Here is a 72,089-nt window from a genome sequence, read left to right on the forward strand (position 1 = left end):
GATATCCAATGCAGGACCCTTCAGTGATTTTGTCAAATCTTGGAAAAGCCAAATACTTTTCAACAATTGACTTGGAATCTGGATTTCATCAGATTCTCATGAATGAACCAGACATTCAGAAAACCTCATTTTCAATAAACAACGGGAAATACGAATTCCTAAGAATGCCTTTCGGTTTGACCAACGCTCCAAGAATATTCCAACGAGCGATGGATGATATTTTAAGAGAACAAGTGGGTAAAACATGTCACGTTTATATGGATGACATAATTATTTTTTCAAAATCAATTGAACAACATTACAAAGATTTAATTCTCATTATTAAAATTTTGCTGAACGCAAACATGAAAATTTCAATTGAAAAATCAAAGTTCTTTAAATTAGAGACCAATTTTCTCGGTTACGTTGTTTCCCACAATGTGATAAAAACCGATCCCGAAAAAATTTCTACTATCGTAAAATATCCGATACCTAAAAATATTCGAGAGCTTAGAAGCTTCCTAGGCCTTATAGGATATTACAGAAAATTTGTGCAAAATTACGCAAAGATAGCTAAACCTTCAACAAAATATTTAGAAGGCCAAAACGGAAAAGTATCAAAAAAGGCATCACGTAAAACTTTAATACAGTTTGATGATTCAGCTGTTAGAGCTTTTAACGAGCTCAAAGAAAATTTAATTGCACAAGTAGAACTAGTACAATCAGACTATAATACAAAATTTACTCTAACAACGGACGCATCTGACTTAGCAATTGGTGCTGTTCTTTCTCAGGAAGGAAACCCAATTACATTTATTTCAAAAACTCTGACAAAAACCGAACAATTATACGCAACCAATAAAAAGGAACTTTTAGCCATTGTATGGGCTTTTAAAAATCTTCGAAATTACTTGGGGTTAACAACATCGAGATCTATACTGATCATCACCCTCTTTCATTTTCCATTTCTCAAAAAAAACCAAATATTGAGATGAAAAGGTGGTATTCCTTTATTGAAAGCTGTTCACCCAAAATTATTTACAAGCCAGGAGCAACAAATGTTGTTGCGGACGCTTTATCTAGGATTCAAATAAATAATTTAACGGAAAGTAATGAATCGGTCTCAGATCAAAATACTCAGCATTCTGCAGAGAGTAGTTTTGAGAATGTAATACAAGAAACCCGAAAAGCCTTAAACCAGTTTAAGCCACAATTGCTAATAGCAACGGGGAGGTATACAATACATGAGTCGATTAATGTATTCGGAAATAATAGACATATAATAGAGTATGACACTCCAGAAAATTTAGTATCAATCTTAAGAGAATATATTCCACCCACTAGTTCACTGTACTCTAGAAGACTTTTACAGAATTCAAAAACCACTTAAGGACAATTTTAAAAATAAATTTTTATACACAAGGACATTTGTCCAGGATGTCGAGAACGCTGAAGACAGATCTCTTATTATCACAGAAACTCATTGTAGAGCTCATAGAGGGCTAGATGAAAATTATAAACAAATAGCTAGATTCTATTATTGGCCAAATTTATACAAAAAACTTAAGGAGTTTATAAAGAATTGTACTATCTGCAATCAAAACAAATACAACAGGCACCCAGTACAGATTCCTATCGGTCAAGCACCAATTCCAGAAAGAGAACGTGAGAATTGGCATCTTGACATATTTTACGCCCAAAATCTTATATTCATTACTTGTATAGATTCGTATTCAAAATACTTAGTGGTAAAAGAAATCCCTAATAAACTGAATATAGAAAATAAAGTTTCAGAAATTTTACAACAATTTCCATTAGCCAAATCTTTGATGATAGATAACGAACCAAGTTTTTCTTCATCCCAATTTAAATCTTTTGCACAAAGAAATGGGATATCTTTATTCTTTGCAGATCCTCGATATAGTACGTCTAACGGACAAATAGAAAGGGCACACTCTACCTTAACAGAAATTGCTCGCTGCATTAAAGATGAGCTTAATTTAATCGATTTTTCTGAAATTATAGTAAGAGCAGCACAAAAATATAATTTAACAATTCATTCAATAACCAATCATCGACCTTTTGATATATTATTTAATAAAATCAAACACGATGATATTCCTAAATTATTGCAGCAAGCCCAAGAGAAAATGTTACATTTTCAAAATAAAGATGGACAAAATAAGAATTATCACGTAGGAGAGGTAATTTACGAAAAGAAACATGGGGAAAGGAACAAGCTTAATTCTAGATATAAAAAAACAAGGTTAGTTAAGGAAAATCTCCCAAGTAAAGTTATTATAAATAACAGAAACCGTACGATTCATAAAGATAATATTAAATAACTTGTTTCAAATTACAGATAATGATTTCAATAATGTACTTATTATTGCTGGTAGCAACAACCAAATCCGAAATTATGGATTACACGAACCATGATTTCCTTCTTTACAAGGATATCAAAGATGTTCTTATTTATGAATCACACGCAGATTTATTTCATATAACTAATATAAGTTTTTATAGAGAAATAATTAATCTTGAAACAGAATTTCTAAAGGATCACGACAACAAGAATTTTCTTTGGGAAATATCCCACGATTTAGAAATTATCAAAATACTTTTCTCTCAAGTTATACCCAGTAGATCAAAAAGAGGCATTAATGAAATAGGCACCATTTGGAAATGGATAGCGGGAACATCAGATCATGATGATTTCATAACAGTCCAAAATAAAATCGATGATTTAATACAAAATAATAACGATCAATTCGTTATTAATTCTAAAATATTTAAAGAGATAAAATCTAAAAAATCAAGAAAATATCGTCTGCGTTTGCTAACTTACGATCTTATGAATTTAATGGACACAATTACACTTGCCAAAATTGATGTATTTAATACTAAAATTCTAAACAATAATGATATACTAGAAATTTATAAGCACGAAGATAGACCTGTAGTTATAACAGACCTTTTAGATATATCTAAATTTAAAATCGCTTTGCATCAAGATCTTATTATAATTTACATAAAATACCCTATTATTACCGATCGTTGTGACGTTTACAATTCAAGATCCATTTCACATAATGATGGAAAATTATTAATTGATAATCACGTCGCAAAATGTAGAAATAAGAAATATTTAATAATTATTGCACACTTAACCCAGAAGGCTCTTGTTTCACTAGATTACTAAATGGAGAAAAATCCTTTTGTATCAAAATCCGAGAAAAAAATAAAAATGTAGATGTAATCCAAGATGGAGCCATTTTTGTAAATGGAGAAAATACAGTTAATGACACTCATTTAAATGGGTCATATTTAATAACTTTTAATGGCACCACTAAAATTAATAATATTTCCTACACCAATGTAGACATTAAGATATTGGAATACATCACAGCTCGAAAATATACACATTTTTTAGTATCCGAATATATTATATCTATTGATTCGGAACTCACATTCGATAACATTAACATACTAAATCCATTTATTCAAATTAAACAAACTCAAATACCAGTTACGTTAATATTAATCATATTCACATTTATATATTTAACTATTATGATTGTAATCAAATTCAGAAAATTTTTAATATTCAAACCATGGCAAATTCATATAGAAATTGAACCAGAAAATAATATTTCCGATAATGAAATAAATAATATACCCGACAATGAAAATAGCCTAGAAGAAAATATTATTGTCGAATTAACCCAACAATTACATTCAATATACCCATCAGTTCCAATGAATCGGGACGATTCAATTTAGAATGGGGGGAGTTATATGACACATTATTTAGGGGCTCTTACCCAATTTATAAACAACTTTGAGCCGAGAGCCAATTTCCAAATAACTCTGACAGACCCGAGATAAACCCGTGGTCAGCTATTTCTTTCAACCAGGCCTCCGAATCATTCCCACCCAGATCAATTTCACGCAGCCCAAATCAAACGGATGCTGTAAACATCCAGTCCGCTAACGTAAACAAAAGATCCCCAAAGCGAGCCCCGAGTCCGTTTTGGAGATCCGAATCGAGCAGTAGTACAAATCGAACAAAAATTACACGAGCAGTGAATTAACTAAGTTCGACCTATTAAATAAAAATACATTTTTTTAATTAAATCACTAGTGAGAAACTTAATTGGGGCCCAACGTTGGGCCGTGCGATTGAAAAATTCTAAAAAAACAAGCTTTAAAATAAAAACAAAAAAATTTTAAAGTGAAAAAAGAAATTTTGCGCTGCCAATAAAACCCGATATAACCGACGAATAAATAAAAAGTTTGTGTTGATAAAAAAAAACTAAGGTGGAAATTAATTAATGAAATAATCCTCTTAAAATCTCAAACTACAAAATAGTGATCGTAACATAAATTCAGTGCTCGGACAATATAAAAATCAAAAAGCGACAAAAAAATTTTCATAAAAAAAATAAAAAATAAATATTGTGAAAAACAATTTAAAAAAAATCTTCAAAATCAACAACAAAGACATTCTAAGAAAACAGGCTGAAGGGCAATCCCTCGCCGAATATTGGAAAGAAGGAAGACCTAATTAAAGAAGGAAGACCCCGAGACAATTTAAAAACAGAAAGAAGAAGGACGACCCCAATCAGGATCATCATTCAGGATAAGGACGACCCCAACAGGAAAAATAATAACGAGAAGAGAAAAAAATAAGGACGATTCGTGAGCGATACTATTTTTATCATACATTTTTTATTATTATTATATTATAAAAAATTTGTAAGAAAGGAAATATAAATATACAAAGTGGAAGAGTTAATTTCAAATTTTAAAAGAGTTCTTAAAATGCCAGAACCTTCAACAAGCCAGACTGGAGCAAATAAAAGACTCCACATGAATCAACAAGAAAATACAAGCTATCAGGCAATAACAAACAACACAATGTTAAATGTAGGAGATTTAATTAAGCAAATTGTAAATCTTGAATTAAATCCATTAAAGGAAGAGATCGTTAACTTAAGATCGCAGCTTTCTCACAAAATTAAAACGGTTGAGGATTATCAGATAGAGCTTGTAGATCCGAATATAAAATGCGACACATCTTATGAGATCATCAAATCTTTTAGGGAATATAAATGTGAAGAGGATAAATATGTAAGCTGGAGCCAATGGAGGTAGACGAGTCTATCCAGGTTCAGAATAAGGCTTACAACGGCTATAATCAAGGCTATAATAAATATCAAAATAATAATTATAGTCAGAACAAGTGGGATCAAACAAAAAAATTTGAGACCCAGAACACTCAGCAAGGCCAAACCCAAAATAAAAGGGTACCAACTGGAACTGTTAACCAACCGGCTAACAAGACGATGAGATTAAATAACATTGAGGAGAACCATTTTTTAGACAAAAGTCAGGAGTAGGCTTACCCTACTTAATTAGAAATTACCCAAAAATAAATAAAAAATTAAAAATATTAATTGACACTGGGGCAACCTCGTGTTATTTAAGAACAGGAATTTATAAAAATAAAAACGAGCTTCCAATTTACAAAAGAGTATCTACAGTGAATGGATATTCAATAATTAAATATTATCATATGATAACTATTTTTGATACGCGATATACTTTTTATGAAATAGATGGGCTAGACTCAGATTTACGGAAACATATTAAACCAACATTCTTTAACAGAAGAAAACACCATTCTTCCATTAAAAGAATTGATATTAAAAAAATACTTTGATGAAAAAGCTCAAATCAGATCCGAATCTGAAATGGGTAATCAAAGCGAATCAAGTTTGGGATGTACAAATCCTGAACACGCCGTCGTTGAAAAATCCGACAAAAACAAATGTTTGGAATTCAAAAATTCCGAACACGCCGTCGTTGAAATATCCGACAAAAATAATAGTTTGGGAATTAAAAATCCTGAACGCGCCGTCGTTGAGAAATCCGACAAAAATATAAGTTTGGAATATAAAAATTCTGAACACGCCGTCGTTGAACTATCCGACAGTCAAAAAATAAACAACATAAAAATATCGTCTGGAGATCAAAGAAAAGATCTGGAGAACGAAATATTAAATATTATCAATGAAGAGCATTCAAAAATAAATATGCAGATTCCATTTAGGACAGATATCCGCGGTGAAATAAACACCGTAAATGATAGGGCCATTTACAGCAAACAATACCCTTATGCTCAATCAGCTTCAGATTTTGTGAATTCTGAAGTAAATCGAATGTTAAATGAAGAAATTATAAGGCCAAGTAGAAGTCCTTATATTTCACCAGTACTAGTAGTACCAAAAAAGAGTTTCAATGAAGACGGAACTCCAAAACTCAGACTCGTAATTGATTATAAAAAACTTAATGAAAACACAATACCAGATAGATATCCAATGCAGGACCCTTCAGTGATTTTGTCAAATCTTGGAAAAGCCAAATACTTTTCAACAATTGACTTGGAATCTGGATTTCATCAGATTCTCATGAATGAACCAGACATTCAGAAAACCTCATTTTCAATAAACAACGGGAAATACGAATTCCTAAGAATGCCTTTCGGTTTGACCAACGCTCCAAGAATATTCCAACGAGCGATGGATGATATTTTAAGAGAACAAGTGGGTAAAACATGTCACGTTTATATGGATGACATAATTATATTTTCAAAAACAATTGAACAACATTACAAAGATTTAATTCTCATTATTAAAATTTTGCTGAACGCAAACATGAAAATTTCAATTGAAAAATCAAAGTTCTTTAAATTAGAGACCAATTTTCTCGGTTACGTTGTTTCCCACAATGTGATAAAAACCGATCCCGAAAAAATTTCTACTATCGAAAAATATCCGATACCTAAAAATATTCGAGAGCTTAGAAGCTTCCTAGGCCTTATAGGATATTACAGGAAATTTGTGCAAAATTACGCAAAGATAGCTAAACCTTTAACAAAATATTTAGAAGGCCAAAACGGAAAAGTATCAAAAAAGGCATCACGTAAAACTTTAATACAGTTTGATGATTCAGCTGTAAGAGCTTTTAACGAGCTCAAAGAAAATTTAATTTCACAAGTAGAATTAGTACAATCAGACTATAATAAAAAATTTACTCTAACAACGGACGCATCTGACTTAGCAATTGGTGCTGTTCTTTCTCAGGAAGGAAACCCAATTACATTTATTTTAAAAACTCTGACAAAAACCGAACAATTATACGCAACCAATAAAAAGGAACTTTTAGCCATTGTATGGGCTTTTAAAAATCTTCGAAATTACTTGGGGTTAACAACATCGAGATCTATACTGATCATCACCCTCTTTCATTTTCCATTTCTCAAAAAAAACCAAATATTGAGATGAAAAGGTGGTATTCCTTTATTGAAAGCTGTTCACCCAAAATTATTTACAAGCCAGGAGCAACAAATGTTGTTGCGGACGCTTTATCTAGGATTCAAATAAATAATTTAACGGAAAGTAATGAATCGGTCTAAGATCAAAATACTCAGCATTCTGCAGAGAGTAGTTTTGAGAATGTAATACAAGAAACCCGAAAAGCCTTAAACCAGTTTAAGCAACAATTGCTAATAGCAACGGGGAGGTATACAATACATGAGTCGATTAATGTATTCGGAAATAATAGACATATAATAGAGTATGACACTCCAGAAAATTTAGTATCAATCTTAAGAGAATATATTCCACCCAATAGTTCACTGTACTCTAGAAGACTTTTACAGAATTCAAAAACCACTTAAGGACAATTTTAAAAATAAATTTTTATACACAAGGACATTTGTCCAGGATGTCGAGAACGCTGAAGACAGATCTCTTATTATCACAGAAACTCATTGTAGAGCTCATAGAGGGCTAGATGAAAATTATAAACAAATAGCTAGATTCTATTATTGGCCAAATTTATACAAAAAACTTAAGGAGTTTATAAAGAATTGTACTATCTGCAATCAAAACATATACAACAGGCACCCAGTACAGATTCCTATCGGTCAAGCACCAATTCCAGAAAGAGAACGTGAGAATTGGCATCTTGACATATTTTACGCCCAAAATCTTATATTCATTACTTGTATAGATTCGTATTCAAAATACTTAGTGGTAAAAGAAATCCCAAATAAACTGAATATAGAAAATAAAGTTTCAGAAATTTTACAACAATTTCCATTAGCCAAATCTTTGATGATAGATAACGAACCAAGTTTTTCTTCATCCCAATTTAAATCTTTTGCACAAAGAAATGGGATATCTTTATTCTTTGCAGATCCTCGACATAGTACGTCTAACGGACAAATAGAAAGGGCACACTCTACCTTAACAGAAATTGCTCGCTGCATTAAAGATGAGCTTAATTTAATCGATTTTTCCGAAATTATAATTAGAGCAGCACAAAAATATAATTTAACATTCATTCTATAACCAATCATCGACCTTTTGATATATTATTTAATAAAATCAAACACGATGATATTCCTAAATTATTGCAGCAAGCCCAAGAGAAAATGTTACATTTTCAAAATAAAGATGGACAAAATAAGAATTATCACGTAGGAGAGGTAATTTACGAAAAGAAACATGGGGAAAGGAACAAGCTTAATTCTAGATATAAAAAAACAAGTAGTTAAGGAAAATCTCCCAAGTAAAGTTATTATAAATAACAGAAACCGTACGATTCATAAAGATAATATTAAATAACTTGTTTCAAATTACAGATAATGATTTCAATAATGTACTTATTATTGCTGGTAGCAACAACCAAATCCGAAATTATGGATTACACGAACCATGATTTCCTTCTTTACAAGGATATCAAAGATGTTCTTATTTATGAATCACACGCAGATTTATTTCATATAACTAATATAAGTTTTTATAGAGAAATAATTAATCTTGAAACAGAATTTCTAAAGGGTCACGACAACAAGAATTTTCTTTGGGAAATATCCCACGATTTAGAAATTATCAAAATACTAATCTCTCAAGTTATACCCAGTAGATCAAAAAGAGGCATTAATGAAATAGGCACCATTTGGAAATGGATAGCGGGAACATCAGATCATGATGATTTCATAACAGTCCAAAATAAAATCGATGATTTAATACAAAATAATAACGATCAATTCGTTATTAATTCTAAAATATTTAAAGAGATAAAATTTTTGTCTGAACAATTCAAAACAGCCTTTAAAAATCAAGAAAATATCGTCTGCGCTTGCTTACTTACGATCTTATGAATTTAATGGACACAATTACACTTGCCAAAATTGATGTATTTAATACTAAAATTCTAAACAATAATGATATACTAGAAATTTATAAGCACGAAGATAGACCTGTAGTTATAACAGACCTTTTAGATATATCTAAATTTAAAATCGCTTTGCATCAAGATCTTATTATAATTTACATAAAATACCCTATTATTACCGATCGTTGGGACGTTTACAATTCAAGATCCATTTCACATAATGATGGAAAATTATTAATTGATAATCACGTCGCAAAATGTAGAAATAAGAAATATTTAATAATTATTGCACACTTAACCCAGAAGGCTCTTGTTTCACTAGATTACTAAATGGAGAAAAATCCTTTTGTATCAAAATCCGAGAAAAAAATAAAAATGTAGATGTAATCCAAGATGGAGCCATTTTTGTAAATGGAGAAAATACAGTTAATGACACTCATTTAAATGGGTCATATTTAATAACTTTTAATGGCACCACTAAAATTAATAATATTTCCTACACCAATGTAGACATTAAGATATTGGAATACATCACAGCTCGAAAATATACACATTTTTTAGTATCCGAATATATTATATCTAATGATTCGGAACTCACATTCGATAACATTAACATACTAAATCCATTTATTCAAATTAAACAAACTCAAATACCAGTTACGTTAATATTAATCATATTCACATTTATATATTTAACTATTATGATTGTAATCAAATTCAGAAAATTTTTAATATTCAAACCATGGCAAATTCATATAGAAATTGAACCAGAAAATAATATTTCCGATAATGAAATAAATAATATACCCGACAATGAAAATAGCCTAGAAGAAAATATTATTGTCGAATTAACCCAACAATTACATTCAATATACCCATCAGTTCCAATGAATCGGGACGATTCAATTTAGAATGGGGGGAGTTATATGACACATTATTTAGGGGCTCTTACCCAATTTATAAACAACTTTGAGCCGAGAGCCAATTTCCAAATAACTCTGACAGACCCGAGATAAACCCGTGGTCAGCTATTTCTTTCAACCAGGCCTCCGAATCATTCCCACCCAGATCAATTTCACGCAGCCCAAATCAAACGGATGCTGTAAACATCCAGTCCGCTAACGTAAACAAAAGATCCCCAAAGCGAGCCCCGAGTCCGTTTTGGAGATCCGAATCGAGCAGTAGTACAAATCGAACAAAAATTACACGAGCAGTGAATTAACTAAGTTCGACCTATTAAATAAAAATACATTTTTTTAATTAAATCACTAGTGAGAAACTTAATTGGGGCCCAACGTTGGGCCGTGCGATTGAAAAATTCTAAAAAAACAAGCTTTAAAATAAAAACAAAAAAATTTTAAAGTGAAAAAAGAAATTTTGCGCTGCCAATAAAACCCGATATAACCGACGAATAAATAAAAAGTTTGTGTTGATAAAAAAAAACTAAGGTGGAAATTAATTAATGAAATAATCCTCTTAAAATCTCAAACTACAAAATAGTGATCGTAACATAAATTCAGTGCTCGGACAATATAAAAATCAAAAAGCGACAAAAAATTTTTCATAAAAAAAATAAAAAATAAACATTGTGAAAAACAATTTAAAAAAAATCTTCAAAATCAACAACAAAGACATTCTAAGAAAACAGGCTGAAGGGCAATCCCTCGCCAAATATTGGAAAGAAGGAAGACCTAATTAAAGAAGGAAGACCCCGAGACAATTTAAAAACAGAAAGAAGAAGGACGACCCCAATCAGGATCATCATTCAGGATAAGGATTGAATTAAATCCATTAAAGGAAGAGATCGTTAACTTAAGATCGCAGCTTTCTCACAAAATTAAAACGGTTGAGGATTATCAGATAGAGCTTGTAGATCCGAATATAAAATGCGACACATCTTATGAGATCATCAAATCTTTTAGGGAATATAAATGTGAAGAGGATAAATATGTAAGCTGGAGCCAATGGAGGTAGACGAGTCTATCCAGGTTCAGAATAAGGCTTACAACGGCTATAATCAAGGCTATAATAAATATCAAAATAATAATTATAGTCAGAACAAGTGGGATCAAACAAAAAAATTTGAGACCCAGAACACTCAGCAAGGCCAAACCCAAAATAAAAGGGTACCAACTGGAACTGTTAACCAACCGGCTAACAAGACGATGAGATTAAATAACATTGAGGAGAACCAATTTTTAGACAAAAGTCAGGAGTAGGCTTACCCTACTTAATTAGAAATTACCCAAAAATAAATAAAAAATTAAAAATATTAATTGACACTGGGGCAACCTCGTGTTATTTAAGAACAGGAATTTATAAAAATAAAAACGAGCTTCCAATTTACAAAAGAGTATCTACAGTGAATGGATATTCAATAATTAAATATTATCATATGATAACTATTTTTGATACGCGATATACTTTTTATGAAATAGATGGGCTAGACTCAGATTTACGGAAACATATTAAACCAACATTCTTTAACAGAAGAAAACACCATTCTTCCATTAAAAGAATTTATATTAAAAAAATACTTTGATGAAAAAGCTCAAATCAGATCCGAATCTGAAATGGGTAATCAAAGCGAATCAAGTTTGGGATTTACAAATCCTGAACACGCCGTCGTTGAAAAATCCGACAAAAACAAATGTTTGGAATTCAAAAATTCCGAACACGCCGTCGTTGAAATATCCGACAAAAATAATAGTTTGGGAATTAAAAATCCTGAACGCGCCGTCGTTGAGAAATCCGACAAAAATATAAGTTTGCAATATAAAAATTCTGAACACGCCGTCGTTGAACTATCCGACAGTCAAAAAATAAACAACATAAAAATATCGTCTGCAGATCAAAGAAAAGATCTGGAGAACGAAATATTAAACATTATCAATGAAGAGCATTCAAAAATAAATATGCAGATTCCATTTAGGACAGATATCCGCGGTGAAATAAACACCGTAAATGATAGGGCCATTTACAGCAAACAATACCCTTATGCTCAATCAGCTCAAGAGATCGTTAACTTAAGATCGCAGCTTTCTCACAAAATTAATACGGTTGAGGATTATCAGATAGAGCTTGTAGATCCGAATATAAAATGCGACACATCTTATGAGATCATCAAATCTTTTAGGGAATATAAATGTGAAGAATGCGACACATCTTATGAGATCATCAAATCTTTTAGGGAATATAAATGTGAAGAGGATAAATATGTAAGCTGGAGCCAATGGAGGTAGACGAGTCTATCCAGGTTCAGAATAAGGCTTACAACGGCTATAATCAAGGCTATAATAAATATCAAAACAATAATTATAGTCAGAGCAAGTGGGATCAAACAAAAAAATTTGAGACCCAGAACATTCAGCAAGGCCAAACCCAAAATAAAAGGGTACCAACTGGAACTGTTAACCAACCGGCTAACAAGACGATGAGATTAAATAACATTGAGGAGAACCATTTTTTAGACAAAAGTCAGGAGTAGGCTTACCCTACTTATTTATAAATTACCCAAAAATAAATAAAAAATTAAAAATATTAATTGACACTGGGGCAACCTCGTGTTATATAAGAACAAGAATTTATAAAAATAAAAACGAGCTTCCAATTTACAAAAGAGTATCTACAGTGAATGGATATTCAATAATTAAATATTATCATATGATAACTATTTTTGATACGCGATATACTTTTTATGAAATAGATGGGCTAGACTCAGATTTACGGAAACATATTAAACCAACATTCTTTAACAGAAGAAAACACCATTCTTCCATTAAAAGAATTGATATTAAAAAAATACTTTGATGAAAAAGCTCAAATCAGATCCGAATCTGAAATGGGTAATCAAAGCGAATCAAGTTTGGGATGTACAAATCCTGAACACGCCGTCGTTGAAAAATCCGACAAAAACAAATGTTTGGAATTCAAAAATTCCGAACACGCCGTCGTTGAAATATCCGACAAAAATAATAGTTTGGGAATTAAAAATCCTGAACGCGCCGTCGTTGAGAAATCCGACAAAAATATAAGTTTGGAATATAAAAATTCTGAACACGCCGTCGTTGAACTATCCGACAGTCAAAAAATAAACAACATAAAAATATCGTCTGGAGATCAAAGAAAAGATCTGGAGAACGAAATATTAAATATTATCAATGAAGAGCATTCAAAAATAAATATGCAGATTCCATTTAGGACAGATATCCGCGGTGAAATAAACACCGTAAATGATAGGGCCATTTACAGCAAACAATACCCTTATGCTCAATCAGCTTCAGATTTTGTGAATTCTGAAGTAAATCGAATGTTAAATGAAGAAATTATAAGGCCAAGTAGAAGTCCTTATATTTCACCAGTACTAGTAGTACCAAAAAAGAGTTTCAATGAAGACGGAACTCCAAAACTCAGACTCGTAATTGATTATAAAAAACTTAATGAAAACACAATACCAGATAGATATCCAATGCAGGACCCTTCAGTGATTTTGTCAAATCTTGGAAAAGCCAAATACTTTCCAACAATTGACTTGGAATCTGGATTTCATCAGATTCTCATGAATGAACCAGACATTCAGAAAACCTCATTTTCAATAAACAACGGGAAATACGAATTCCTAAGAATGCCTTTCGGTTTGACCAACGCTCCAAGAATATTCCAACGAGCGATGGATGATATTTTAAGAGAACAAGTGGGTAAAACATGTCACGTTTATATGGATGACATAATTATATTTTCAAAATCAATTGAACAACATTACAAAGATTTAATTCTCATTATTAAAATTTTGCTGAACGCAAACATGAAAATTTCAATTGAAAAATCAAAGTTCTTTAAATTAGAGACCAATTTTCTCGGTTACGTTGTTTCCCACAATGTGATAAAAACCGATCCCGAAAAAATTTCTACTATCGAAAAATATCCGATACCTAAAAATATTCGAGAGCTTAGAAGCTTCCTAGGCCTTATAGGATATTACAGGAAATTTGTGCAAAATTACGCAAAGATAGCTAAACCTTTAACAAAATATTTAGAAGGCCAAAACGGAAAAGTATCAAAAAAGGCATCACGTAAAACTTTAATACAGTTTGATGATTCAGCTGTAAGAGCTTTTAACGAGCTCAAAGAAAATTTAATTTCACAAGTAGAACTAGTACAATCAGACTATAATAAAAAATTTACTCTAACAACGGACGCATCTGACTTAGCAATTGGTGCTGTTCTTTCTCAGGAAGGAAACCCAATTACATTTATTTCAAAAACTCTGACAAAAACCGAACAATTATACGCAACCAATAAAAAGGAACTTTTAGCCATTGTATGGGCTTTTAAAAATCTTCGAAATTACTTGGGGTTAACAACATCGAGATCTATACTGATCATCACCCTCTTTCATTTTCCATTTCTCAAAAAAAACCAAATATTGAGATGAAAAGGTGGTATTCCTTTATTGAAAGCTGTTCACCCAAAATTATTTACAAGCCAGGAGCAACAAATGTTGTTGTGGACGCTTTATCTAGGATTCAAATAAATAATTTAACGGAAAGTAATGAATCGGTCTAAGATCAAAATACTCAGCATTCTGCAGAGAGTAGTTTTGAGAATGTAATACAAGAAACCCGAAAAGCCTTAAACCAGTTTAAGCAACAATTGCTAATAGCAACGGGGAGGTATACAATACATGAGTCGATTAATGTATTCGGAAATAATAGACATATAATAGAGTATGACACTCCAGAAAATTTAGTATCAATCTTAAGAGAATATATTCCACCCAATAGTTCACTGTACTCTAGAAGACTTTTACAGAATTCAAAAACCACTTAAGGACAATTTTAAAAATAAATTTTTATACACAAGGACATTTGTCCAGGATGTCGAGAACGCTGAAGACAGATCTCTTATTATCACAGAAACTCATTGTAGAGCTCATAGAGGGCTAGATGAAAATTATAAACAAATAGCTAGATTCTATTATTGGCCAAATTTATACAAAAAACTTAAGGAGTTTATAAAGAATTGTACTATCTGCAATCAAAACATATACAACAGGCACCCAGTACAGATTCCTATCGGTCAAGCACCAATTCCAGAAAGAGAACGTGAGAATTGGCATCTTGACATATTTTACGCCCAAAATCTTATATTCATTACTTGTATAGATTCGTATTCAAAATACTTAGTGGTAAAAGAAATCCCTAATAAACTGAATATAGAAAATAAAGTTTCAGAAATTTTACAACAATTTCCATTAGCCAAATCTTTGATGATAGATAACGAACCAAGTTTTTCTTCATCCCAATTTAAATCTTTTGCACAAAGAAATGGGATATCTTTATTCTTTGCAGATCCTCGACATAGTACGTCTAACGGACAAATAGAAAGGGCACACTCTACCTTAACAGAAATTGCTCGCTGCATTAAAGATGAGCTTAATTTAATCGATTTTTCTGAAATTATAATAAGAGCAGCACAAAAATATAATTTAACAATTCATTCAATAACCAATCATCGACCTTTTGATATATTATTTAATAAAATCAAACACGATGATATTCCTAAATTATTGCAGCAAGCCCAAGAGAAAATGTTACATTTTCAAAATAAAGATGGACAAAATAAGAATTATCACGTAGGAGAGGTAATTTACGAAACGAAACATGGGGAAAGGAACAAGCTTAATTCTAGATATAAAAAAACAAGAAGTTAAGGAAAATCTCCCAAGTAAAGTTATTATAAATAACAGAAACCGTACGATTCATAAAGATAATATTAAATAACTTGTTTCAAATTACAGATAATGATTTCAATAATGTACTTATTATTGCTGGTAGCAACAACCAAATCCGAAATTATGGATTACACGAACCATGATTTCCTTCTTTACAAGGATATCAAAGATGTTCTTATTTATGAATCACACGCAGATTTATTTCATATAACTAATATAAGTTTTTATAGAGAAATAATTAATCTTGAAACAGAATTTCTAAAGGGTCACGACAACAAGAATTTTCTTTGGAAAATATCCCACGATTTAGAAATTATCAAAATACTTTTCTCTCAAGTTATACCCAGTAGATCAAAAAGAGGCATTAATGAAATAGGCACCATTTGGAAATGGATAGCGGGAACATCAGATCATGATGATTTCATAACAGTCCAAAATAAAATCGATGATTTAATACAAAATAATAACGATCAATTCGTTATTAATTCTAAAATATTTAAAGAGATAAAATCTAAAAAATCAAGAAAATATCGTCTGCGTTTGCTAACTTACGATCTTATGAATTTAATGGACACAATTACACTTGCCAAAATTGATGTATTTAATACTAAAATTCTAAACAATAATGATATACTAGAAATTTATAAGCACGAAGATAGACCTGTAGTTATAACAGACCTTTTAGATATATCTAAATTTAAAATCGCTTTGCATCAAGATCTTATTATAATTTACATAAAATACCCTATTATTACCGATCGTTGTGACGTTTACAATTCAAGATCCATTTCACATAATGATGGAAAATTATTAATTGATAATCACGTCGCAAAATGTAGAAATAAGAAATATTTAATAATTATTGCACACTTAACCCAGAAGGCTCTTGTTTCACTAGATTACTAAATGGAGAAAAATCCTTTTATATCAAAATCCGAGAAAAAAATAAAAATGTAGATGTAATCCAAGATGGAGCCATTTTTGTAAATGGAGAAAATACAGTTAATGACACTCATTTAAATGGGTCATATTTAATAACTTTTAATGGCACCACCAAAATTAATAATATTTCCTACACCAATGTAGACATTAAGATATTGGAATACATCACAGCTCGAAAATATACACATTTTTTAGTATCCGAATATATTATATCTAATGATTCGGAACTCACATTCGATAATATTAACATACTAAATCCATTTATTCAAATTAAACAAACTCAAATACCAGTAACGTTAATATTAATCATATTCACATTTATATATTTAACTATTATGATTGTAATCAAATTCAGAAAATTTTTAATATTCAAACCATGGCAAATTCATATAGAAATTGAACCAGAAAATAATATTTCCGATAATGAAATAAATAATATACCCGACAATGAAAATAGCCTAGAAGAAAATATCATTGTCGAATTAACCCAACAATTACATTCAATATACCCATCAGTTCCAATGAATCGGGACGATTCAATTTAGAATGGGGGGAGTTATATGACACTTTATTTAGGGGCTCTTACCCAATTTATAAACAACTTTGAGCCGAGAGCCAATTTCCAAATAACTCTGACAGACCCGAGATAAGCCCGTGGTCAGCTATTTCTTTCAACCAGGCCTCCGAATCATTCCCACCCAGATCAATTTCACGCAGCCCAAATCAAACGGATGCTGTAAACATCCAGTCCGCAGATCCGAATCGAGCAGTAGTACAAATCGAGTAAAAGTAAACGAGCAGTGAATTAACTAAGTTCGACCTATTAAAAAATTGTAGTAGTGATTAAGTGATTAATAAATAAAAATAAATTTTTTTAATTAAATCACTAGTGAGAAACTTAATTGGGGCCCAACGTTGGGCCGTGCGATTGAAAAATTCTAAAAAAACAAGCTTTAAAATAAAAACAAAAAAATTTTAAAGTGAAAAAAGAAATTTTGCGCTGCCAATAAAACCCGATATAACCGACGAATAAATAAAAAGTTTGTGTTGATAAAAAAAAACTAAGGTGGAAATTAATTAATGAAATAATCCTCTTAAAATCTCAAACTAGAAAATAGTGATCGTAACATAAATTCAGTGCTCGGACAATATAAAAATCAAAAAGCGACAAAAAATTTTTCATAAAAAAAATAAAAAATAAACATTGTGAAAAACAATTTAAAAAAAATCTTCAAAATCAACAACAAAGACATTCTAAGAAAACAGGCTGAAGGGCAATCCCTCGCCAAATATTGGAAAGAAGGAAGACCTAATTAAAGAAGGAAGACCCCGAGACAATTTAAAAACAGAAAGAAGAAGGACGACCCCAATCAGGATCATCATTCAGGATAAGGATTGAATTAAATCCATTAAAGGAAGAGATCGTTAACTTAAGATCGCAGCTTTCTCACAAAATTAAAACGGTTGAGGATTATCAGATAGAGCTTGTAGATCCGAATATAAAATGCGACACATCTTATGAGATCATCAAATCTTTTAGGGAATATAAATGTGAAGAGGATAAATATGTAAGCTGGAGCCAATGGAGGTAGACGAGTCTATCCAGGTTCAGAATAAGGCTTACAACGGCTATAATCAAGGCTATAATAAATATCAAAATAATAATTATAGTCAGAACAAGTGGGATCAAACAAAAAAATTTGAGACCCAGAACACTCAGCAAGGCCAAACCCAAAATAAAAGGGTACCAACTGGAACTGTTAACCAACCGGCTAACAAGACGATGAGATTAAATAACATTGAGGAGAACCATTTTTTAGACAAAAGTCAGGAGTAGGCTTACCCTACTTATTTATAAATTACCCAAAAATAAATAAAAAATTAAAAATATTAATTGACACTGGGGACCTCGTGTTTTATAAGAACAGGAATTTATAAAAATAAAAACGAGCTTCCAATTTACAAAAGAGTATCTACAGTGAATGGATATTCAATAATTAAATATAATCATATGATAACTATTTTTGAAACGCGATATACTTTTTATGAAATAGATGGGCTAGACTCAGATTTACTGGTCGGCTATAGCCTATTAAAAAAAATAGGAGCGGTAATTGATACAGCTAAAAGAGTAATTAAATATAATGGAATAGAAGAAAAATTAAATTATGATAACGGAAACATATTAAACCAACATTCTTTAACAGAAGAAAATACCATTCTTCCATTAAAAGAATTTATATTAAAAAAATACTTTGATGAAAAAGCTCAAATCAGATCCGAATCTGAAATGGGTAATCAAAGCGAATCAAGTTTGGGATGTACAAATCCTGAACACGCCGTCGTTGAAAAATCCGACAAAAACAAATGTTTGGAATTCAAAAATTCCGAACACGCCGTCGTTGAAATATACGACAAAAATAATAGTTTGGGAATTAAAAATCCTGAACGCGCCGTCGTTGAGAAATCCGACAAAAATATAAGTTTGGAATATAAAAATTCTGAACACGCCGTCGTTGAACTATCCGACAGTCAAAAAATAAACAACATAAAAATATCGTCTGGAGATCAAAGAAAAGATCTGGAGAACGAAATATTAAATATTATCAATGAAGAGCATTCAAAAATAAATATGCAGATTCCATTTAGGACAGATATCCGCGGTGAAATAAACACCGTAAATGATAGGGCCATTTACAGCAAACAATACCCTATATTTAATATTCATATTCTATTTAAGGTAGATTGAATATTCAATACTTTTTGAATGCAAATCAAATGTTATAATTAACTACAACCCTATTTTAATTAGATCAATTTAATATACCTTGATTTCATTCATGATAAAGACCAATTAATAAAATTAAAATAAAAATAATTGAAGTAATTGTTCAAATTATAATATTTGAATATTTTAAAATAATAATTATTGGTAGAATTAAGGCAATTTCTACATCGAAAATTAAAAAAATAATAGTAATTAAAAAAAATCGTAGTGAAAATGGAAGTCGAGAAGATGATTTTGGGTCAAATCCGCATTCAAATGGAGATCTTTTTTCTCGGTCAATAAATGCTTTTTTTGATAAAATTGAAGCTAAAAATATAACGACAGTTGTAATTAATAAAATTAAAGAAGCAATAATAATAATAGAGAAAATTATCTATACTATTTATTAATAGACCTTATGATTGGAAGTCAAATATACTTTTATACTATATAGATAATTTTAGTGACAGTAGTTTAACCTCCTCATCAGTAAATTGTAATATATAAAAATAATCATACTACATCTACAAAATGTCAATATCATGCAGCTGCTTCAAATCCAAAATGATGATTTTTTGAAAAATGATTATTTAAATGTCGTAATAAACATACTAATAAAAAAGTTGTTCCAATTAAAACATGGACTCCATGAAATCCAGTAGCCATATAAAATGTTGATCCATAAACTGAATCGGCGATAGTAAATGGGGCTTCGATATATTCATAAGCTTGTAAAATTGTAAAATAAATTCCTAATAAAACAGTAAAAAATAAACCTTGAGTTGTTTGTGAATGATTTCTTTCTATTAAGCTATGATGAGCTCAAGTTACAGTTACTCCTGAAGCCAATAAAATAGCTGTATTTAAAAGAGGAATTTGAAAAGGATTGAATGAAATAATACCTAAAGGAGGTCATGAAGCTCCTAATTCAATTGCTGGAGATAATCTTCTATGAAAGAATGCTCAAAAAAAACTTACAAAAAATAAAACTTCTGATAAAATAAATAAAATTATTCCTCATCGTAATCCAATAGTTACAGCATAAGTATGTAATCCTTGAAATGTTCTTTCTCGAGATACATCTCGTCATCATTGATAAACTGTTAAAATAGTAATAATATTACCTAATAAAAATAATGAAATATCATATTGATGAAATCATTTTACTATACCTGATACAGTTGTTATAGCTCCAATTGCTCCTGTTAAAGGTCAAGGGCTATAATCAACTAAATGAAAAGGGTGATTTGAATGTGTAGACATTATAATTAATTTACTTCTCTAGAGTATAAAGTTCTTAATACGGCAAATACATAAGATTGAATTATAGCTACAGCTGATTCTAAAACTAATAGGGCAATTTGAGCTATTAATAAAAATGTTACTAATAAATAAGATATAGAAGGTCCTGTATTTCTTAATAAAGTTAATAATAAATGTCCAGCAATTATATTAGCTGTTAATCGAACAGCTAATGTTCCTAGTCGGATAATATTTCTAATAGTTTCAATACATACTATAAATGGTATAAGAACTGCAGGTGTTCCTTGAGGTACTAAATGAGCAAATATATGTTGAGTGTGATTAATTCATCCATATAATATAAAACATAATCATAAAGGTAATGCTAAAGATAAAGTTAAAGTTAAATGACTTGTTCTTGTAAAAATATAAGGAAATAATCCTATGAAATTATTAAATAAAATTAATGAAAATAACGAAATAAAAATAAATGTTGATCCATTATGTCCTGAAGGTCCTAATAAAGTTTTAAATTCTTTATGAAGTGTTAATAAAATAGAATTTCAAAAAATATTATATCGAGAAGGCATAAGTCAGTAAATTGAAGGAATTATTAAAAGTCCTAAAAATGTTCTTAATCAATTTAAAGATAAATTAAAAATAGCTGAAGGGTCAAATACAGAAAATAGATTTGTTATCATTTTCAATTCATTGAATTTAAATTAATATTTTTTAATTCGTTAGATTTAGGGGAAGTTGGTATATAAGAATAATAGTTAATAGAACAAAATAAAATAAATGTAATAGAGAAAATAATAAATAATAATAATCATCTAATTGGGGCTATTTGTGGGATTAAAAAATATTAATATTTTAATAATTTTAGTTTGACATACTAATGTTATATATTTAACTAATTTTTTTTATTCATTAGAAGTAAGTGCTAATTTACTATTGAGTGGTTTAAGAGACCAGTACTTGCTTTCAGTCATCTAATGAAGAATTATTATTAGAAATTCATTTAATAAAATAATTTACAGGAACACTTTCAATTACAATTGGTATAAAACTATGATTAGCTCCACAAATTTCTGAACATTGTCCATAAAATAAACCTGGTCGATTAATAAAAAAATTTGTTTGATTTAATCGACCTGGGGTTCCATCAACCTTAACTCCTAAAGCTGGGATTGTTCAAGAATGAATTACATCTGCAGCTGTTACTAAAATTCGAATTTGTGAGTTTATAGGTAAAACTACTCGATTATCAACATCTAATAATCGAAATCCATCAGTTGCTAATTCATTTGTAGGGATCATATAAGAATCAAATTCAATATTATTAAAATCAGAATATTCATAACTTCAGTATCATTGATGACCAATACTTTTTAAAGTAACTGAAGGTTCATTAATTTCATCTAATAAATATAATAATCGTAAAGAAGGAAGAGCAATAAATAATAAAATAATTGCTGGTAGAATAGTTCAAATTATTTCAATAAGTTGTCCATGCAAAAGGAATCGATTTACATAATTATTAAAAAATAATATAAATATTAAATATCCAACTAATACAGTAATTATAACTAAAATTAATAATGCGTGATCGTGGAAAAAAATTAATTGTTCCATTAAAGGAGAAGCTCTATCTTGTAAACCTAAATTAGCTCATGTAGACATTAATTTTCTAATAAAAGTGAAATACTTTATATATGAAGCTTAAATCCATTGCACTAATCTGCCATATTAGAAATTAATTTGTTAAAAGAGGTAATTCAGAATATCTATGTTCAGCAGGGGGCGTATTTTGGTATCATTCGATAGATGAATTTAATTGAATTGGGTAAATTACTTGTCGTTGTGATACTAAACTTTCTCAAATAATATAAAAAAAGAATAAAATACCTAATAATGAAATTGAAGATCCAATAGTTGATACTACATTTCAAGTTGTGTAAGCATCTGGGTAATCTGAATAACGTCGAGGTATACCGGCTAGTCCTAAAAAATGTTGAGGGAAAAATGTTAGATTTACTCCAATAAATATAATGATAAATTGACTTTTTAGTCATTTAGCATTTAATGTTAATCCTGTAAATAAAGGGTATCAGTGAATGAACCCTGCTATAATAGCAAATACAGCTCCTATTGATAATACATAATGGAAGTGAGCTACAACATAATAAGTATCATGAAGAATAATATCAACTGATGAATTAGCTAATACTACTCCTGTTAATCCTCCGACTGTAAATAAAAATACAAATCCTAAAGCTCATAAAATAGCTGGAGAGTAAGAAAGTTGAGTTCCGTGTAAAGTTGCTAATCATCTAAAAATTTTAATACCAGTAGGAACGGCAATAATTATAGTTGCAGAAGTAAAATAAGCTCGAGTATCTACATCTATTCCTACTGTAAATATATGATGAGCTCACACAATAAATCCTAATAATCCAATAGCAAGTATAGCATAAATTATTCCTAAAGAACCGAAAGTTTCCTTTTTACCAGATTCTTGACTAATAATATGAGAAATTATTCCAAATCCAGGTAGAATTAAAATATATACTTCAGGATGTCCAAAAAATCAAAATAAATGTTGATATAAAATTGGGTCTCCTCCTCCAGCCGGGTCAAAAAATGAAGTATTTAAATTTCGATCTGTTAATAACATAGTAATAGCTCCAGCTAATACTGGCAATGATAATAAAAGTAATAAAGCAGTAATAACAACTGATCAAACAAATAAAGGTATTCGGTCTAATGTGATTCCTGTTGATCGTATATTAATTACAGTTGTAATAAAATTTACAGCTCCTAAAATTGAAGAAATTCCGGCCAAATGTAAAGAAAAAATTGCTAAATCAACTGAAGCTCCACCATGAGCAATTCCAGCAGAGAGAGGTGGGTAAACCGTTCACCCTGTTCCAGCTCCATTTTCTACCATTCTTCTCACTAATAATAAAGAAAGAGCAGGAGGTAGTAATCAAAATCTTATATTATTTATTCGTGGAAATGCTATATCAGGAGCTCCTAATATTAATGGTACTAATCAATTTCCAAACCCTCCAATTATAATAGGTATTACTATAAAAAAAATTATAATAAAAGCATGGGCAGTAACAATTACATTATAAATTTGATCATCCCCAATTAATGCTCCTGGATGTCCTAATTCAGCTCGAATTAAAATTCTTAAAGATGTTCCTACTATTCCGGCTCAATCTCCAAAAATAAAATATAAAGTTCCAATATCCTTATGATTTGTAGAAAATAATCATTGTCGCGATTGGATTAAGTGGCTGAAGTTTAGGCGGTAGATTGTAAATCTATTTATAAGAGTTATTCTTCTTAATCATAAAAATTGGTCTTATAGTCAATAATGACATCAAACTGCAATTTTGAAGGAGTAAAATTTTACTAAGGCTTAAAGGGATTCCCTTTATTTACAGCTTTGAAGGCTATTAGTTTTATTAACTTAAAGCCTTAAAATATAAAAAAAAATAAAGAAATTAAGAATAACCCAAAAATTGAAAAAAAAGTTATAATTAAATATAAATTTGTATTACTACTATTTATATTTATTTCTATGACTCAATTATTTTCAAAATAATTTAATATAAAAGCTGAGTAACAAATTCGGAGATAAAAAAATAATGTAATTAAAGTCGATATTATTATTAATGTTAATAAAAAATATTGATTACATAATGTTAATTGTTGAATTACAAGTCATTTAGGTAAAAATCCTAAAAATGGGGGCAATCCTCCTAATGATAAAAAATTTATAAATAATGAAAATTTTAAAATTTTTCTATTAACAAATCAAGAAAATAATTGATTTAAATGAAATAATTTAAAAATATTAAACATAAATGTTAAAATAAAAGATAAAAATGAATAAAATAAAAAATAAATAAATCAAATAGATTCACTAATTATTAATGATCTTAATATTCATCCTAAATGATTAATAGAAGAAAAAGCTATTAATTTTCGTAAAGAAGTTTGATTTAATCCTCCAAGAGCTCCGATAATTACTGATAAAATTACTCTAATTAATAATAAATTTTTAATATTTAAATAAGAAATTAGTATTAATGGGGCAATTTTTTGTCAAGTTATTAATATCAAAGCATTTATTCATGTTAATCCCTCTATTATATTAGGGAATCAAAAATGAAAAGGAGCGGCTCCACTTTTTAATAGTAAAGCTGATATAATAATTATTGATGTAAAAGATTCATTAATTTCGTTATTTATATTATTTTTCAATATTAATAAAATTGAAGAAAATAACAGTACAGTTGATGCTAAAGCTTGAGTTAAAAAATATTTTAAAGAGGCTTCAGTTGATATTACATTATTATTATCTCTTAATAGGGGGATAAAAGATAACAAATTAATTTCTAAACCTATTCAAGCTCCTAACCAAGAATTAGATGTAACTGTGATTAATGTTCCAATAATTATAATTGTAATAAATAAAATTTTTGAGGAGTTATTAAAAATTAAAAAGAAAAGGATTATAACCTTTATAAATGGGGTATGAACCCAGTAGCTTAATTAGCTTATCTTTTTATAAATAATAAATATAAATATATTTTGGTGTACGACGCACAAAAGTTTTTGATACTTTTAGAAAGAGTTTAATTCTATTAAATATAAAAAATCTTTGTAACTAACAACATATAAATCAGTCAATGAATGCAGAAAAACTGCATAATTTACCCTATCAAGGTAACCCTTTTTATCAGGCAATTCATTAATAATAAAAAATCCTTCTTTTTTTTTTTTTTTTTTTTTATTTATTTACTATTAAATTTTAAAAAAATTACAATTTTAAAATATTTATTATTTTATAGTAAATAATACATTTTAGTTAAATTTTTAATAAAAATATTAAATTAAATTAAATAATTAAATTTTTCTATATATATATATATGTAATATAAATTATCAACAATATATAAATTTATAAATTAATAATAATTAATTAAATTATTATATTATTTATATAAATCCAAGAGATTTTAGATAAATATTTGAATATAGATTTTTTTTACCATTTATATTACCATTTTTGGATTGTGAAATTTTTTGTTTAAATTGTTAACTATATTATAATATATTAAATATTTATATATATATAGATTATCTATTAATCTTGAACTTAGTATACAAAAAATTTTTTTTAAAAAAAAAAAAAAAAAAAGAAGGATTTTTATTATTAATGAATTAATTTAATAAATTTTAAATTTTATTTAATTATTAAAATTAAATTTTTTAATATATTTAAAATACTTATTTTATATGTATATATGTAGAATATATATATATACATGTATATATATATAAGTATTATATTATAATAATAATAATAAATTATTGATATTTTTAATTTTATTATACTATGATTTTTATTTATATTATTTTTATTACTAAAAAAAATTATTTTTATAATAATAAAAAATAATTTTAATTTTTTTTATTAAATTTATTATAATATTAAATATTTAAAAAAAAATAAAATTATAAAAATGTTAAATAAATATATTTTTATGTTAATTTTTTGAATAAAAATTTGTTTAAATTTTAAAATATTTTATAGGGGACAATTTTTCAGATTTAGTGATTAAAAAAAATTATTTATATATAAAAAAGAATTTTTTATTATTAATGAATTAATTTAATAAATTTTAAATTTTATTTAACTATTAAATTAAATTTTTTGATATATTTAAAATATTTATTTTATATGTATATATGTATATATATATATATATATATAGATAGATAGATATTATATTATAATAATAATAAATTATTGATATTTTTAATTTTATTAAATATGATTTTTTATTTATATTATTTTGTTACTAAAAAAAAATATTTTTATAGTAATAAAAAATAATTTTAATTTTTTTTTATTAGATTTATTATAATATTAAATATTTAAAAAAAAAATAAAATTATAAAAATGTTAAATAAATATATTTTTATGTTAATTGTTTGAATAAAAATTTATTTAAATTTTAAAATATTTTATAGGGGACTAATTTTTCAGATTTAGTGATTAAAAAAAATTATTTATATATATATATATATATATATATATATTATTTTGTTAATTTTAAAATTTAAATTTATTAAATTGTTTTATAAAATTTTATTAATTAATTTATTTTAATTTTATAAATTGATTGATATATATATATATATATAATATAATATATATATATATATATATATATTTATACATATAAATAAATTATAAATATTTAAATTATAAATTAATTAAAATTTTATTTATTATTTTTTATCGATTATTTTACTATTTTTTAATATTTTTATAATAATTAAATAAAAATAAAATTTTAAAATATTTTATAAAAATAATTTAAAAGTTTTATTTTGGCTTAATAATTTGTTATTAATTTGATTTATATGTAAATTTTTGTGTGAATTTATATTTATTTTAAAAATAAATATATAAATTTTATTCGCAGTAATTAATATTATTAATTAAAGAAATTTAGAAATAGCAATATTAAAAAGTATTGACCAAATTGGTGCCAGCAGTCGCGGTTATACCAATAATACAAATAAATTTTTTTAGTATTAATTAAATTGAATTTTAAAAATAAAATTAAATATATTAAGTGAAATTTTATATTTAAATTATTTTATATAATTATAATTGAAGTTAAAAAATTTTACTAAAAAACTAGGATTAGATACCCTATTATTTAAAATGTAAATTAATTGCTAAAGTAGTAATAGTTATGTTCTTGAAACTTAAAAAATTTGGCGGTATTTTAGTCTATCCAGAGGAACCTGTTTTGTAATCGATAATCCACGATGGACCTTACTTAAGTTTGTAATCAGTTTATATACCGTCGTTATCAGAATATTTTATAAGAATAATAATATTCAATAATTTTAATAAAAATTTATATCAGATCAAGGTGTAGCTTATATTTAAGTAATAATGGGTTACAATAAAATTATTTAAATGGATAAAATTATGAAAAAATTTTTGAAAGTGGATTTGGTAGTAAAATTATATAGATTAATAATTTGATTTTAGCTCTAAAATATGTACACATCGCCCGTCGCTCTTATTATTAAGGTAAGATAAGTCGTAACATAGTAGATGTACTGGAAAGTGTATCTAGAATGACAATTTAAAGCTTATTAAGTAAAGCATTTCATTTACATTGAAAAGATTTTTGTGCAAATCAATATAAATTGATTATATTTTATTTATTAATTTAAATTATTTTAATGAAAATATTAGAAATAACTATAAATTTTAAAGTTTTAGTATTGTTTAAAGAAAAAATAATTTTAATAATAGTTTATTAGTATTGTAAAAGAAAATTGAAATAATTTGAAAAAATTTTATTATAAAAGAAAATTTAATTTATTGTACCTTGTGTATCAGCGTTTATTAAATAAAAAATAAATATTTATTTTTCTCGATTTTAAAAGAGTTAATATAATATATAAGTTAATGTGACAAAATTATTTAAAATATTATATTAGAAATGAAATGTTATTCGTTTTTAAAGGTATCTAGTTTTTTAAGAAATAAATTTAATTTAGAAATTATAAATTTATTTATTTAATTTTATTAATTAAATAATTTATAATTTTAATATTTTATGGGATAAGCTATAAAATAAATTTTTAAAAATAATAAATAAATTTGATAAATATATGCTTAGAATTAGCAATTATTAAAAAGTGTGTTATAATTTATTTTATAAATTAAATTATTTATTAAATTTTAATTATTTATTAAAATATTAATTTTAATATTTAAAATTAAGTAATAATGATAGAATTAGTATATTATATTGTTTAAATAAATTTTTATGAAAAGTTTAAATAAAGAATTCGGCAAAAATAATGTTCGCCTGTTTAACAAAAACATGTCTTTTTGAATTATATATAAAGTCTAACCTGCCCACTGAAATTTTTTAAATGGCCGCAGTATTTTGACTGTGCAAAGGTAGCATAATCATTAGTCTTTTAATTGAAGGCTGGAATGAATGGTTGGACGAAATATTAACTGTTTCATTTAAATTTTTTTTAGAATTTTATTTTTTAGTCAAAAAGCTAAAATTTATTTAAAAGACGAGAAGACCCTATAAATCTTTATATTTTGTTTATTTTAATTATAAAGATTAATTTAATTTTAATAAATTAAAATATTTTATTGGGGTGATATTAAAATTTAAAAAACTTTTAATTTTTAAAAACATTAATTTATGAATAATTGATCCATTAATAATGATTAAAAAATTAAGTTACTTTAGGGATAACAGCGTAATTTTTTTGGAGAGTTCATATCGATAAAAAAGATTGCGACCTCGATGTTGGATTAAGATATAATTTTGGGTGTAGCCGTTCAAATTTTAAGTCTGTTCGACTTTTAAATTCTTACATGATCTGAGTTCAAACCGGTGTAAGCCAGGTTGGTTTCTATCTTTAAAAAATTATAATATTTTAGTACGAAAGGACCAAATATTAAAATAATTATATTTTTAAATATGAATATTATTAATATAAAACTATTTTGGCAGATTAGTGCAATAAATTTAGAATTTATTTATGTAAATTATTTTACAAATAGTACTTGTTTTATATAGAATTTGTTTTATCATTAATTGGAAGTTTATTATTAGTAATTTGTGTATTAGTAAGTGTAGCTTTTTTAACTTTATTAGAACGTAAAGTTTTAGGTTATATTCAAATTCGTAAAGGTCCTAATAAAGTTGGTTTAATAGGAATTCCTCAACCTTTTTGTGATGCAATTAAATTATTTACAAAAGAACAAACTTATCCATTATTATCTAATTATTTAAGATATTATATTTCTCCAATTTTTTCTTTATTTTTATCTTTATTTGTTTGGATATGTATGCCTTTTTTTGTTAAATTGTATTCTTTTAATTTAGGAGGTTTATTTTTTTTATGTTGTACAAGATTAGGAGTATATACTGTTATAGTAGCTGGTTGATCTTCAAATTCTAATTATGCGTTATTAGGAGGATTACGAGCTGTAGCTCAAACTATTTCGTATGAAGTTAGATTGGCTTTAATTTTATTATCATTTATTTTTTTAATTGGTAGATATAATATAATTTATTTTTTTAATTATCAAATTTACATATGGTTTTTAATTATTTTATTTCCTATAGCTTTAGTTTGATTAACTATTTCTTTAGCTGAAACTAATCGAACACCATTTGATTTTGCTGAAGGAGAATCAGAATTAGTTTCTGGGTTTAATGTAGAGTATAGAAGAGGAGGATTTGCTTTAATTTTTATAGCTGAATATGCAAGAATTTTATTTATAAGAATATTATTTTGTGTAATTTTTTTAGGGTGTGATGTTTTTAATTTATTATTTTATGTTAAATTAACTTTTATTTCTTTTGTTTTTATTTGAGCTCGAGGAACTTTACCTCGATTTCGTTATGATAAATTAATATATTTAGCATGAAAATGTTTTTTATCATTTTCTTTAAATTATTTATTATTTTTTATTGGCTTTAAAATTTTATTATTTTCTTTATTATAGTGAATTTATTTTAGTAAAGTTAATAGAAAATTAAATTCTATCTTATGTTTTCAAAACATATGCTTATTCAAGCTCATTAACTATTAATTTAATAAATTATCTCATCATTTTGTAACTAATGGGTTAATTAAATAATATAAAAAATAAATAACAGTTAAAATTTGTCCAATTAATACATAAGGTTCTTCAACTGGCCGTGCTCCAATTCATGTTAATAGAATTACTGTAACTAATATAGACCAAAATAAAATTTGATTAATTGGATAAAATTGAATTCCTCGGAATTTTCTTAAATTATAAAAAGGTAAAATTATTAAAATTGCAATTGATAAAACTAATGCAATAACTCCTCCTAATTTATTAGGAATTGAACGTAAAATTGCGTAAGCAAATAAAAAATATCATTCTGGTTGGATATGAGCAGGTGTAACTAAAGGATTAGCTGGAATAAAATTATCTGGGTCTCCTAATAAATTAGGACTAATTAATACTAATGAAATTAAAATAAAAATTATTACAATAAAGCCTACAATATCCTTAAATGTAAAATAAGGATGGAAAGGAATTTTATCAATATTAGAATTTAATCCAATAGGATTATTAGATCCTGTTTGGTGTAAAAATAGTAAATGAATTATTGTCATAGCAAGAACAATAAATGGTAAAATAAAATGAAATGTAAAAAATCGAGTTAAAGTAGCGTTATCAACAGCGAACCCTCCTCATAGTCATTGAACTTAATCTATTCCTAAATAAGGAATTGCTGATAAAAGATTTGTAATAACAGTAGCTCCTCAAAATGATATTTGTCCTCAAGGTAAAACATATCCTATAAAGGCTGTTCCTATGACTAAAAATAAAATAATCACTCCTACTAATCAAGTTGGGGTAAATAAATATGATCCGTAATAAATTCCTCGACCTACATGTAAATAAATACAAATAAAAAAAAATGATGCACCGTTAGCGTGTAAAGTTCGTAGTAATCAACCATAATTAACATCTCGGCAAATATGATTAACTCTATAAGATGCTAAATTAACATCTGCGGTATAATGTATTGCTAAAAACAATCCTGTTAAAATTTGAATAATTAAACATAAACCAAGTAAAGATCCAAAATTTCATCAACTTGAAATATTAATTGGAGCTGGTAAATCTACTAATGCATTATTAGCAATTTTAAATAAAGGATGGGAAGTTCGTAAAGGTTTATTCATTAATTAAGATATTATTCGAATAGGTCCTTTAAATAATTTTGTAATTTTTACTACTACAATTAAAGTAATTAAAAGATAATTTATTAATAAAATAGTGATAAAATTAGTAGGAAAATTATATAATTTATTTAAAGATAAAGAATTTTCTGTTAAATATGAATTTATATTTATAATTGATTCTATTTCATTATTTATTAAAAATAATGAGATAGAAGTTTTATCAACAATAAAAGATAAAATTAGTATAATAAATAAGATAAAAGCAGAAAATAAAGTAAGTTTAATTGATAAATTAAATATTTCATTTGAAGCTAATGAAGTAACATAAATAAATAAAACAAGTATTCCTCCTAAAAAAATTAAAAATAAAATATATGAGTATCAAAAACTTTTAGTTATTAATCCTGAAATTAAACAAACAAAAATTGTTTGAATTAATAAAGTTAATCCTAAAGCTAATGGATGGATTATATTTAAAAAAATAATAGAAGTAGTAATAATTAAAGAGTATAAAATTAATTGAATAATTTCAAGAGGTAGTTTATTTAAAATATTAATTTTGGGGATTAATGAAAAAGAAATTTCTTTTCTCTTGAAGTTTTAAAAGAAAAAATCTTATTTTTGATTTACAAGACCAATGTTTTTGTTAAACTATTAAAACTAATGATTATAATTTTATATTGAAGTTTACCTATAATTTTATTTATTTTAGGTTTATTTTGTTTTGTTTCTAATCGAAAACATTTACTTTCTATACTTTTAAGTTTAGAATTTATTGTTTTAATATTATTTTTTATATTATTTATTTATTTAAATATGTTAAATTATGAAAATTATTTTAGAATAATATTTTTAACTTTTAGAGTATGTGAAGGAGCTTTGGGCTTATCTATTTTAGTTTCTATAATTCGTACACATGGTAATGATTATTTTCAATCTTTTAGAATTATATAATGTTAAAAATTATTTTTTTTTTATTATTTTTAACTCCTGTTTGTTTTATTAATAATATATACTGAATGGTTCAAATTATATTATTTTTTATTAGATTTATTTTTTTATTAATAAATAATTTTGTAAATTATTGGTCAGAAATTTCTTATTTTTTAGGTTGTGATATACTTTCTTATGGATTAGTATTATTAAGATTATGAATTTGTTCTTTAATACTATTAGCTAGAGAAAGAGTTAATAAATATAATAATTATAAAAATTTATTTTTATTAAATATTGTAATTTTGTTATTGTTTTTAGTTTTAACATTTAGAAGAATAAGTTTATTTATATTTTATTTATTTTTTGAAAGAAGATTAATTCCTACATTATTTTTAATTTTAGGGTGAGGGTATCAACCTGAGCGTTTACAAGCGGGTGTTTATTTATTGTTTTATACATTATTAGTTTCATTACCTATATTAATTGGTATTTTTTATGTAATAAATAAAACAGGTTCAATAAATTTTTATTTAATAAATAATTTTATATTTAATTATGATTTATTATATTTTTGTTTATTATGTGCTTTTTTAGTTAAAATACCAATATTTTTTACCTAAAGCTCATGTTGAAGCACCAGTTTCCGGTTCTATGATTTTGGCTGGGATTATATTAAAATTAGGGGGTTATGGGATATTACGAGTTATTTCTTTTTTACAATTAATAAATTTAAAATATAGTTTTATTTGAATTAGAATTAGATTAGTAGGAGGAGTATTAGTGAGATTAGTATGTTTGCGTCAAACGGATTTAAAGGCATTAATTGCTTATTCTTCTGTTGCTCATATAGGAATTGTTTTAGCAGGTTTATTAACAATAACTTATTGAGGGTTATGTGGTTCATACACTTTAATAATTGCTCATGGTTTATGTTCTTCTGGATTATTTTGTTTAGCTAATGTTTCTTATGAACGTTTAGGAAGTCGTAGTATATTAATTAATAAAGGTTTATTAAATTTTATACCTGCTATAACTTTATGATGATTTTTATTAAGATCAGCTAATATAGCTGCTCCTCCTACATTAAATTTATTAGGAGAAATTTGTTTGTTAAATAGAATTGTTTCTTGATCATGAATTTCAATAATTGTATTATCATTTTTATCATTTTTTAGAGCTGCTTATACTTTATATTTATATTCTTTTAGTCAACATGGAAAATTATTTTCTGGAGTTTATTCTTTTAGAGGAGGTAAAATTCGAGAATATTTGTTAATATTATTACATTGATTACCTTTAAATTTATTAATTTTAAAAAGAGAATCATGTATATTATGATTATATTTAAATAGTTTAATAAAAATACTAATTTGTGGTGTTAGTGATATGAAATAATTCATTTTAGATCGTGAAATATTTATCAATTTGTAGAATTAGATTTGTTAATTTAATTTCTATTAGTTTATCATGTTTTTTATTAAGATTATATTTTTTACTGAATAATATAGTTTATTTTATTGAATGAGAAGTTGTTTCTTTAAATTCTATAAGAATTGTAATAACTTTTTTATTTGATTGAATAAGTTTATTATTTATATCTTTTGTTTTAATAATTGCTTCATTAGTAATTTTTTACAGAAAGGAGTATATAAGAAGAGATGAAAATATTAATCGATTTATTATATTAGTATTAATATTTGTTTTATCAATAATATTATTAATTATTAGTCCTAATTTAATTAGAATTTTATTAGGGTGAGACGGTTTAGGATTAGTTTCTTATTGTTTAGTTATTTATTTTCAAAATATTAAATCTTATAATGCCGGTATATTAACTGCTTTATCTAATCGAATTGGGGATGTGGCTCTTCTTTTAGCTATTGCTTGAATATTAAATTATGGAAGATGAAATTATATTTTTTATTTAGAAGTTATACAAAATGAATTTGAAGTATTAATAATTGGAAGTTTAGTAATGTTAGCTGCTATAACTAAAAGAGCACAAATTCCTTTTTCTTCTTGGCTACCAGCTGCTATAGCAGCTCCTACTCCTGTGTCTGCTTTAGTTCATTCATCGACTTTAGTAACAGCTGGAGTTTATTTATTAATTCGGTTTAATATTATTTTAAGAACTTCTTGATTAGGTCAGTTATTACTTTTATTATCAGGTTTAACTATATTTATAGCTGGATTGGGGGCTAATTTTGAATTTGATTTAAAGAAAATTATTGCTTTATCTACTTTAAGACAATTAGGTTTAATAATAAGAATTTTATCTATAGGATTTTATAAATTAGCTATATTTCATTTATTAACTCATGCTTTATTTAAAGCTTTATTATTTATATGTGCTGGAGCTATTATTCACAATATAAATAATTCTCAAGATATTCGTTTAATAGGAGGATTAAGAATTCATATACCTTTAACGTCTGCTTGTTTTAATGTTTCTAATTTAGCTTTATGTGGAATACCTTTTTTAGCTGGATTTTACTCTAAGGATATAATTTTAGAAATTGTTAGAATTAGAAATATTAATATATTTTCATTTTTTTTGTATTTTTTTTCTACAGGTTTAACTGTTAGTTATTCTTTTCGATTAGTTTATTATTCTATAACTGGTGATTTAAACTGTGGAAGTTTAAATATGTTAAATGATGAAAGTTGAGTTATACTTCGAGGGATATTAGGTTTATTAATTATAAGAATTGTTGGAGGGAGAATATTAAATTGGTTAATTTTTCCTATTCCTTATATAATTTGTTTACCTTTTTATTTAAAATTATTAACATTATTCGTATGTATTTTTGGAGGTTTATCAGGTTATTTAATTTCAATAAGAAATTTATATACTTTAAATAAATCTTTATTAAATTATAATTTAGTTGTTTTTTTAGGATCAATATGATTTATACCGTATATTAGAACTTATGGAATAATTTCTTACCCATTAAATTATGGTCAGTTAGTGGTAAAAAGTTTTGACCAAGGTTGGTCAGAATATTTTGGAGGTCAACATTTATACCAAAAATTAACTGATTATTCAAAAACTTTATTTTTAATACATAATAATAGTTTAAAAATTTATTTAATATTATTTGTATTTTGAATTTTAATTTTATTTAATTTTTTATTATTTTTATATTCAAATAGCTTATAAATAGAGTATGACATTGAAGATGTTATGGAGATTAATTAATCTTTGAATATAGTGAATTTATTTTAGTAATTTATAAAAATAATATATTTTATTATTACAATGAAAATGTAAAGTTTTTATTTAAACTATATAAATAGAAGTATAAATGGAATTTAACCATTAAAAGAAAAAAGTTAGCAGCTTTTACTTGATCACCATACTTCCTTAATTGGAGATAATTCTCAGTTATATCATTAACAGTGATACGCCTCTTTTTGGCTTCAATTAAAGAATAAGGGTAAATTTACCTAAGGTTAGGTCGAAACTAACTGCGATTAATCGCTTCATATTCTATTTAAGGTAGATTGAATATTCAATACTTTTTGAATGCAAATCAAATGTTATAATTAACTACAACCCTATTTTAATTAGATCAATTTAATATACCTTGATTTCATTCATGATAAAGACCAATTAATAAAATTAAAATAAAAATAATTGAAGTAATTGTTCAAATTATAATATTTGAATATTTTAAAATAATAATTATTGGTAGAATTAAGGCAATTTCTACATCGAAAATTAAAAAAATAATAGTAATTAAAAAAAATCGTAGTGAAAATGGAAGTCGAGAAGATGATTTTGGGTCAAATCCGCATTCAAATGGAGATCTTTTTTCTCGGTCAATAAATGCTTTTTTTGATAAAATTGAAGCTAAAAATATAACGACAGTTGTAATTAATAAAATTAAAGAAGCAATAATAATAATAGAGAAAATTATCTATACTATTTATTAATAGACCTTATGATTGGAAGTCAAATATACTTTTATACTATATAGATAATTTTAGTGACAGTAGTTTAACCTCCTCATCAGTAAATTGTAATATATAAAAATAATCATACTACATCTACAAAATGTCAATATCATGCAGCTGCTTCAAATCCAAAATGATGATTTTTTGAAAAATGATTATTTAAATGTCGTAATAAACATACTAATAAAAAAGTTGTTCCAATTAAAACATGGACTCCATGAAATCCAGTAGCCATATAAAATGTTGATCCATAAACTGAATCGGCGATAGTAAATGGGGCTTCGATATATTCATAAGCTTGTAAAATTGTAAAATAAATTCCTAATAAAACAGTAAAAAATAAACCTTGAGTTGTTTGTGAATGATTTCTTTCTATTAAGCTATGATGAGCTCAAGTTACAGTTACTCCTGAAGCCAATAAAATAGCTGTATTTAAAAGAGGAATTTGAAAAGGATTGAATGAAATAATACCTAAAGGAGGTCATGAAGCTCCTAATTCAATTGCTGGAGATAATCTTCTATGAAAGAATGCTCAAAAAAAACTTACAAAAAATAAAACTTCTGATAAAATAAATAAAATTATTCCTCATCGTAATCCAATAGTTACAGCATAAGTATGTAATCCTTGAAATGTTCTTTCTCGAGATACATCTCGTCATCATTGATAAACTGTTAAAATAGTAATAATATTACCTAATAAAAATAATGAAATATCATATTGATGAAATCATTTTACTATACCTGATACAGTTGTTATAGCTCCAATTGCTCCTGTTAAAGGTCAAGGGCTATAATCAACTAAATGAAAAGGGTGATTTGAATGTGTAGACATTATAATTAATTTACTTCTCTAGAGTATAAAGTTCTTAATACGGCAAATACATAAGATTGAATTATAGCTACAGCTGATTCTAAAACTAATAGGGCAATTTGAGCTATTAATAAAAATGTTACTAATAAATAAGATATAGAAGGTCCTGTATTTCCTAATAAAGTTAATAATAAATGTCCAGCAATTATATTAGCTGTTAATCGAACAGCTAATGTTCCTGGTCGGATAATATTTCTAATAGTTTCAATACATACTATAAATGGTATAAGAACTGCAGGTGTTCCTTGAGGTACTAAATGAGCAAATATATGTTGAGTGTGATTAATTCATCCATATAATATAAAACATAATCATAAAGGTAATGCTAAAGATAAAGTTAAAGTTAAATGACTTGTTCTTGTAAAAATATAAGGAAATAATCCTATGAAATTATTAAATAAAATTAATGAAAATAACGAAATAAAAATAAATGTTGATCCATTATGTCCTGAAGGTCCTAATAAAGTTTTAAATTCTTTATGAAGTGTTAATAAAATAGAATTTCAAAAAATATTATATCGAGAAGGCATAAGTCAGTAAATTGAAGGAATTATTAAAAGTCCTAAAAATGTTCTTAATCAATTTAAAGATAAATTAAAAATAGCTGAAGGGTCAAATACAGAAAATAGATTTGTTATCATTTTCAATTCATTGAATTTAAATTAATATTTTTTAATTCGTTAGATTTAGGGGAAGTTGGTATATAAGAATAATAGTTAATAGAACAAAATAAAATAAATGTAATAGAGAAAATAATAAATAATAATAATCATCTAATTGGGGCTATTTGTGGGATTAAAAAATATTAATATTTTAATAATTTTAGTTTGACATACTAATGTTATATATTTAACTAATTTTTTTTATTCATTAGAAGTAAGTGCTAATTTACTATTGAGTGGTTTAAGAGACCAGTACTTGCTTTCAGTCATCTAATGAAGAATTATTATTAGAAATTCATTTAATAAAATAATTTACAGGAACACTTTCAATTACAATTGGTATAAAACTATGATTAGCTCCACAAATTTCTGAACATTGTCCATAAAATAAACCTGGTCGATTAATAAAAAAATTTGTTTGATTTAATCGACCTGGGGTTCCATCAACCTTAACTCCTAAAGCTGGGATTGTTCAAGAATGAATTACATCTGCAGCTGTTACTAAAATTCGAATTTGTGAGTTTATAGGTAAAACTACTCGATTATCAACATCTAATAATCGAAATCCATCAGTTGCTAATTCATTTGTAGGGATCATATAAGAATCAAATTCAATATTATTAAAATCAGAATATTCATAACTTCAGTATCATTGATGACCAATACTTTTTAAAGTAACTGAAGGTTCATTAATTTCATCTAATAAATATAATAATCGTAAAGAAGGAAGAGCAATAAATAATAAAATAATTGCTGGTAGAATAGTTCAAATTATTTCAATAAGTTGTCCATGCAAAAGGAATCGATTTACATAATTATTAAAAAATAATATAAATATTAAATATCCAACTAATACAGTAATTATAACTAAAATTAATAATGCGTGATCGTGGAAAAAAATTAATTGTTCCATTAAAGGAGAAGCTCTATCTTGTAAACCTAAATTAGCTCATGTAGACATTAATTTTCTAATAAAAGTGAAATACTTTATATATGAAGCTTAAATCCATTGCACTAATCTGCCATATTAGAAATTAATTTGTTAAAAGAGGTAATTCAGAATATCTATGTTCAGCAGGGGGCGTATTTTGGTATCATTCGATAGATGAATTTAATTGAATTGGGTAAATTACTTGTCGTTGTGATACTAAACTTTCTCAAATAATATAAAAAAAGAATAAAATACCTAATAATGAAATTGAAGATCCAATAGTTGATACTACATTTCAAGTTGTGTAAGCATCTGGGTAATCTGAATAACGTCGAGGTATACCGGCTAGTCCTAAAAAATGTTGAGGGAAAAATGTTAGATTTACTCCAATAAATATAATGATAAATTGACTTTTTAGTCATTTAGCATTTAATGTTAATCCTGTAAATAAAGGGTATCAGTGAATGAACCCTGCTATAATAGCAAATACAGCTCCTATTGATAATACATAATGGAAGTGAGCTACAACATAATAAGTATCATGAAGAATAATATCAACTGATGAATTAGCTAATACTACTCCTGTTAATCCTCCGACTGTAAATAAAAATACAAATCCTAAAGCTCATAAAATAGCTGGAGAGTAAGAAAGTTGAGTTCCGTGTAAAGTTGCTAATCATCTAAAAATTTTAATACCAGTAGGAACGGCAATAATTATAGTTGCAGAAGTAAAATAAGCTCGAGTATCTACATCTATTCCTACTGTAAATATATGATGAGCTCACACAATAAATCCTAATAATCCAATAGCAAGTATAGCATAAATTATTCCTAAAGAACCGAAAGTTTCCTTTTTACCAGATTCTTGACTAATAATATGAGAAATTATTCCAAATCCAGGTAGAATTAAAATATATACTTCAGGATGTCCAAAAAATCAAAATAAATGTTGATATAAAATTGGGTCTCCTCCTCCAGCCGGGTCAAAAAATGAAGTATTTAAATTTCGATCTGTTAATAACATAGTAATAGCTCCAGCTAATACTGGCAATGATAATAAAAGTAATAAAGCAGTAATAACAACTGATCAAACAAATAAAGGTATTCGGTCTAATGTGATTCCTGTTGATCGTATATTAATTACAGTTGTAATAAAATTTACAGCTCCTAAAATTGAAGAAATTCCGGCCAAATGTAAAGAAAAAATTGCTAAATCAACTGAAGCTCCACCATGAGCAATTCCAGCAGAGAGAGGTGGGTAAACCGTTCACCCTGTTCCAGCTCCATTTTCTACCATTCTTCTCACTAATAATAAAGAAAGAGCAGGAGGTAGTAATCAAAATCTTATATTATTTATTCGTGGAAATGCTATATCAGGAGCTCCTAATATTAATGGTACTAATCAATTTCCAAACCCTCCAATTATAATAGGTATTACTATAAAAAAAATTATAATAAAAGCATGGGCAGTAACAATTACATTATAAATTTGATCATCCCCAATTAATGCTCCTGGATGTCCTAATTCAGCTCGAATTAAAATTCTTAAAGATGTTCCTACTATTCCGGCTCAAGCTCCAAAAATAAAATATAAAGTTCCAATATCCTTATGATTTGTAGAAAATAATCATTGTCGCGATTTGATTAAGTGGCTGAAGTTTAGGCGGTAGATTGTAAATCTATTTATAAGAGTTATTCTTCTTAATCATAAAAATTGGTCTTATAGTCAATAATGACATCAAACTGCAATTTTGAAGGAGTAAAATTTTACTAAGGCTTAAAGGGATTCCCTTTATTTACAGCTTTGAAGGCTATTAGTTTTATTAACTTAAAGCCTTAAAATATAAAAAAAAATAAAGAAATTAAGAATAACCCAAAAATTGAAAAAAAAGTTATAATTAAATATAAATTTGTATTACTACTATTTATATTTATTTCTATGACTCAATTATTTTCAAAATAATTTAATATAAAAGCTGAGTAACAAATTCGGAGATAAAAAAATAATGTAATTAAAGTCGATATTATTATTAATGTTAATAAAAAAATATTGATTACATAATGTTAATTGTTGAATTACAAGTCATTTAGGTAAAAATCCTAAAAATGGGGGCAATCCTCCTAATGATAAAAAATTTATAAATAATGAAAATTTTAAAATTTTTCTATTAACAAATCAAGAAAATAATTGATTTAAATGAAATAATTTAAAAATATTAAACATAAATGTTAAAATAAAAGATAAAAATGAATAAAATAAAAAATAAATAAATCAAATAGATTCACTAATTATTAATGATCTTAATATTCATCCTAAATGATTAATAGAAGAAAAAGCTATTAATTTTCGTAAAGAAGTTTGATTTAATCCTCCAAGAGCTCCGATAATTACTGATAAAATTACTCTAATTAATAATAAATTTTTAATATTTAAATAAGAAATTAGTATTAATGGGGCAATTTTTTGTCAAGTTATTAATATCAAAGCATTTATTCATGTTAATCCCTCTATTATATTAGGGAATCAAAAATGAAAAGGAGCGGCTCCACTTTTTAATAGTAAAGCTGATATAATAATTATTGATGTAAAAGATTCATTAATTTCGTTATTTATATTATTTTTCAATATTAATAAAATTGAAGAAAATAACAGTACAGTTGATGCTAAAGCTTGAGTTAAAAAATATTTTAAAGAGGCTTCAGTTGATATTACATTATTATTATCTCTTAATAGGGGGATAAAAGATAACAAATTAATTTCTAAACCTATTCAAGCTCCTAACCAAGAATTAGATGTAACTGTGATTAATGTTCCAATAATTATAATTGTAATAAATAAAATTTTTGAGGAGTTATTAAAAATTAAAAAGAAAAGGATTATAACCTTTATAAATGGGGTATGAACCCAGTAGCTTAATTAGCTTATCTTTTTATAAATAATAAATATAAATATATTTTGGTGTACGACGCACAAAAGTTTTTGATACTTTTAGAAATAGTTTAATTCTATTAAATATAAAAAATCTTTGTAACTAACAACATATAAATCAGTCAATGAATGCAGAAAAACTGCATAATTTACCCTATCAAGGTAACCCTTTTTATCAGGCAATTCATTAATAATAAAAAATCCTTCTTTTTTTTTTTTTTTTTTTTTTTATTTATTTACTATTAAATTTTTAAAAAATTACAATTTTAAAATATTTATTATTTTATAGTAAATAATACATTTTAGTTAAATTTTTAATAAAAATATTAAATTAAATTAAATAATTAAATTTTTCTATATATATATATATGAAATATAAATTATCAACAATATATAAATTTATAAATTAATAATAATTAATTAAATATTTCACCAGTACTAGTAGTACCAAAAAAGAGTTTCAATGAAGACGAAACTCCAAAACTCAGACTCGATTTTGATTATAAAAAACTTAATGAAAACACAATACCAGATAGATATCCAATGCAGGACCCTTCAGTGATTTTGTCAAATCTTGGAAAAGCCAAATACTTTTCAACAATTGACTTGGAATCTGGATTTCATCAGATTCTCATGAATGAACCAGACATTCAGAAAACCTCATTTTCAATAAACAACGGGAAATACGAATTCCTGAGAATGCCTTTCGGTTTGACCAACGCTCCAAGAATATTCCAACGAGCGATGGATGATATTTTAAGAGAACAAGTGGGTAAAACATGTCACGTTTATATGGATGACATAATTATATTTTCAAAAACAATTGAACAACATTACAAAGATTTAATTCTCATTATTAAAATTTTGCTGAACGCAAACATGAAAATTTCAATTGAAAAATCAAAGTTCTTTAAATTAGAGACCAATTTTCTCGGTTACGTTGTTTCCCACAATGTGATAAAAACCGATCCCGAAAAAATTTCTACTATCGAAAAATATCCGATACCTAAAAATATTCGAGAGCTTAGAAGCTTCCTAGGCCTTATAGGATATTACAGGAAATTTGTGCAAAATTACGCAAAGATAGCTAAACCTTTAACAAAATATTTAGAAGGCCAAAACGGAAAAGTATCAAAAAAGGCATCACGTAAAACTTTAATACAGTTTGATGATTCAGCTGTAAGAGCTTTTAACGAGCTCAAAGAAAATTTAATTTCACAAGTATAATTAGTACAATCAGACTATAATAAAAAATTTACTCTAACAACGGACGCATCTGACTTAGCAATTGGTGCTGTTCTTTCTCAGGAAGGAAACCCAATTACATTTATTTCAAAAACTCTGACAAAAACCGAACAATTATACGCAACCAATATAAAGGAACTTTTAGCCATTGTATGGGCTTTTAAAAATCTTCGAAAGATCTATACTGATCATCACCCTCTTTCATTTTCCATTTCTCAAAAAAAACCAAATATTGAGATGAAAAGGTGGTATTCCTTTATTGAAAGCTGTTCACCCAAAATTATTTAGAAGCCAGGAGCAACAAATGTTGTTGCGGACGCTTTATCTAGGATTCAAATAAATAATTTAACGGAAAGTAATGAATCGGTCTAAGATCAAAATACTCAGCATTCTGCAGAGAGTAGTTTTGAGAATGTAATACAAGAAACCCGAAAAGCCTTAAACCAGTTTAAGCAACAATTGCTAATAGCAACGGGGAGGTATACAATACATGAGTCGATTAATGTATTCGGAAATAATAGACATATAATAGAGTATGACACTCCAGAAAATTTAGTATCAATCTTAAGAGAATATATTCCACCCAATAGTTCATTGTACTCTAGAAGACTTTTACAGAATTCAAAAACCACTTAAGGACAATTTTAAAAATAAATTTTTATACACAAGGACATTTGTCCAGGATGTCGAGAACGCTGAAGACAGATCTCTTATTATCACAGAAACTCATTGTAGAGCTCATAGAGGGCTAGATGAAAATTATAAACAAATAGCTAGATTCTATTATTGGCCAAATTTATACAAAAAACTTAAGGAGTTTATAAAGAATTGTACTATCTGCAATCAAAACATATACAACAGGCACCCAGTACAGATTCCTATCGGTCAAGCACCAATTCCAGAAAGAGAACGTGAGAATTGGCATCTTGACATATTTTACGCCCAAAATCTTATATTCATTACTTGTATAGATTCGTATTCAAAATACTTAGTGGTAAAAGAAATCCCTAATAAACTGAATATAGAAAATAAAGTTTCAGAAATTTTACAACAATTTGCATTAGCCAAATCTTTGATGATAGATAACGAACCAAGTTTTTCTTCATCCCAATTTAAATCTTTTGCACAAAGAAATGGGATATCTTTATTCTTTGCAGATCCTCGACATAGTACGTCTAACGGACAAATAGAAAGGGCACACTCTACCTTAACAGAAATTGCTCGCTGCATTAAAGATGAGCTTAATTTAATCGATTTTTCCGAAATTATAATTAGAGCAGCACAAAAATATAATTTAACATTCATTCTATAACCAATCATCGACCTTTTGATATATTATTTAATAAAATCAAACACGATGATATTCCTAAATTATTGCAGCAAGCCCAAGAGAAAATGTTACATTTTCAAAATAAAGATGGACAAAATAAGAATTATCACGTAGGAGAGGTAATTTACGAAAAGAAACATGGGGAAAGGAACAAGCTTAATTCTAGATATAAAAAAACAAGTAGTTAAGGAAAATCTCCCAAGTAAAGTTATTATAAATAACAGAAACCGTACGATTCATAAAGATAATATTAAATAACTTGTTTCAAATTACAGATAATGATTTCAATAATGTACTTATTATTGCTGGTAGCAACAACCAAATCCGAAATTATGGATTACACGAACCATGATTTCCTTCTTTACAAGGATATCAAAGATGTTCTTATTTATGAATCACACGCAGATTTATTTCATATAACTAATATAAGTTTTTATAGAGAAATAATTAATCTTGAAACAGAATTTCTAAAGGGTCACGACAACAAGAATTTTCTTTGGGAAATATCCCACGATTTAGAAATTATCAAAATACTAATCTCTCAAGTTATACCCAGTAGATCAAAAAGAGGCATTAATGAAATAGGCACCATTTGGAAATGGATAGCGGGAACATCAGATCATGATGATTTCATAACAGTCCAAAATAAAATCAATGATTTAATACAAAATAATAACGATCAATTCGTTATTAATTCTAAAATATTTAAAGAGATAAAATCTTTGTCTGAACAATTCAAAACAGCCTTTAAAAATCAAGAAAATATCGTCTGCGCTTGCTTACTTACGATCTTATGAATTTAATGGACACAATTACACTTGCCAAAATTGATGTATTTAATACTAAAACTCTAAACAATAATGATATACTAGAAATTTATAAGCACGAAGATAGACCTGTAGTTATAACAGACCTTTTAGATATATCTAAATTTAAAATTAAATTACCGATCGTTGTGACGTTTACAATTCAAGATCCATTTCACATAATGATGGAAAATTATTAATTGATAATCACGTCGCAAAATGTAGAAATAAGTACCATGTAATGTCTAATTTTAAGACAGAAATATTTAATAATTATTGCACTCTTAACCCAGAAGGCTCTTGTTTCACTAGATTACTAAATGGAGAAAAATCGTTTTATATCAAAATCCGAGAAAAAAATAAAAATGTAGATGTAATCCAAGATGGAGCCATTTTTGTAAATGGAGAAAATACAGTTAATGACACTCATTTAAATGGGTCATATTTAATAACTATTAATGGCACCACTAAAATTAATAATATTTCCTACACCAATGTAGACATTAAGATATTGGAATACATCACAGCTCGAAAATATACACATTTTTTAGAATCCAAATATATTATATCTAATGATTCGGAACTCACATTCGATAATATTAACATACTAAATCCATTTATTCAAATTAAACAAACTCAAATACCAGTTACGTTAATATTAATCATATTCACATTTATATATTTAACTATTATGATTGTAATCAAATTCAGAAAATTTTTAATATTCAAACCATGGCAAATTCATATAGAAATTGAACCAGAAAATAATATTTCCGATAATGAAATAAATAATATACCCGACAATGAAAATAGCCTAGAAGAAAATATCATTGTCGAATTAACCCAACAATTACATTCAATATACCCATCAGTTCCAATGAATCGGGACGATTCAATTTAGAATGGGGGGAGTTATATGACACTTTATTTAGGGGCTCTTGGCCAATTTATAAACAACTTTGAGCCGAGAGCCAATTTCCAAATAACTCTGACAGACCCGAGATAAACCCATGGTCAGCTATTTCTTTCAACCAGGCCTCCGAATCATTCCCACCCAGATCAATTTCACGCAGCCCAAATCAAACGGATGCTGTAAACATCCAGTCCGCTACGTAAACAAAAGATCCCCAAAGCGAGCCCCGAGTCCGTTTTGGAGATCCGAATCGAGCAGTAGTACAAATCGAGTAAAAGTAAACGAGCAGTGAATTTACTAAGTTCGACCTATTAAAAAATTGTAGTAGTGATTAAGTGATTAATAAATAAAAATAAATTTTTTTAATTAAATCACTAGTGAGAAACTTGTGTCGCTTGTGCACAGCTGTGTTTACTTTTTATATGTATGGTCGTTGATGCACTTCGAACATTATAAAACAAGTTGCCCAACGACACTAAGCACGTGCTTGATACGAGAGATTTTGTCTTTTTCAGTGATTTTATGCGAGTGTTCTGTGTGTAGTTATTTACAAAGCTTAGCCTAACAATTGTGTTAGGCTCTGCGATTCGATGATGCATGTCAAAGGTGCAGGATTAACCTGCAGAGTAAAAGATTTTATTGATCTTAACTCTGCAAGGAAATGGTGGTTGAGATGAGCGGCTTTATAAAGCAGACTCGAGACAGCCTATTGAATATTGCCTTAGCGCTATATTCCCTTGATTGGTCTGTTGTTTCAGGGTCGTAAGCATAAATCCAAGTCTCTTGATGACTTTTTTCCATGAAATTAAGCGTTTTCGGTACCAAACGAGTTTTGACTTTTTGTAGGCCGAAATCGTCTTTCAAAATGGTTTTCACAGATCCTTCATATCAATAAGATCTCTAACAGTCAACCGACGATATTTGATCACAAATTCGTTTACCTCATTGACGTGTTGGTCATCTATTGACGTCGATGGTCGTCCGGAGTGCTCCCAGTCATCAACACGTTCCCGACCCTATTTGAAGTCTTTGTACCACTTATAAACATTTTTTTGGGACATGGTAGAATCACCATGCCTTCCGTAACATTTTCAACGTTTTCGCAGCTGAAATTACACTTCGCAAACAAAATTTGATGGCACTTCTCCGCTCAATTGATCGAAAGCAAAAAAAAGAACTATTCCGTCATCTTAAGCCCGCGAATTTTAAATTGAAAATTCACCTCACTTTTTGCCCTCACTAGTAAATGTATATATCCGTGCATCATGATCACTACCCAGGTATTAGAAAGAACCTAAGACAATGATCCACACTTTAAGGTAAGAATTCAATATTTACTAGCAAAAGCATGCCTATCCATAGCTGTGGAGAAAGATAAATTATATATTGACACCTTGCTATCGGGCTGAAACTTTCCCAAAAGTCTTCTTTCTATTGCAGGTAGTATATATGTCGGAACCAGCCGGATCAGACAACTATATCTTATAGCTCCCATAGGAACTATAGGGGAAAAAATTAAAAAAAATTATATCTTTCGTGTTTTTCAACATATACCTTTCTAAGCTTAGATATAACATTTTTTAATTAGTTTTGAATTTCGAATTAAATTTTATCATAATCTGTATCATATAGCTCCCATAGTAACAATCGGAAAATTAGTGGTAAAATAATATTGAAAGATTATATCTTCGGTGTTTTTTAACTTTTAACCTTCTACGCTTGGAAATAACATTTTTTATTTGGTTTAGAATTTCGAATTACATTTTATCAAAATCGGACGACTATATCATATAGCTGCCATATGAACGATCGAAGAATTGGTAGGAAAACATGAAATAAGAATTATATCCTTTGTGTTTTTAACATATAACCTTATAAGCTTGAAAATAACATTTTTTAATTAGTTCTGAATTTCGATTTTTATTAAAATAATTAATTTATTAAAATCGGACGACTATATCATATAGCTGTCACTAGAACGATTGGATAATTTGTGGAAAATAATGTGAAACAAATTATAGCTTTGGGGCTTTTTGACATATTATCTTTTAATATTGGGAAAATACATTTTTAAATTTTTAAGAAGTCAACATTGACTTGGACCACTATCTTGTCGCAGCCAAGATACGCATACGGCTATGCCGAGCGAAGAACATACGCCCCATCACGCAACGAAAGCTTGACGTCACTAGGTTGCGATCACAACGGACAGCAATAGCAGACTCCACTCACCTCTCGGATCTGCTCCACCAACCTATCCCTCTCCCTGTTGACGCCGGCGGACTCTGGGCGCACATATCCCACTCCATGCGAGCTGCTGCTGAAACAACCATTGGGTTCAAGCGCCCACCCACACGGAACCAATGGTATGACGAGGAGTGTCGCGTCGCAGCTGCAGCAAAAAACGCCGCCCACAGAAAAACGCTGCAGTCTAGCGCACCGCGATCTACGTGGGAACGTTACAGGGAGAAAAGGAAGGAAGAGAGGCGACTTTTCTGACGGAAAAAACGGGAGCAAGAAAAGCGAGAATGCGAGGAACTTGAGGTGTTACAAGACAGGAATGATGTTCGAAAATTCTACCAACAAGTCAACCGTCTGACACAAGGTTTCAAGACCGGAGCATCTAACTGTCGGGATGAAAATGGAAATCTGGTTACGGATACGCAGTGCACGCTGAGGTTATGAAGGGAGCTCAAAAACAATAAAGCAGCCGGTGCTGATGGACTGCCTGCAGAGTTGTTCAAAGTCGGCGGCGAAGAGCTGATAAGGTGCATGCATCAGCTCTTGTGCAAAATGGCTAGAAGAAAGCATGCCCAACGATTGGAATCTCAGCGTCCTTTGTCCCGTTCTGAAGAAAGTTGACCCGACGATATGCGCCAACTACCGGGGAATCAGCCTGATTACCATCTCATACAAGGTCCTATTGGGGTGTAATATGTGAACGACTGAAGCCCTATACCAGCTCACTGATCGGACCTTATCAGTGCGGCTTCAGACCTGCTAAGTCCACCATAGAACAGATCTTCACATTACGCCAAATCCTGGAAAAAACCCACAAGAATAACATTGACACATACCATCTCTTTCTCGATTATAAAGCTGCATTCGATAGCACGTCGAGGGAACGCGTATATGCCACCATGTCTGAGTTCGGTATTCCTGCAAAGCTAATACGTCTTTGCAAAATGACATTGAGCAGCACCATCAGCTCTGTCAAGGTAGGAACGAACCTCTCCAAACCTTTTAATACCGTTCGAGGTTTTAGACAAGACGACCCCCTGTCGTGCGACCTCTTCAATTTCGTGATGGATGGGGATCTGCGGAAAGCCGGTGTACATCGATCTGGCACTATTTTTTACAAAAGTGTCCAGCTCCTTGCGTACGCCGATGATATTGACATATTTCGGCTATCGAAAAAGAGTCGGCAAAAGTAGGTTTGGCGGTAAACGAGGGCAAGACGAAGTATATGCTGTCGACAAGCATGGAGGCGTGGCGCCTAGACTCCCATGTGGTAGCGGACAGCTATTCCTTCGAAGTGGTCAAGGAGTTCAAGTACCTTGGCACTGCCATTAACACCGTGAATGACGTCAGCCTGGAGATCAAGCAAAAAATCACACTGGCCAATAGGTGCTACTTTGGTCTGAGTAAGAAAATGTGCAATAGAGACCTCTCTCGCCGAAAAAAATTAACACTCTACAAGACACTCATCCTACCCGTGCTATTATATGGCGCAGAAGCATGAGTAATATCACAGACGGATGCAGCAGCGCTTGCAGTGTTCGAGAGAAAAATTCTTCGCAAGGTTTTTGGTCCCGTTCAGATTGGGGACGACTTTCGTATTCGGATGAAATTAACACTCTACAAGACACTCATCCTACCCGTGCTATTATACGGCGCAGAAGCATGAGTAATATCACAGACGGATGCAGCAGCGCTTGCAGTGTTCGAGAGAAAAATTCTTCGCAAGGTTTTTGGTCCCGTTCAGATTGGGGACGACTTTCGTATTCGGATGAACAACGAGCTGTACGAGTTGTACGACGACGTGGACGTGGTCCGGCGCATCACGATACAACGCCTGCGCTGGCACGGCCACCCTGTGCGTATGAATGAAGAATCTCCAGCTCAGAAGGTGTTTGAAGCGAGGGTCGACTACGGACGACGAGGAAGGGGAGGACCAAAGCTCCGATGGAAGGACCAAGTGGAGGAGAACCTGACTGCACTGGGTATTTCCGATTGGAGAAGGCGCGCGAGGAGCAGAGGCGCGTGTTGGGAGACGCTGAGGTCGGCCAAAACCCGAATCGGGTTGTAGTGCCACCTAATGAATGAATTATTACTTATGCTTTAGTCAACATTTTATTGCTTACCCACGGCCTATGCCGTGAAAAAGAATTCGAAACAATATTGCTAATTTTTTCAGTAAATTCTTGACCAAATTTTGTCAGATTTCAATGTTGTTATAGTGGTCTCTTTCTCACTACTCTGACAGCCTAAATTTAACATTTTTTCGTCAATTTTTTCGATTCAATCAAAATGTTTTTTTCTAACTTTTATATGGGTAAATATTCCTATACCTAAAATTTAAGTAATTAATAACTGAGCTGAATAAGAATTAAATTCTCTACAAGATAAAAAAGGTTTCAGTGATGGAGCGTGCTGCACTCACTTTGTAGCTCTATTTAAAAATAAAAATTAACTTAAAGATTTAGTTTTTTTAAGTTAGAACATACTCACAATTATACAATCAATTAAGACAATATCAAGATCAAAAAAACAAGTTACAAAACTTCTCTTAGTTTTACACTTTATGATCATGTTAACTATTAAGTAAAGTCTGTTAAATTTTTCTGTTAGTAACTTTGCAGTGCACTCAAGATCGGTAATATTACCGAGCACTTGAGGAACTGCTTGGCTCGTAGATTTGTATGAAAGTATTGTGTGTGCTACAATGTATTTGTACTTATATAAAACATATAAACACTTTTGAAAAAAAAAACGTAATTCTATGAAGTTATTTTCTTAGTATATGATAATATAAATGAACATTTTATCCTTATATACTGTTTATTTTTTATTTTAACAATCTACAGTAAAAGGGAATACTATATTCGTCGGAAAGAATGTGACACGTAGAAGGAAGCGTTTCCGACCCCATAAATATACATATATATTCTTCATTAGGATCACTAGCCGAGTCGATCTAGCCATGTTCGTCTGTCCGTATGAACGCTGAGTTCTCGGAAATTATAAAAGCTAAAAGAGTCAGACTTTCAGATTCCTGGGCTTTTTGCGCAGCGGAAGTTTGTTTCAGCGGGGCGCCACGCCCACTCTAATGTCCACAATCCGAAAATCTGTGTTAAATGAAATGTATTTATCTCATCAATACCTAACAGCTGACCCAAAAATGTGCCAAAACTGTGGTGGCCAAAGTTTTCATGGTGGAAATGTTGTTTGCTAAAATATCATCCAGTATATTAAAATTCCAGCTTAAGCCTTGTTTCATGCCCTGTAAACATATTAAGTGTTTAGGTAAATTTGAAGTATTACCAAAAATTATTCATATGGACAATAGTCATGTGCCATAGAGGGTGGTGTGTTGAAAATAAATACGAGGTATTGAAGCCAATGCCAATACCAATCATTTAATCTACTAAGATGTATAAACGGATGAACTCATTAAATATTCTGTGACTTCGCTCCACGGTTCCTACAGTTTGGTGATGGTGTGAAGTTGAAGTTATGTTTTTGATATAAGCCATTGGCGGCATTTCAGTCAACGGTGTCTTTTCCCTTAACATATGCCGCAGTAAAATCATATCTTTCTGAGTCCAATCTCATTCTTATCTCATTCGATAGTTTTGAGGTTTGTGAACGAAAATAATAGCCTACAATCTGTTTCGACCATGAAATGTCATCCATAAATACATGGTCAAAAATGATTTTTCGGCCAGTGGCTAGCTGCTAATTCTTATTCAGTTGTATTTTTGTTGCATTCTGCTGGGTGTTATTGTTAGTTATCTTGAGTAAGAACAGCTCCATCTGTTGTTTGCATCTGTTGTTATACGACATTTTTATATCCTTGAAGAGGGTATAATAATTTCAATCAGAAGTTTGCAACGCATTGAAGGAAACGTTTCCGACCCCATAAAGTATATATATTCTTGATCAGCGTCACTAGCCGAGTCGATCTAGCCATGTCCGTCTTTCCGTCTGTCTGTCCGTTTCTACGCAAACTTGTCTCTCAGTTTTGAAGCTATCAGGCTGAAACTTTCCCAAAAGTCTTCTTTCTTTTCCAGGTAGTATATAAGTCGGAACCAGCCGGATCGGACAACTATATTTTATAGCTCCCATAGGAACTATCGGGGAAAAAATTTAAAAAAAATTATATCCTCGGTGTTTTTTAGCATATAACCTTCTAAGCTTGGAAATAAAATTTTTTAATTAGTTTTGAATTTCGAATTAAATTTTATCAAAATCGGACGACTATATCATACAGCTGCCATAGTAAAATTAGTGGTAAAATAATATGAAAAAACTATATCTTTGGTGTTTTTACCATATAACCTGCTAAGCTTGGAAATAACATTTTTTAATTTCGAGTTTAATTTTATCAAAATCGGACGACTATATCATAGTCAAAGGAACAATAGGCAAATTAGTGGGAAAATAGTATGAAAGATTATTTACTTAAGTTGATTATTTCTTATAACTGCAAGGGTATACAAACTTCGTCTTGCCGAAGTTAACTTCCTTTCTTGTTTATTAAAATCTTGATATTGCAGTAGTGTGGGTGTCATCAATTGAATTTTAAGGTATTCGAATGCGTTTATGTGTCAAATATAATTAACATTCTTTTTAGATAACCTAATTATGTGAAGTAATTAAAAAAAAAAATTTAATACAACGTCTGTAGTAATTGCAAAATGCAACGAATTTTCTAGCGCTCTCTGCGTCCGTTGAGACTGCTTATTTTTCTATTACATCGCATTTGTCTGTCTGTTTGACTGCCTGGCAAAATACCTTTGTCAGTAAACTTGTGTCACTTGCGTAAAGTGTAAAATTCAAATTGTAAATTTTTTTTTCAATTGGGTTATCGACGGTCGTCGGCATTTTTCATCTGTTTTTGGGTAGTAGTGGGGAATTGGGTAATATTTTTGGCCACCTTAAAATTCATTTGAATTTTTCCGTTTACCGCAGTTTGAAATCCAATACTTCTTAAAAATTTGGTGTCAATGGAAAGGATTTTTCAACCCCTTTCCAATAGTATAATTTCAGTGCATCATTCAAACTGCATTTAAATGACCTTTCCATTGATGCCAAAATTTCAACGAAGCAAGATCAAGTTACGAGTGTACTTTACTTTTGTGTTGTCAAAATACTTATACTTATATTTATACTTAATCCCAACATAAACAACTTTCCAAATTTTGACTTATACACTTTCACTGCCCTTTTTCCCAAACCAATTGATTTTTTTTAGTCTTAGTAGTTTCATTGTACCTTTCGATTGATGAATCACTCGTAACAACCGGACGATTACTGTAGGTTTTTATTTCTTTGTGTATATTTAGTCGTCACCTTTGTAGCCAAGAATCCAGCTAATGATCGTGCGAACACCCGAAAACTATTGTTGACGGTTCTTAAAAAGGTACTCGAAGGATATCAGTTTAATCCTTGTGGGGGCGACTCAAACTTGTAGATAAGTCATGGAAAGTACCATGTACCTAAAAAAGCGTGAGTTCTAAAAGGATACATAAGAGTACAATCGGAATAAATTTCACTCGGCGACTGTCAATAAGACCTATGGTCAGCTCTCTATTCATCAAAGTCATGTCCCATCAACTTTATTAATTTTCTGTAAAGTGAACCCAGCCTTAGAACCTCCTTTCAGCTCTAAAATTTTACACAGAAAAACGAAATTCAAACCAATTTTTGGCTGCTGCTTGTTACATGTTCGTTTTTTTAAATTAATATATTTCTTTAAAGTGCCAATTGAGTTTAATCATTTAGAACTGACACAGATTCCTGAGTAGCAACAATTCATTAACTGGGATTTAAGAGACAATCCAATTGGTATACAACTAAGCAAACTATTATAAATTTTAGTGCAATTGAAAAAGACTATGCTCTTAAAATAATGACAATTATGGTGGAGAGACAAGGGACGGGGTGAAACTTTACAATCTTATAATGCATATTTTTAAACACTCTTCGAAACATTGAACATCAGATGCCAATGTAGGCGCATAGCACAAAAACGGCCGAAATCATGACTATCAAAAATACAGTGGCAATCCAAGCGGGAACTACACCTGAAAAAAGAAGTTAGTAAAATAATATGAAAACTAACATATTATGGCTTACGCCTTTGGGCCAGACTGTGTATGCAGACTTTGTTGTCCACAGAAATGGACAAAACGGCTGCCTCCGTGTCGCTGGAGATTGGAGGTCCAGCCTCATTTGTTATAGGCAGGAACTGAATACCCGTTACGAACATGGAGTGTGCATGGGGAATGTGGAGCACGCGCTGCAGAGGGAATGTAAAATCGCTTTAAAAGAGCATCAATGCAATTTAACAAACTCAGCTAGATCCGAAGCGTCTGTATATCTACAAGCGTTTTACTAAAAACAAGAATTTGGTATGTTGGTCAACCCAGCAATTAGGATTACCTGCAGACTGAATGCTATGTACATGGAGACGCTTCCTGAGAACATCGTGCCGACAGCCACGAACCGACCGTCGTCTCGCACCGCCAGGGATGACAGGCTTTCGTCGATGGCAACAGCTTGTTGAAGTTGTCCACTTGCGCAGTTCCAGCGCTGCAGGAAGCCACGCTGCTTACCTATCTTGCCAAGCGGATTTGCTATGGTAAAGAGGCGATAGTTGTCTTTCTGCGCCTCCACCGTCCCGTAGCGGCACCGCTTGAACAGGTATTTGGCCCCCTCTGGCGTTTTCCACTGCAACTTATGTTGAAGCTGGCCGCTGGCCAAGTCCCACACTAAGCCCTGGGAATCTTTAGATATGCTGGTGATAACTTTGCTGTCGGGGCTAAAGTCCAGGTCGTCGATCTCCTTGCTATGCTCTGCCAACTTGGCGGCTAAGGTCATCTGGGGGAAAGTCCATACCCGTAGGTGTCCGTCCGTGCCTCCAGTGGCCATAAGCTGGCCGTTACCACTAATGCGCACCACTCGTTGCAATGGCTCGGCGCCCTTAAGGAAATCCGTCTGCACCACATCCGACGCTTGTATGTCGAAGAGCATCCGCCGGGACTGCCGAAATATGTCAGCGGAGGAGAGGGGGTGCTTGTGCCTGTTCGTTACTGCCTCCATACCCGAGTGGGCGTTTCGCTGACTTAAATTGTCCTTCCCATTAGACCAGTCGGCCAGTGCGGGCTTACCGACGCTGACTCCCTTTCCATGTTCCATATCCTCCAACAGAACGCGCGGCTGGACAAAGTACATTTGGCAGTGCGCCTCCTGGCCGGCGCACAAGAAGCCTTTCTTGCCACCGTAACGCAGTGCGAAGTTCATCACTACGTTTGCGCCCGTCTCGTGGCGCAGCACCTCCTCCGCGCAGAAGTGGGTTCCATTGTGGTATAGTTCGTAGATCTCCTGTAAAGATGAGACGGCCATTAGGATTGCGGACATTAAGATTTGTGTTGCGGGCATCCCATACAAAGCCGTTTGCCACTCCCGTCTTGCTGGAGCCACCACCACCGGCCACAATTATGTGACGGCTGGTAAGCATGTCCACGGCGTATAGTGGAAAGTTCACACGGGCCAAAAGGCCGTCGCTGGGGCGACGAGTATAAGCCATCAATAGTGTATAGCAATCGTCCGGCCACAGGACAAAGACAAGAAATTAGGTGGATTCACGTTTATCAGACCTAGACGCGAAGCAGGCACATCTAATTGAGTTGCTGACTCTGGCTATTAACTGACTTGGAACTCCAGGTACCCTTAGTTGACGCTTCTTGTCGGTTTCTTTAAAATCCACGTAAACCGAAAAGCGGTGACACGGCCGACTGTCGATATATCGATATACAGTGTAAACTTGTCGTTAGCGGCTTACGATTTCTCCACACAACCGCTTAATACTTTATTCACACAGACAGGGTTTCCGCTCCGGCGACCAAACTCCGTTTCACCAAAAAGACGTTACAACTGTATAAATATTTTATTGTGCATCCTTCTAATATGGTTTGCCCAGCCGATCAGATGTTCGCGTCCGCGATTTTCATGGGAACGAGGTGTGCAGAGGGTTGAAAATTCCAAGACTTCTTTTTCCGACCAAATTCCGTTTCAACGAAAATTACCCTTCTGAGAAAAACAGGTGTGAGAAAGAAAAATGAAACAGTACATTTACTATTTTTGTTAATTTTTTTAGTTGTCGTTTCGTTTTCTTGTTTTTTTAAAGTGAAATTCATTTGAATTGTAATGGGGCTGCTTTAAGGTAATTGTAGCCGATGATTACCAACCTACATCTCATGTCAATCTTGGCTAGAACTGGCTACTCTTGGATTACTGTGGACGGCAGTACATTTAGTCACGAAGCGCACCAGGAAGGTGTGCGAAGGTGACTATTATCTGAAAAAAAGAATATGTATGTACCTGTCCGATTATTACAGCTGATACATTATTTAAAAGGTATGAAAAAAACAAAGGATTGCATACCAAGATTTAAAAAAAATCAATTGATTTAAAATTAAATTAAATTTTATTTGTAGTGGCCGTTTGGAGTAAGTACTCTTACTTAAAGTACTAGTCGTATGACACCGCAACTGTCAATATTTCTTGGCCTTAACGAAATAAATACATTATCAATAAATAAATAGTCAAGTGAATGCTACCTAACGTTAATGATTCTACAACTTGTAAAATTCTGATTGTGATAATTAGGGATGACGAAATATTTTGTATCAATAAAAACGCAAAGGGTTTTACACAATTTAAAAAAGTAAAGACATATTTATAAAAGTAGCACATGACAATTTTAAATGCAAGTCCTTCTTATTTTTCGGAATCGTTGATTCAGAGGGCTCGGACAAACGTAAATCAAATTTTAATAAATGTTCATTTAATATAAGCTATTTCACAAGCTATGCAAATGTGACATGACAATTGTAGGTGACAAGTGGGTATGAGAGACGAGTGACGCCCCGAAACACTTTAATAAAATTTTAATGTCTACTGTCACGCGTGATAAAGTAACGGATATATGACATGTGATTCACCAGGTGATTTACGGGTGAAGCTTGATTTTAAAAACGGAAGTGCTAGTACTTACTTCAGCGTGAGCCCTGAGCTAACCATATGTGTAAGCAAAGAAAAATGCTTTTCCGCGCGTAACCGATAAGCTAACGAAATACCAAATTTATCGAGTGAATTTCAAATCTTTGTTGTTATGTCTTTGGTTGTTATGTACAGAAGCGTTGTGGATAAATTTTTAATTAGGAAAGTGTAAGAAAAGTGCAGATAAAAAAAGTGATCTTATCTAAGATGTTGCCCTAAATTGCGGGACTCGACCGTTAACTATCAAAATCGAATGCTCAGTTCAAAAGTAATACGCAAAACAAGTTTTGGGGACTTCTCAAATTAAAATTTTTTTGTCAGCTTGCCATTTTTTCCAAAACGAGTATGAAAATTCTAGACAGCTTAAAATAAGAAACATTAGTTCTACCACTTTTTTTTGGAAAAACTCTCTAGCTTTGCAGGAAAACAGCTATAAAAAGCTATATAAAGCTATAGGCTTTTGCCATATTTCGTAGGATTGGGATTTCAAAATAATTTGAACACTTTCCTAAGATAATTTGTTTAAATACGATCGTTTAAAGATTATGACCAAAAGTTTTTTGTTCTGATTTTTTTTAGACCTTTTTCCTATTTCTTACAATTGTGGGCCAAGCCTCAAAGTGTATACCGAACGACATTTCTTAACGTTTTACATGCAGTACATTGTGATTTAAAATCACGTTTAAAAATTTGTATTCAACAAAAAATGAAAAAAAATATTAATCTTTTATGAATTTCGAACTAAATTTTATCTAAATCGAACGACTATAGGTGTCATATAGCTTTCATAGGAACGAAGGGAAAAGAATATGAAACAAATTAAGGCTTTGGGGCTTTTTGACATATTATCTTATAATATTGGATATATAATTTTTTACATTTTTAAGAATTTCGAATTCAGTTTAATAATAATAATAATATCACTGAATTCAGCAACAATCCTTAAAAAATTGACATGGTGTTTCTTATAATTGCAAGGTTCTATAACTTCCTTTCTTTTTTAAACTGTGATAATTGTTTGCGGTTCGACAGATCATGCTTCATGGTTTGCAGGTGAATTTTGAAATCTTTGATCGCACTGAAAGGAATACGATTTTTTTACTATTAGAACTCTTAGCTGATCTGAGTACTAGGCTTAAAGCTAGTTTCAGATTTCCAGTTCTCTGGGCCACTTTCCATTATTAACGGGTCGAGCGAGTTACCACCCTAAATACTACTCTTGGCGGTGCCTTTCCTAAAATCCCTCGGCATAAACGGAGGCGACATCAGCAACCCAATGTTGTTTGGTTGGAAGAAAGAAGAAGAAATCAAACATCGAAATCGGAAATAGTCAATTCTTTTTGCGTCGGAAACGATACAGCAAGATAACGAAGGACAAGGACCAAACGCAATACGTTCTTCAGTGCGTCGAGCACCACAAAACAGTTTTTCCTAATTGTGAAAATTAACTTTAAGGATCACCACAGAACGCACCGCGAACGCGACGACAATAAAAAAACCACGAAACAATAAAGTTTTCTGGCCTAATGTACACTAGCGCCATAATTACTTTGACGAAACAAAAGTTAAATATACTCCTAATTAAAACTTACTTCTTTTAGCTTAGAAAGTTATATGCTAAAAAACACCGAAGATATAATTTTTTTTTAATATTTTCCTCGATAGTTCCTATGGGAGCTATAAGATATAGTTGTCCGATCCGGCTGGTTCCGACTAATATACTACGTGCAATAGAAACAAGACTTTTGGAAAAGTTTCAGCCCGAAAGTTTTAAAACTGAGAGACTAGTTTGCGTAGAAACGGACGGACAGACGGACATGGCGAGATCGACTCGTCTAGTGGCGCTGATCAAGAATCCTTTTTAGAGTCGGAAACGTCTCCTTCACTGCGTTGCAAATAGAGTCATTCATTGCTTGTGATTTGTGCACCAAAAATGTGGAGATGAGTGAGTTTAAAGCTCTTTATGATCAGTGTTCAAAACCTCGAAATCCCTTCGAGGTTTTAATGTGTAAATCGAAAATACGTTGTTACTTATGCTCTTCCTTAGTTCACAATGCTTTAACAATTTTAATGAATGTGAAAAACGGCAATCGCAAAACCAAAGGCAAAATCAACTGGATGATCATTCCACGACATTATCAAATGATCTTAAACGGATGAGAATGGATAAGGATAAGGAAGAACTCAACAAAGGAAAAAGGCTAAGACAACCGATAATAAAAAGGTTTAAAATTATAACTTTAATGCTCCACTTGTGGCGAGAAATATATAATAGTTAAATAAAGTCATCAGAGTGCTACCTTTACAACAGCAAAACCAAAAAATATTCACTAGAGAAAATGACAAAGCCCACAACTTATCACATTTATATTAACAATGAAATAATTGTACACGGCGGAAGTAGATTGGATTTTTCAGGAATCGAGTTATATAATAGCTAATTAAAGTCATCAGAGTGCTACCATTACAACAGCAAAACAAAAAATTATTCACTAGAGAAAATGACAAAGCGCACAACTTACCACATTAATATTAACAATGAAATAATTGTACATGGCGAAATTAGAATGGATTTTTCAGGAATCGAGTTTCCAATCACAAATAAAGAATTTATTAATTTCGAGAAAAATAGCAACAATTTTAGTGTAAATAAAAAAAAATGACAAAATTATTGGTCTAACGTTCAGAACTAAATGTATTCGAACTAACCACATAAATGTATTGGGAATAAATAATGCAAGCCAAGAAAGTATGCATTACGCTTACATTATAAGTGTAAGAAGGTTATGCTACTCACAGCATTCCAAGGCCAAGTCTGAAGGATATTTTTGTGATAACTGCTTAATGTGGAAAAGTAGCTTCCTTCTACCCTTTACCAAACACTACAACTTCATTCAAGGGCTTTCACAAAATATTATAAAAGTGGTGATATATGCCGATATTGAGGCTATTCTTGAAAACTACAGAACATGCCTAAATTTTTCTTCAACTTTATCGACAACCAAAGTGCACAAGCATACTGCATCTGCCGTAAAACAAACAATAAATGTATTTTTTACTATTTTAAAAACTTATTCTAATTTTGTATATTTTTATAGGCGCTGACTGTATATAGAAAAAAAACTAAGAGTTTGTTTTACATGTACTGGTCGACCTTCAAAAACCCGAGTGCTACCACAATCCACGCCCATGAACAGGAAGGCAACTGCTGTGTCTGTGAAAAGGAAATTAACCCTGACGTCCTGGAAAAATATTTTGATCAATTGTCTATTGATCAAATACATGGGTTCCTTTTGTAAAAATTGTGAGCCAAATTATAAATTAGGGAATCCGTTTTTCCTTTATCTAAATATGACAAACATAATTTATTACTGAATTAGAAGGAGACTTAAGCCCCATACCCTGTAATAAAGAGCCTTATATATCGCTAGCGCAGACAACTAAAATAAATGCTTCAAATAGATATAAAATAAGATACATCGATTCGATTAGATTTTTAAATTCATGTTTAGAGAAACTATCTAACTACATAGAGAACAAGGATTTTAAAATTCCAAGTATTAAATTTTAGGGAGAAAAATTTAAGCTTACGATTATTTAGACAGTTTTAAAAAGTTTAATTTAAATTGATAGTTTTTATAATTATCTCAGTAAAAAAAATTGTAGTATAGATGATTACAATTTTGTCCAAAAGGTATGGAAAACTTTCAATTGTAATACCATAAAAGATTATATTAAACTTTATTTAGAAAGTGACGTATTAATTTTGACCGACGTTTTTGAAAATTGTAGAAAAATGTGTCAGAAAATGTATAAGTTAGACCCTTTTAACTATGTTATAGCACTGTCAATATCTTGGGATTCTATTCTCAAGTATACTAATGTACGTTTAGAACTTATTAGCGGCGGAGTCATGTACAATTAAAAAAAAACGGTTCGAGGTACTCAATGTACCCAAAGAAATTCTATAGCTAATAATCAATACATAAATAACTTTGATTTAAGTAAACCGAATAATTTTCTGATCTATATTGATGCAAATAATTAATATGGTTTGGTTATGAGTCAATCCTTACCGCTTTCAGGATTTAAATTTTTTAGTAATGATCAATTATAAAAATTTTATGTTGAGGAAAATATAGGATACATATCAGAAGTTGATTTAGAATAACCTACTGATCGGAATGCCTAACGTAAATACTTGCCTTTCTGTCCAGACAAACAAAGTTCCTCCTGGAGGTAATCCATTTCAAATAGCTTCAACTTTGTATACAGCATGGTTTAATTGTAAAAACAAGAAAGGAAATTAACTTCGGCAAGCCGAGGTTTGTATACCCTTGCAGTTATAAGAAATAATCAACTTTAGTAACACCACGCGAAATTTTTAAGGATTGTTGCTGACTTCAGTGATATTAAAAATTAAAATTATTTAATTTTTTTTCAGACCATTTCCGATTTTTATTAACTTAAATTCGAAATTCTTAAAAATATGAAAAATTATTATAATTTGTTTCATATTATTTTCCCAACAATTTTCCGCACGTTCCTATGACAGCTATATTGTTATAGTTGTCCGATCCGGCTGGTTACGACTTATATACTACCTGCAAAAGAAAGAAGACTTTTGGGAAAGAAACGAACGGACAGAAGGACAGACGGACATGGCTAGATAGACTCATCTAGTGACGCTGATCAAGAATATATATACTTTATGGGGTCGGAAATGTATCCTTCACTGCGTTGCAAACATCCAACTGAAATCATTATACCCTCTGCAAGGGTATAAAAATAAGTAGGGTTTTGTGTTTTTCACAATCATGGTGGTTAAAGCCATATATTGATTTAAATACTGATTAAAGAAAACCGTAAATGATTTTGAAAAAGTTCTTTAAGTTAATAAATAACGCAGAGTACGGCCAAACAATGGAAATAGTCGCCAAGCGAAGAAATATAGTATTTATCATATAATGATATAGCGTTGGGATTAAACTTACAGTCGGATATTGATTGCTTTCATGGATGGTGTGAGTACAACCTTTTAAATTTGAACTGCCTTAAATGCAACGTTATGACTTTTTATAGGGGTACTTCTACGTTTATCAGTTACTTTCTTAAACATACGCCACATGACCGATTATATTCAGTTAACGATTTAGGTGTTCTTCTTGACCCTAAACTTAAATTTGACTGCCACATTATGTCCACTGTTAACAAATCCATGAGTGTTCTTGGGTTTATAAAGCGTTGGTCAAAAGAATTTGATGACCCTTATACGACCAAAATATTATTACCTCCCTTGTCCGTCCTATTTTGGAATATTGTTCGTCGGCTTAGAGTCCACAATATCAAGTGCACATCGACCGTATTGAGTCGGTACAAAAAAATTTCTCTTATTTGCCATGCGTAGTTTGAACTGGGATCAATACGTAAGGCTACCTTCCTACCAGAGTAGATTACAATTGCTTAATTTACCTACACTTGTAAATCGTAGAACAATGCTTGGTACTATTTTTATACAAAATCTTATAAGAGGTGACATTGATTCTGCAGATCTTTTAAACCGCCCAACATTTAATGTTCCTGTTAGACTAACACGAAATTATTTTCCTCTAAGTTTGCCACGATGTACATAAAATTTTTGTCTGCACGAGTTCTTTTGCGTTCTATGTATATGTGTATAACTATAACAACCATTTCATTTAATATGCATTTCAACTTCTATCCCGGTATTAAAAACTAATATTTTAACTCATTTGCTTAATTCTTAGTTGTGCCTTTTATTTTCAATTGTGTCCCGTCTCTATTTATTTTATGTATGTATCTTCCTCGCGAACTCGCATTTCGCAAAGGGCCCCGCGCGTAACAAGCACGTGCTTGGTGTCGTTGGGACACTTTTTTGTACGGTTCGAAGTGCATCAACGTCCATATATATTAGTAAAACATTATAAATCTCGAAAAAATTTGCCAAGCTTTAGGCAAGGCATAGCTAGACATGATTTCCATAGCGTTGAAATAGTCGGAACAGATCTTGCAGCGATGAATTAAAAATTAGGCATGATAAACCAATATACATTGCTGTTGCTGCTTTAGAATTATCTCAATGGTTAATGTATGAATTTTATCACAATTTTCTATTACTTAAAAGTCCTTCTTCGAAAATATTTTATATGGATACAGATTCATTTGCTTTATCTTCAGAGGAAGACTTTTACAAAACTATACAAGAAAATCCCCAACTATTCGATACCTCAACTGACTTCTTTGAAGGACTTAAAGCTAAGGCATACTCTTGTTTAGTTGATAAGGAAGGAAATAAAAACGAATATATCAAAAAATTAAAGGAGTCAATAAATCACTTATAAAACAAGAAAGGAAATTAATTTTTGAAAGCCGAAGTCTGTATACCTCTGCAAATATAAGAAAAAATCAACTTTAGTAACAATGATATTAAAAAAAAAATATTTTATTATTTTTTAAGCCCTTTTTTTGACATCTAACATATAGAGTGGACCGAATTTTATTAAATTGAATTCGAAATTTTTTAAAAATATAAAACAATAAATTCCCAATATTATAAGATAATATGTCAAAAAGCCCCAAAGCTATAATTTGTATCATATTATTTTCGCACCAATTTTCCGATCGTTCTTATGACAGCTATATTGTCGTCCGATTTTGATAAAATTTAATTAGAAATTCAGAACTAATTTAAAAATGTTATTTTCAAGCATAGGAGTTTATATGTTAAAAAACACCAAAGATATAATTTGGATTCCCCGATAGTTCCTATGGGAGCTATAAGATATAGTTGTCTGGTCTGGCTGGTTCGGACTTAAATACCACCTGCAATAAAAAGAAGACTTTTAGGAAAGTTTTAGCCTGATAGCTTTAAAACTGAGAGACTAGTTTGTGAAGAAATGGACTGATAGACACGCTGATTAAGAATATATATACGAGTACTTTATGGGAAACGTCTCCTTCACTGCGTTGCAAACTTCTGACTGAAATCATTATACCGTCTGCAAGGGTATAAAAAATGAATCATAGCTATTATATAGAATCCATAAAATTTAAAAAACATTTAATGGAGCACAGCGAGTTATTCGAAGTAGGTCGAACATCCTTTATACTGAAATTATGAATAAAATAAGTATTAATTATAGGGATGATAAGCAATATATTTTACCAGATAATTGTAATACATTGGTTCGAGATGAAATAAATGCTTATATTATAAGAATAACATATTGTAAATAAATAAATACGAAATGAAATTTATTAATTAATCATTAACAGATATCCATGAGTTGTGGCTGGAATCGAAACCGCTCCATTTTACAAGCACTTTATTATTTTTCCTTTTTAGTATTTTCTCTACTAGAAAGTTCCTCTTTTCCACTTTTTGAAGTTCCTCTTCATAAAATGACCCATTTATAGGGGTACCCATTCAATCTTGTATTTCATATGTTACGGGGTATGTAGACTTGACTTTTAAAACTTTAAAAACTTCTGTGTGTTCGTATCCCTTCAAAAATACTCCCCTGTATTTACTTATTCTAACAAAATCACCTACTTAAAATGTATGTTTTGGAAATATTTTTAATATACAGATTTTAAAATAAACTCTTCATTTTTGGAGGAGACATCGATTCATTTTAATTGTTCGGTGATAAGAATTATTGTATTGATTTACGAGATACATAATGTTATGAATCCACTTATATTTACCCTGCATACTAAAAATTTTCTACATATGATTTTTTTCTTATTCACATATAGAAGCCTTCAGATAAATTTCCTGAAAGTAGAAGTAAAAAACTCTTCCCCTTGATCTAACTGAATACTCTTAGGTATACTTTTACTCTTTTTAAAAAAAGATTTCATTGCCTCTGCTACATAAAGGCAGACTTTGTTTTAATTACCTCGGCGTATGCATACTTTTATAACGTGTCAATAACGGTCAGTAAATATCTAAAAATATTTTTTGCAAAATGGTATCATTTCTACTAAATCAATTTGTTATTTATCCCTTTCTGAACGAACGTTCTCCGAATAAAGTTTTTTCACGCTGCCTTTTAAATTTCATCGACAACTTGTTGTTAGCTCATCTTAGAGTGATAATTTATTTTTTATTTGATGACGATGGTTGCTTACTCAATAATGCTTGCTTATATAGAAGAACATCTGTTTTTAATTCCGAACGCATCTTATTTGAAATTTCAAAACATCTCCTGGGCGCAGATTCAAACTCAATTTTGTTTCCATACTTATTAATCACAATTATCTGATTCCCTAAATCTAAAGTTACATTTTATGGAATGCAAGCACGGATAATCAATAATTGTATCAGTCATCAAGGATTCATACTGGTCCAGTTTTAACTGAATAAATTCCTTATACGTAAGCAGTTGCATCCATTTTTCTTTGTCAAATCCAGCGAAATTATTTTTACTTAGCTGCATTTAGACCATGGGTAAAAATTTCCGAGTAGTTGACAGACCGCATTTCAATTTTAGGTTATGAACTATATAATACTCGAATCCAAAAATAACTTCATGGTCCTGTTTCTTTCGAGAATTTTATTGGTTAAAAAATCTCTACCAATCATGAACACCAGTGGATCGTTGTTCAAGCATTATAGTAGATTTTCAATATGTAATTGGAAACAATAAACAAGTTTTTGTTAAGGAGCTGGCGCTCACGCCTGCTGGAGCTGTTACACCAAGTCTTAAAGAAGTTCTATCACCACTTAATAAGTATCACATAGTTATTATTCGGGGTGAAATATTTAATTAAGTATCTATCAACAAATGTCATCCATATCGATATTGGAAAAAGTTGAACTCTACTACCCAATTTTTTAACAAATTTTAGAATACACAGGAAAAACTTCCACTTTGATGTTCATTAAATAATTTATTTAAGCTGTTTGTATTTTTAGAACAACTATGAAATATATAGTAATGGTGATACATGTGTTTAAAATTTTTTGAAGAGAAAATCACGGATATACTCGTATCAGATTGTTTCTTTTTATAGATTCTTTTAAGAAATTTTTTGGAAATGATAATTATTTAATGTAATTATTGCGGATCTGATACTCATTTCGAAAAGAACTGCTCCAAGAAACGCGATCGAGAAAAGATTAATAAAGCCTAGTGTAACTTAAAATATATATAAGCTGTAATTAATAATAAAATATATTAAAATGCATTCTGAATAAAATACATTTATTTAATAAAAAATGTTTACTCAATTTATACATTCTTTCACAATGCTTATTTGTGGACCCTCAAGATCGGTGAAAAATTTTTTTGGAAAATCTAATCGCCAAAAAAATTATCCTCTTAATATTTTAATGCATCGAATTATTTGGTGTTATGGAGAGGACAGTGTCAAGCCCAATTTCGAGAATGTGGAATATTTTAAAGAAGTCTTTGAAACAATTGAAAATTAAACGAATGAACCAATTCTTTTAATATTGGATAACTTGATGATGGCAGCCTTTATTAATAATGTGTGAGAGTTGTTTACAAAAGGAATTTATCAGTTATAGTGGTTACTAAAAAGATATTTCACAAATCTTCACACACGAGAGATATTTCACTAAATACCAAATACATTGTTGCTATTAAATATCCTCGTGATAAGTTTCTATTTCAATGTTTGGCAAGACAAATTTACCCAGAAAACCCAACAGAGCTATTTCGAATATATAAAGAAGTAACGGAGCAACCTCACGGATATTTACTTATTGATCTCACTCAGGGAATTAACGATCTCTTAAGATTTAGATCGCACATTTTTAATTCTGTATATTCTGTGTGCTATATAAATGAAAATGGTTTACAAAAAGAGCCTAAATCGCTTGAAAGCGAGCAAACATCTGTTGTATGTGCCCAAAAAGGCCGATAATAGACTACGTAAGGCAATTATAAGCAACAGTAATAGTGAACTGGTAAAAACAATAGTAGAGATTGCATTAAACGCCTTACAGGGAATCCATAAAGTTACTAAATCCCATGTAAATGTACTAAAAAAGTATAAATATACACTGCGTTACCGAAGCGTGCATTAAACTCTAAGAAAAAAGTCCTTATTCAAAAAGGGGGATTTCTATCGATTCTTATAAGTTCATTGCTTTCGGGAATTTTTGGAAAATCTTTTCAAAATGATTAGATATAAACAAAATTAAAGCAAAGTAATTTTAGTTCATCCTAACACCTATTAGCAATTAATCAACAATGATAGAGGAAATGAATTAATAAATATACAATTTTTACCAATTTTGAATAATAACAAAATAAGTGATTTCGATAAATGGCTCAAAATTCGTCAAGAATTAAGTTATTATTAAAATAAAAAACATAATGAATCATGGAGTATTCAAAGTGAACAAAAATCGAGTCCTGGAAGTCGGCATTACAGATTTACATTTGAATAACTACATTAAACATGACATTATATACCAAGGTCAGTAGTTCCGATTTTCATTACTCTTCACTTTAGAAGAAGGAGAATGTCCCGACTATAAATAATACATACCCAAATATTTTTTATTTATAACTAAAATAGTCATCATCCGATTTTCGTTTCTTTTCACTTTAGAAGAAGGAGAATGTCAGGACTATAAATAATGCATACCCAAATATTTTTTATTTAGAACTAAAATAGTCATCATGGTGAAATCTTATCAGAATTATTATGAAAATCAGTGTGGTGGGGGCTTAAGCAACATCGACAGTCTTTACATATCACCGCATATAGTGCAACAAGGACGAGGAATTGGAAATTTTTTTAGCGGCTTCATTATAAATCGAAACGATAACGTAAACATACCCAAGCGGAAAAAATTAACAAGAAAATTAAATATAAAAGATATTTTTTCTAAAGCAAAATGAGTACCCATACCCCACCCACGCAAAGTTCTGTTATAAGAACTGAAGAAGTTTCATACAATTCAGTTGCTTTCTTGGACGACGCATCTACAATAAAATTTGTTGGCTTGGGAAATGGTGAAACGTGTCGAGATTTATCATGTGCTTATTTACGACTTGAAGTGCAACTTAAAAAAAATTATAACACCAGAATTGAAGGAAATGCTGTAGGTGTTGTAAACAATATTCTACATTCAATATTTAGAAGTTCGTCTGTTTATTTAAATAATATATTGGTATCCCCAAGTAATATTAATTATAACTATAGAGCTTATTTGCAAACATTTTTTAACTATGGGCGTGATGCCTCTGAAAGTCACTTGGCCTCCCAAGGTTATTTCCCCAATTTTGGAAGAATAACCGGAGGAAAATATGTTTATCCCAACACAAATGAGACCCTTAAAAGTATGTTCCAAAATAGTAACGAGGTTGAATTGTTCAAAAAAATTCATCGAGATATTTTCAATCGAACCAAACTGCTTGTTAATAATGTTAATTTAAGAATTAATTTCAATATTGACAACACAGCTTTTTATTTAATGGATACTGGAACTGAATCAAATTTAATAATACTAGAAGCACAACTTTTTATGAATCTTATAACAGTTTACCCAAGCATTTAATTGGCTCATCATCATTTCTTACAAACTAAAAATGCTCTGTACCCATTCAGCAAGGTTGAAGTCAAATAATTTACAATATTTCAGGCAACAATACACTATCGATAGACAACGCAGAAATTGGACAAATACAAAATTTTCTGGCTTTTTGTATGGTTAAAAACCGCTCATACTCAGAAAACCGAGCCTCAGACCCATTTCAATTTGACCATTTTAAAATTCAACGCTTTAACCTATTGGTTAATGGAGTTCAAGTTCCTTCTCAGGCTCTGAAGTTCGATTACTCGAACGCTGAAAAGGTCCAAAGTCCAAAAGGATATAATATGCCTTTTAGATCATGTGGAATTAAACATTACGATCGTGGACTACAAATTACCAAGGAAATGTTTGATTCAAACAGTTTTATATTAGCCTTTGACTTAACTGCTGATCAATCAAATTCAACTATATGTTCAAATTTAATCTCTCAAGGTACTATAAGAATCGAAGGAAGATTTTCTGAATTTATATATTTATAATTTATATAATTTATAATGGAATCCAAACTTGAAATGGATAAACTCTTTTTCCTCTAAGTCCTCCAAATTAGCTTTTAGGTACTCCATTGTATATGTTGTTTTGAAAGCATGCCTTCTAATTGCATCAAGAAAAGTTCAATCTGTTGGACGTACATTTTTAAGGAATACTATTTCTTTTTCAGGTGATTTAAGACTGTTGTAAGATTTTAAAACTCAGCCCTTTATATTGAAGTATTTTATTTACTTTACTTATTTACTGATAAAAATTAATTTTGAGCGCAGCTATATCTGTTCAGATCTTTTCCTTTATATACCATATGACTTATTCTATTTTATATGCATACCATTTTTGATAAGCGTAAGATTGGATTCGTTGTGCTTAAGTACCAAGTATGTAATACTTGAAAATAAAGTCAGAAATGCATATCTGTATGTTTATCTCTTTTTATATTTAAATAAACTTTTTATTATCCGTAAAAAACAGTTAAATTCTATATAAGAAACATTTTTTATAGGAAAGTCATCTTATTTTTAAAAACATCAAAATGGTGGAGTATCATTGCGAGTTAAGCTCGAAAACAAAATTCTTTACTACTCGCAACGGCATGAAAGCGCATACCTTGAAGATACACAACTGCATCTATCAGAAATCTAGATCTTTCTTTTATAATTGTTTTTTTTGTCCTACAGTACGCAAAATTTGGTTACGACACGACTTTAATATACATCTTCTGCTGAAGCACAACGCAGCGCTAAAAAGTATTTGTAAAGCAAAGGAAAGTTATCCTATGAATAAAAAACAATTATAAGATTTCAATTTTAAAAAATAGTATTTACTTCATTTTTATACCTTTGCAAAAACTTTTCCAAAGGCCTTCTTTCTGTTGCAGGTAGTGTACAAGTCGGGACCAGCCGGATCGGACAACTATATCTTATAGCTCCCATAGGAACTATCGGAGGAAAAACTTAAAAAAAAATTATATCTTCGGTACTTTTTAACATATTACCTTCTAAGCTTAGAAATAACATTTCTTAATTAGTTCTGAATTTCAAATTAAATTTTTTCAAAATCGGACGACTATATCATATAGCTGCCATAGGAACGATGACAAAATTAGGGGGGAAATAATATGAAACAAGAAAGGAAGTTAACTTCGGGAAACCGAAGATTGTATACCCTTGCAGTTATAATAAATAATCAACGTTAGTAACACCGTGTCCAATTTTTAAGGATTATTGTAGCTCTAGTAAAATAAAAAAAGTAGACTATATGATATAGCTGTCATAGGAACGATCGGAAAACTGGTGGGAAAATAATATTTTTTTGACATGTTATCTTATAATATTGGGAATATAATTTTTTATATTTTTGGGAATTTCGAATTCAGTTTTAAAAAAATTGGACTACTTTATCATATAGATGTCAAGAAAATGGTCTTCAAAAGAATGAAATAATTTTTTTTCTAATATCACTGAAGTCAGCTACAATCCTTAAAAATTTCACATGGTGTTAATTATTTCCTATAACTGCAAGGGTATACCAACTTCGGCTTGCCGAAGTTAACTTCCTTTCTTGTTCTTTATGTATTGTGTATTTATAAATAAAAAATTGAGACTTCAGATCAAGTAAAACATCTAGTAATGCATTGTGATCTCCATCATATAGCAAAGTTAAATATTGGTTACTCGATGGCGGTTGAGGTCCCATAAGTTCTTCAAAGATGTAATCATCGTTAGGAAAAACCTCATCTTCTGACCTGGATGGATCGTCCATGAAATACGCTTCGTAGGAGGCGATCAACAGAATCTTCTGAATCAGAAACCTGCACAAGTTCCAGATCCGAGTTTTCAATTATTTCGATATCGGAATCTTGCGTAGGTGGTAAATCCTGGTTGTCAATCTCAACCTCGTTTTCGGAATTGACGAATTATTCTACGGTGAGGTCCATGGGTATGCAATACTGAGGCATTTGAAGAATTGATCCGGAGCAATTTGAGTGGTGTCATTTTTGTAGTCTAGAGTGTTCATTTAACAGATCGACATCTACAGGGAGTGCATTCAGGCATGTTGTACTCCTAGAACCAATCCTATTGGTTCTCGAATATAAAGAGCAGCCCAATACGCCAGTTTAATTGTTATTAGAAGGTAAACGAACACAAGGATTGATAATAAATTGCCGGGGGGTGAAGGTGGTGTAGGAGGGGCTAGGAATGTATGAATATCGATGGTATACAACTTTGACATATGTTAGGGAAAAACAATCGTTGTGTAACCAAGATACGAACAAATGGTCAAATAGGGTCGGGCTAACATTGGCATAAGTCGCCGCGGTGCAATCCTAGCCTTAAGCTAAGAGTAGCTTTTAAAAGCGGTTACGCGTGTTTTTTGATCTTTTGTAACTCATTTTGAAAGAGTTA

At 29.7% G+C, this 72,089-nt stretch overlaps 3 protein-coding genes and 8 pseudogenes across 3 annotated transcripts; 1 reads left to right on the top strand and 10 right to left on the bottom strand.

Moving 5' to 3' along the window:
• Window positions 1-20,125: 20,125 nt before the first annotated feature.
• LOC127012099 (cytochrome c oxidase subunit 3-like) lies at window positions 20,126-21,095 on the bottom strand (annotated as a pseudogene).
• Window positions 21,096-21,910: 815 nt separating this feature from the next.
• LOC127012101 (cytochrome c oxidase subunit 2-like) lies at window positions 21,911-22,547 on the bottom strand. The gene is given in 1 exon segment (XM_050890321.1): window positions 21,911-22,547. A coding segment is annotated over 1 exon segment (618 nt). The 3' UTR covers window positions 21,911-21,929.
• On the bottom strand, window positions 21,911-23,589 carry LOC122818580 (cytochrome c oxidase subunit 1-like; annotated as a pseudogene).
• A 615-nt stretch (window positions 23,590-24,204) lies between these two features.
• On the bottom strand, window positions 24,205-31,510 carry LOC122818563 (NADH-ubiquinone oxidoreductase chain 2-like). The gene is given in 2 exon segments (XM_050890319.1): window positions 24,205-25,448; window positions 31,469-31,510. Coding segments are annotated over 2 exon segments (750 nt in total). The 3' UTR covers window positions 24,205-24,740.
• Window positions 30,589-33,290, bottom strand: LOC122818538 (NADH-ubiquinone oxidoreductase chain 6-like; annotated as a pseudogene).
• A 785-nt stretch (window positions 33,291-34,075) lies between these two features.
• Window positions 34,076-35,807, top strand: LOC122818092 (NADH-ubiquinone oxidoreductase chain 5-like; annotated as a pseudogene).
• A 415-nt stretch (window positions 35,808-36,222) lies between these two features.
• On the bottom strand, window positions 36,223-37,452 carry LOC127012098 (cytochrome c oxidase subunit 3-like; annotated as a pseudogene).
• A 977-nt stretch (window positions 37,453-38,429) lies between these two features.
• LOC127012100 (cytochrome c oxidase subunit 2-like) lies at window positions 38,430-39,129 on the bottom strand (annotated as a pseudogene).
• LOC122818567 (cytochrome c oxidase subunit 1-like) lies at window positions 38,430-40,174 on the bottom strand (annotated as a pseudogene).
• A 746-nt stretch (window positions 40,175-40,920) lies between these two features.
• Window positions 40,921-49,645, bottom strand: LOC122818093 (NADH-ubiquinone oxidoreductase chain 2-like; annotated as a pseudogene).
• Window positions 49,646-54,257: 4,612 nt separating this feature from the next.
• LOC108024070 (prolactin regulatory element-binding protein) lies at window positions 54,258-56,308 on the bottom strand. Its single transcript, XM_044091576.2, has 5 exons — window positions 56,263-56,308; window positions 55,981-56,191; window positions 54,975-55,916; window positions 54,669-54,831; window positions 54,258-54,616 (listed from the first exon to the last, which is right to left on the bottom strand). The coding sequence occupies exons 2-5, from the start codon at window positions 56,119-56,121 to the stop codon at window positions 54,531-54,533; spliced, it is 1,332 nt and encodes a 443-aa protein (XP_043947511.1). The 5' UTR covers window positions 56,122-56,191; window positions 56,263-56,308; the 3' UTR covers window positions 54,258-54,530.
• Window positions 56,309-72,089: the final 15,781 nt, after the last annotated feature.

Source organism: Drosophila biarmipes, unplaced genomic scaffold, assembly GCF_025231255.1.
Source record: "Drosophila biarmipes strain raj3 unplaced genomic scaffold, RU_DBia_V1.1 ptg000019l, whole genome shotgun sequence".
Classification (NCBI taxonomy): domain Eukaryota; kingdom Metazoa; phylum Arthropoda; class Insecta; order Diptera; family Drosophilidae; genus Drosophila; species Drosophila biarmipes.

Bases quoted from the DNA above. Each gene is read 5' to 3' on its own strand.
- LOC108024070 (XM_044091576.2), bottom strand. From the start codon at position 56,121: ATGGCTTATACTCGTCGCCCCAGCGACGGCCTTTTGGCCCGTGTGAAC. The intron at 55,917-55,980 runs GTATGGGATGCC...TCATCTTTACAG, and splicing joins CGGGAGTGGCAAACGGCTTT to GAGATCTACGAACTATACCA. The intron at 54,832-54,974 runs GTAATCCTAATT...TTCCCTCTGCAG, and splicing joins ACATAGCATTCAGTCTGCAG to CGCGTGCTCCACATTCCCCA.